Source organism: Entelurus aequoreus, linkage group LG09, assembly GCF_033978785.1.
Source record: "Entelurus aequoreus isolate RoL-2023_Sb linkage group LG09, RoL_Eaeq_v1.1, whole genome shotgun sequence".
Classification (NCBI taxonomy): domain Eukaryota; kingdom Metazoa; phylum Chordata; class Actinopteri; order Syngnathiformes; family Syngnathidae; genus Entelurus; species Entelurus aequoreus.
The window spans coordinates 8,104,560-8,176,648 of NC_084739.1; positions in this window are offsets into that span (position 1 = coordinate 8,104,560).

A 72,089-nucleotide genomic window follows, 5' to 3' on the forward strand; every position below is an offset into this window, starting at 1 on the left:
ATTGCTGTAAGGCGAGTGATTACACAGCTGGATGGAGTGCGGAATGAAGGAGTTCTTGAATTGAACACTGTGGGAACGAAGCTGAAGGAGCCTGTTAAGTTTAAAAAAAGTTAAAGTACCAATGTATGTCACACACAAACTAGGTGTGGTGAAATTATTCTCTGCATTTGACCCATCACCCTTGATCACCCCCTGGGAGGTGAGGGGAGCATTTTTGGTGATTTAACCCCCAAGTCTAACCCTTGATGCTGAGTGCCAAGCAGGGAGGTAATGGCTCCCATTTTTATAGTCTTTGGTATGAGTCGACCAGGGATTGAACTCACAACCTACCGATCTCAGGGCGGACACTCTAACCACCAGGCCACTGAGTACAGTTGGAGTATGAGCTCCGATGTCCCTCAATTGTCTGGTGGAGTGGGTGGGCAGGATTGTCCATGATGGCGAGCAGTTTGTCCAGTGTCCTCCTGTCCCTCACTGACACAAACTGCTTGCCAATAGTTTGGCCGGCTTTCCGGATCAGTTTGTCAATCCGGTTTAAAGGCCTACTGAAATGAGATTTTCTTATTTAAACGGGGATAGCAGGTCCATTCTATGTGTCATACTTGATTATTTCGCGATATTGCCATATTTTTGCTGAAAGGATTTAGTAGAGAACATCGACGATAGAGTTCGCAACTTTTGGTCGCTGATAAAAAAGCCTTGCCTGTACCGGAAGTAGCGTGACGTCACAGGTTGTGGAGCTCCTCACATCTGCACATTGTTTACAGCAGCGAGAGCGATTCGGACCGAGAAAGCGACGATTACCCCATTAATTTGAGCGAGGATGAAAGATTCGTGGATGAGGAAAGTGAGAGTGAAGGACTAGAGGGCATTGGAAGTGATTCAGATAGGGAAGATGCTGTGAGAGGCGGGTGGGACCTGATATTCAGCTGGGAATGACTAAAACAGTAAATAAACACAAGACATATATATACTCTATTAGCCACAACACAACCAGGGTTATATTTAATATGCCACAAATGAATCCCGCATAACAAACACCTCCCCCCTCCCGTCCATATAACCCACCAATACAAATCAAACACCCGCACAACACACTCAATCCCACAGCCCAAAGTACCATTCACCTCCGCAAAGTTCATACAGCACATATATTTCCCCAAAGTTACATGCACATAGCGGCACGCACGTACGGGCAAGCGATCAAATGTTTGGAAGCCGCAGCTGCGTACTCACGGTACCGCGTGTCCAACTCAAAGTCCTCCTGGTAAGAGTCTCTGTTGTCCCAGTTCTCCACAGGCCAATGGTAAAGCTAGACTGTCATATTTCGGGAATGTAAACAATGAAACACCGGCTACGTGTTTGTGTTGCTGCAGCCGGCCGCTAATACACCGCTTCCCACCTACAGCTTTCTTCTTTGCTGTCTCCATTGTTCATTAAACACATTGCAAAAGATTCACCAACACAGATGTCCAGAATACTGTGGAATTTTGCGATGAAAACAGACGACTTGATAGCTGGCCACAATGCTGTCCCAAAAATGTCCGCTACAATCCGTGACGTCACGCGCAAACGTCATCATACCGAGACGTTTTCAGCAGGATATTTCGCGGGAAATTTAAAATTGCACTTTGCTAATCTAACCCGGCCGTATTGGCATGTGTTGCAATGTTTAGATTTCATCATTGATGTATAAACTATCAGACTGCGTGGTCGCTAGTAGTGGCTTTCAGTAGGCCTTTAAGTCCTTTTTGCTGGTGCTGCTCCCCCAACAAACCACTGGCCACAACAGACTTTTTTATGCAGATTTCCCTCCTGCATTTCAACGTGTTCCACCCCCCGCTTGCACGCTTTCCCCGCGATCGCTTAAGTATTTTTTTTAATTTTTTTTGGGAAACGGCATCATGGCAACTCGTAAACACAAACGGCGATGAACACATCATCTCCTTGGCAGCGGTACTTATCGAAATGAGACAATGCACAGGTGCGGGTGCCTGCACGACATGTCGGTGCACATGTGGAGAAACACCTGGATGCCTCGGCACTGAATCACTCGCAGCGGCAGTGAGCACATTTGTCCAAGCTGTTGGATTCCCTCTGCCTTAAGTCTGCAGGATCCTCCCTATTAAATTCCTCTTGTCTGGATGGGGAGGCCAGCCGGGGCAGAGTGCACAGAGGCCGGGGGGGTGGAGACTAGCACCCATTCATTCATTCCTGCCTCCGAACATTAGAAATACAAGCAGAAGGTGGCTTTGCTTGTCTTTTTTTTTTTTTTTTTTTTTTTCCTGGCAGCGTCTCAACAAAAGCACAGCAACCAGCTTTTATTGCAGCAGTGTTGCACCGGGTTGCAGGTGTCCAAGGCTTGCATCTTGGAGAGCGTGTAAACAGGCTTTCTGGAAGCGGAGTGGAGGAAGGCGGGGGTGGGGGGGAGAGATGCACCCCTCCAGTGTACTTGGTAATTGATGATGTAATGAATTGGTTTCAGCAGCAACACTTGTCAGCTGCAGCGCATTAACGAGCCTTGTTTTTGTTTTGGTCCTTGCCGACATGAAATCATGGCAGGAAAAAAAGCACGCTTGCTCCGAGCAGGTAACCTGATAAATCACGGAGGAAAGAGGCCATCTGCAACTGTTTGAAACTTGGAAGTGCGTGTGTTTATGTGTGCGTTTGCTTTCCTTCTGTTGTCCCTCCCGGGGCCTCTCTCTCTCTCTCTCTCTCTCTCTCTCTCTTTCTCTGGCCAGCCAGCCAATCCGCCAGGCGGTCTGGTCTGTGAGGCAAGACAGAAGAGTGTCTGATTCACTGAAGAGTCTTCCCAACACTTGCACTGAAACCACATTTTTCTGGGTTAAACGCTCTTAATGCGCGCGATAATTTGAGTACGAGGCGACGTCCGTAGCGTCATCGGCGGAAGTTGCGATGTTAGTGAAACCTCGGACCAGGGCTTAATCAACTGCCGAATCCCCAAATCAGTTCAAAACTTGGGAGACAAACATTGTGGCATCAAAATGCCTAAAAAGACTAGAGGACTCCTGTTGTATAGAGCAGGGATGTCAAACGTACGGCCCGAGGGCCGGATTAGGCCCGCACACAGGTTTTATCCGGCCCGCGGTATGAGTTTGCTAAGTATAAAAATTAACCTGAAATGTTTTAATGAAAGAAACTGCTGTTCTAAATGTGTCCACTAGATGTCGCAATAGCAATTCTTTGTATCTTTATAGATGATGAGGAAAATGATCAAACCACATAAATAACATACTGTAGTTTGATTTTAATATATTTTCTTTATCTTGATAGATTGAAAATTAACACCAATGAGTTGACTGATGAACATTATCACATAATTTATTCAGAGAATATAAATAACGACAAATAAAGATAGAACACTATTAACCGCAACATGTAAGTGTAAAAAAACCAACAACATTATGATTTGTACAATTTCAGGATGTGCTTGTTCTATTTTTGAACAAAGAAAATAATCTGAAGTCATCTTTATTTTTAAGTTATCGTGCCGTGATTTTACCAGTCTGGCCCACTTGGGAGTAGATTTTTCTCCATGTGGCCCCCCATCTAGAATGAGTTTGACACCCCTGGTATAGAGGAACTTAGGCTATGTCTACACTAAGCCGGATAACCCCTTAAACAAATCATTATTTAGCCTAAGCATCGTGTCAGCCACACTAAACCATCGTTTAAGGTCCCCCTCCTTGGATATTTTTTTTACTAAAGATTTCCGATAATGGCTTTTTTGCCGATATTCCAATATTGTCCAACTCTTAATTACCGATATCAACCGATACCGATATATACAGTCGTGGAATTAACACATTATTATGCCTAATTTTGTTGTGATGCCCCGCTAGATGCATTAAACAATGTAACAAGGTTTTCCAAAATAAATCAACTCAAGTTATGGGAAAAAAATGCCAACATGGCACTGCCATATTTATTATTGAAGTCACAAAGTGCATTATTTTTTTTAACATGCCTCAAAACAGCAGCTTGGAATTTGGGACATGCTCTCCCTGAGAGAGCATGAGGAGGTTGAGGTGGTTGTGGGGGTAGGAGGTAGCTGGGGTGTATATTGTAGCGTCCCGGAAGAGTTAGCGCTGCAAGGGGTTCTGGGTATTTGTACTGTTGTGTTTATGTTGTGTTACGGTGCGGATGTTCTCCCGAAATGTGTTTGTCATTCTTGTTTGGTGTGGGTTCACGGTGTGGCGCATATTTGTAACAGTGTTAAAGTTGTTTCTACGGTCACCCTCAGTGTGACCTGTATGGCTGTTGACCAAGTATGCCTTGCATTCACTTGTGTGTGTGAAAAGCTGTAGATATTATGTGATTGGACCGGCACGCAAAGGCAGTGCCTTTAAGGTTTATTGGCGCTCTGTACTTCTCCCTACATCCGTGTACACAGCGATGTTTTAAAAAGTCATACATTTTACTTTTTGAAACCGATAATTTCCGAACCGATACCAATAATTTCCGATATTACATTTCAAAGCATTTATCGGCCGACCGATATTATCGGCCATCTCTATTTTCTACACGGGTAAGTGCGCCGTTTATTTCTTGAATCTCCGGGTCTTAGCTTTGTATGGACTCATTAATCATTTACAAACTGAGTTGGGAGAGGAAGTGAAGTCAGAAAGACCGCGCCCCTCACAGGAAGTGACATCAGAAAGAACGTGCCAGAGCCAGATTCATAACAACCGGAGCTAACCACTGGAAAGATGGAGGCGAGTCATCCAGACATGCCCGTGTTTCTCCTTCTTCTACATGGACAGACGCTTGTGGAAATCACACATGAATACCTTAAGTGAAGGAAACGCGCGATTGCAGCTATTTGGGATACGACACATCTCAGACGGCAAGAGAACTTTCCAATGTCCAGGTCAGCTGTGATTCTACTCAGCGAAAAACTTCGTCCATTTGTCGAAGGAGAGTCAACGAGAATGCGGGCTCCCGTGGATGTGATAAAAAAAGGTAGCGTGTGCTTTGTATTACCTGGCCGTCGAGGGAAGACTACGGAAAACGGCGAATGCTTTTGGACTGGCAAAGCAGACTGTATCAGTTATTGTCCGCCATGTATGTCGCGGACTCAACGTCTAGGTCCAGAGTATGTAAAGTCACCAAAAATGAATGGGCAATGAAGGTGAAGGCAAAAAAGTGAGGAGTGTCCTGACCAGATATCTAGATCCCTAGCTTGATTGTTGTCAAATGTTATTTGTCACATTGTTTACTTTCACGTGTTTATTAAGGATTTGATTAATTTATGATGGCTCAGGTGTGATTCACTACACTGGATTCCAGTTAATTGAAATACCACAACACTGGATATTGTTCAGATAAGTTCAATTTAATTTAAGAACTTGCACACAAAGCAACACTGTAAACACATTGGCAGCATTGTTAGCAAACATAGAACACTGGAGTCTATACTAGGGATGACGTTTGATAAGAAATTATCGAGTTCGAGCCCATTATCGAATCCTCTTATCGAACCGATTCCTTATCGATTCTCTTATCGAATCCAGATAGGTTGTTGTATATGGAAAAAAAACACAATATTTGGTTTAACAAAAGCTCACTTTTATTTTATAAGAAAAAAATAAAATACAATAAATAAATACATATTGACTGTTACCCCCCTGAAAAAATAAAATAAATAAATATTGACTGTTGTTACCCAAAGTATATTAAGTGGGATTTTTCAGAAAAACAAATATATACAGTAACACAAAAACAACCCGTCTCTGTGATCACTATAGGTGAATAGCCATGCCTTGAGGCGTTTTTTTCCGGTCCATTATTTTTGCCCACAGGGCATTTCTTGTGGGACGGGATTCGTTCCCAGGGATTCGAATAAAGAACCAACTCTTTTTCTTAACTATATTGGCCTCCATAACGGGAACCGGTTCTCAAAAAGGGATTTGAGTTTGAGTTTGAGTTTGAGTTTGAGTTTGAGTTTGAGTTTATTTCGAACATGCAAGCATACAACATGATACATCACAATTTCCAGTTTCTCTTTTCAACATGTTCGAAAAGGAGTAGGAAGAAGCAGAGCTTATTTAATCCTACCCTTTTCTTTACATAACAGTTGCTAAAACTTTTTGTTCACTTCCTGTTCTTAATTTATTCACAATAAACTCCATAAGTAATCACAATAAAAATAAATAAATAAATCACAATAAAAATAAATAAATAAATAATAGTAAGAATTTAATAATAATAATTGATGAAGTAAGTCATATTTCATATGATGAGATAAGTAAGATTACTTTAAGAATGATTGAATGAATGGATGAAATAAATTGAGAATGTTTGTCATGGTTCTTCTTCTTTGTACTTTGTAAACACTTTAAGTTTGAAGAGTTTCTTGAAGTGGATCATATTAGTACATTGTTTGATTGCTTTGCTTAATCCATTCCATAATTTAATTCCACATACTGATATACTGAAGGTCTTAAGTGTTGTACGTGCAAACAAATTTTTTAAGTTACGTTTTTCTCTAAGATTATATTTCTCCTCTTTTTTTGAGAAGAATTGTTGTATATTCTTGGGTAGCAGGTTATAGTTTGCTTTGTGCATAATTTTAGCTGTTTGCAAATTCACTATGTCGTGGAATTTCAGTATTTTTGATTCAATAAATAAAGGGTTTGTATGTTCTCTATATCCAACATTATGTATTATTCTAACTGATCTTTTTTGTAACACCGTTAATGAATGAAGTGTACTTTTGTAATTATTTCCCCATATTTCTACACAGTAGCTCAGATATGGTAACATTAGTGAGCAGTATAGAATATGAAGGGATTTTTGGTCTAGAACATGTTTTGCTTTATTCATTATTGACGTGTTTCTTGCAACTTTATGTTATATATTTTTTACGTGAGATTTCCAGTTCAATTTAAAATAGAGAAAACGCATTGAATGAGGAGAAGGTGTGTCAAATATTACATTTTGCTTAGATTTCAGTGTAGTGTTGCCTGCAGGGCCGGCCCGTGGCATAGGCCGTATAGGCAAATGCTAAGGGCGCCGTCCATCAGGGGGCGCCACGCCAGTGCCACAAATGTTGGAGAAAAAAAAAAAAAAAAGTTGGTAGTATTATTTCTAAATACAAAAAATAATCCCACATTATAAAATGCAAAGTAAAGCCTATTTAATAGAAATATTATTTGTTACAACATTACGGCCCCCCATCCCCCCGCAAGGTGCGCCCCCTCCCTTCCCGTATCATGACTGTTTATGGACGTCACCGCATCAAAAAATCAACACAAGATGTCAAAACGGCCAAAACTGTCAGGTGCCCAGGGAAGAAAAGAAGAGGAGAAACGAGAAAAAGACAGAGGTAGCAGGGAGGTAATGTTAGCCTACATGAAATTATTAGTCTGTTACAGAATGTGATAGTAACCTGGCTTTGTAGCATTAAGCTAATGTTACATGATTCGGCAATTGCTAATCAATAAATAGCTAGTTCTGTTTTAACGTCGGGTTAATATTGTGGAGGGGGCTAAATTGTTATGGAAAATAATAATGTAACGTTAGGTAATTACAGTACTCAGCTTACTTCTAGACCTCCACCCCAGATCCCACCTCACTCCTACCCACTTCTCTAAAGTGGGCTGGCTCAAGGTGGAGGACAGAGTTAAACAACTTGCACTGAGCCTAGTCTATAAAATCCGCTACACCTCCCTGATACCGAAGTACATGTCAAACTACTTCCTTAACGTAAATGACCGCCATAACCACAACACCAGGGGGAGCTCCACTAACCACGTTAAACCCAGATTCCGAACTAACAAAGGTCTTAACTCATTCTCTTTCTATGCCACATCAATGTGGAATGCGCTCCCAACAGGTATAAAAGAAAGGGCATCTCTATCCTCCTTCAAAACCGCAATAAAAGTTCACCTCCAGGCAGCTACAACCCTAAACTAACACCCTCCCCGGATTGCTAATAATCAAATGTAAACAATCAAATGCAGATACTTTTTCTTTTTCTTATGCCTTCTGATCTCTCTGTCTCTCTCTCTCTCTCTCTCTCTCTCTCTCTCTCTCTCTCTCTCTCTCTCTCTCTCTCTTTCTCTCTCTCTCTCTCTCTCTCTCTATGTCCACTACTTGATGTCCATATCCCCCCTCCCCCCCCTCCACATCCCTGATTGTAAATAATGTAAATAATTAATGTGATTATCTTGTGTGATGACTGTATTATGATGATAGTATATATGATAGTATATATCTGTATCATGAATCAATTTAAGTGGACCCCGACTTAAACAAGTTGAAAAACTTATTCGGGTGTTACCATTTAGTGGTCAATTGTACGGAATATGTACTTCACTGTGCAACCTACTAATAAAAGTCTCAATCAATCAATCAATCAAAAACATTCCTCAGGGACATTTGTATTAGATCTTTTAAGCAGGTGTTTTCTGTTTACATTGTTATTGCCTTCTGGTTAGCTAATGTTTGCCCTGCAGGTAATAGTCACTTTTCCACCCCTTTATATATTAGGTATAGTTGTAAGCATAGTTGTTAAAGTGCACATCATTAATGTTAATCAAGCAATATCACATGAGAGGGAATGCTGTTTTTTTAATTTGAGCACTGCTGTGATTCGGTTAAAGATAATCATAACATAACATTCTCATATAATATGTTAATTTGCTTTCTTTAAGTAAAAAAAAAAGGTCAAAGACAAAGCTATTCGGTTTCTTGTGAGTATATACACTTTACTGCCTAGGGCGCCAGATTGGTTAGGGCCAGGCCTGGTTGCCTGCTAGATAACCTCCTGAGAACCAGCGTTCTCTGCAAAATAAAAAAAATAGTCCAAAAAATGTCAAATATGTTGCGTTTCCATTGGCAGAAGCAGCGCAGCCAGAAACGACAACATTTTTCGGAGTATTCGCCCTGGTGCGTTCAATGTCGCGCGTATTTTTGCATCTTCCACGTGCACTCTCCTCGCAATGTCAGTGATTCATAGGACGGGGGGCGGGGTGGGGGGGGGGTATCTTTGTGCATCTGTTAACTCCCGAGCAAAGAACAATTAGGAAGATGAGTACGAGAACGTGTGTGAGTAATTAGCTTTGTGTTACTCAGCAATTTAGCAGCGCTTGTGTGTCCACAGCTGCTAATTGTTTAAGACCTGGCAAAAAAAAAAAAAAAGCTAATCAATGTTGTGACAGCCTGACATTTCCAGCGAGCAGCCCGCGTCGGGGAAATACTCCTCTCCACTTGACACAGATTCTTGTTTTACTACTTTTACGGCCCCTCCCACTCGTGTGCCGGCCGGCCTCACCCTATTTTTGTCTTTTGTAATAACTCGTGTTGCCTCGGAGCGGTTTTTTTTCTTCCTTTTTCTTCTTCTTTTCTTTTTAAAGACTCATTTGGAGAATTAGGGCTCAAGGGGCGGTTTTTCAAGTTGAAAAGTTCACCTTCGGTGTCAGCGACGTGACTGCCTGCTACCTAAAAGTTGTAATTCTAGCCAAAGAGTCTCCAGTTAAGCTGGCTTCAAGTGCAAGCTGAGTAATTGCAGGGTAAAGGATAACACGCTGGGATGTGACTGTGGCTTCCACCGCATGCACAAAAAACCCGAAAGGTTGCATCCAACCTCACTTTGCAGCGTGACTGTCGTGGTAACAAACTGCAGTGAAGCAACATTACCTTGTCATGTCTTACAAGCTATAACACGAGCGTCCGCTGTATGGAATGTGATTTCTATCTCAAATAATTGCTCGAATATTCTCCTTGGCAGCCTCCTGGCGCCAAGTGATTCAACACACTTAAATGCCTTCTCATACTGTACCAATCATAATATCAACGCCGCAATATACCAGCCTTCCCTCACAGGAATAGACGGCGGCGGTAAGAGTTTGTCCGTCAGTTGTCGCGGCAACCTTGAAAAATAAACAGGGCTTAAGAGATATTTGTACAGGGATTTTAGGGGGGATTTTTTTACTTTGCACTGGTAAATAACGGAAAAATAATTGTTTTGTTTGAAAAGCCAAAGCAAAAGTAAGCATTTTAGCCGACTGCGTCGCGCTATAGTCGTAATACCAGAAATAATTGTGTTTTTAAAAGAGAAGCACAACATTTTAACTGGGAACTGTACTATTTTTGGGGGATTTTGGCGATTGTTCATGATCATTATGATCATTTCATGCATTCTAACTCTTAAATAAACAGAAGTAAAAGTCTGCTTACAATGGAGTCAATAGAAGGTCCTCTATTCCACCTCTAACATGCTATCTATACTGGCTGGTTGAGTTGAGTTGAGTTTGTGTTTATTTCGTACATGCATGCATGATACATCACAATTTCCAGTTTCTCTATTCAACATGTTTGAAAAGGAGAAGGAAGAAGCTTTTCCTTTGCATAGCAGTTGATAAAACTTTTGTTCACTTCCTGTTCTCAATTTATTCACAATATACTCCATAAGTAATACCAATACAAATAAATAAATATGATTAGCTGCTTTCTCGCCTCAGAGCTCGTGAAAGTTTATTCCAGATCATAAATAATGCCTCTCACCCTGATAGTAGAAGGATGAGGACGTAATCCAAAATGTTGGTCAACTTTGGCATCCAATTTAGACCTGGAAATGGCGAAAAGGACACAAAAAGACGCTTGGTTCCACCCCCCCTTTTTTTTTTGCGAGGATTATGAGTAATTTTTCATCAAAATGGGAATATATCAACATCTATCAACAGGTATCCTAATGACAGCAGACATTGTACAGTAAGTTATGGTTCATTATGTTTGTTGTATTCCATATCTGCAGTGGAATAGACGGCGGCGGTAAGAGTTTGTCCGTCAGTTGTCGCGGCAACCTTGAAAAATAAACAGGGCTTAAGAGATATTTGTACAGGGATTTTAGGGGGGATTTTTTTAGTTTGCACTGGTAAATAACGGAAAAATAATTGTTTTGTTTGAAAAGCCAAAGCAAAAGTAAGCATTTTAGCCGACTGCGTCGCGCTATAGTCGTAATACCAGAAATAATTGTGTTTTTAAAAGAGAAGCACAACATTTTAACTGGGAACTGTACTATTTTTGGGGGATTTTGGCGATTGTTCATGATCATTATGATCATTTCATGCATTCTAACTCTTAAATAAACAGAAGTAAAAGTCTGCTTACAATGGAGTCAATAGAAGGTCCTCTATTCCACCTCTAACATGCTATCTATACTGGCTGGTTGAGTTGAGTTGAGTTTGTGTTTATTTCGTACATGCATGCATGATACATCACAATTTCCAGTTTCTCTATTCAACATGTTTGAAAAGGAGAAGGAAGAAGCTTTTCCTTTGCATAGCAGTTGATAAAACTTTTGTTCACTTCCTGTTCTCAATTTATTCACAATATACTCCATAAGTAATACCAATAAAAATAAATAAATATGATTAGCTGCTTTCTCGCCTCAGAGCTCGTGAAAGTTTATTCCAGATCATAAATAATGCCTCTCACCCTGATAGTAGAAGGATGAGGACGTAATCCAAAAAGTTGGTCAACTTTGGCATCCAATTTAGACCTGGAAATGGCGAAAAGGACACAAAAAGACGCTTGGTTCCACCCCCCCCCTTTTTTTTTTGCGAGGATTATGAGTAATTTTTCATCAAAATGGGAATATATCAACATCTATCAACAGGTATCCTAATGACAGCAGACATTGTACAGTAAGTTATGGTTCATTATGTTTGTTGTATTCCATATCTGCAGTGGAATAGACGGCGGCGGTAAGAGTTTGTCCGTCAGTTGTCGCGGCAACCTTGAAAAATAAACAGGGCTTAAGAGATATTTGTACAGGGATTTTAGGGGGGATTTTTTTAGTTTGCACTGGTAAATAACGGAAAAATAATTGTTTTGTTTGAAAAGCCAAAGCAAAAGTAAGCATTTTAGCCGACTGTGTCGCTCTATAGGCGTCATACCAGAAATAATTGTGTTTTTAAAAGAGAAGCACAACATTTTTGGGAATTTTGCTTATTTTTTATGATCATTTAATGCAGGGGTGTCCAAAGTGCGGCCGGCAGCTAATTGTTTACCGGCCCGCCACACATTCTGCAAAAATTGCAAAATTGATAGTATTGCAAAAATAAAAAATAAACATTTAAAAAAGTGGAATGAGGTGAAATCTAACGAGAAAAAGTTGCAATGTTGACACAAAGCTGCCATGCAGGCTGTTTTTTTTCTTCTTTTGTCTTTCTTTATTTTTATTTTTTTTGCCATTGCTCCAAAAAAAAAATCAAAAAAAATAAAATCTATGTTATAATGAATTATTGACCTATTCATGGCAAAATTTTCACTTTAAAATGTTTTATGTGGAAAAAATATTGCATATATTGTGTGGTTGCCATATAAAAACATCAAAGTTTTCTTTGACAAAAGAGTATAAAAACAAACAAAATAATAGTTCAAACGTATAATCGACGGATATATCTGAAGTTGATCTCGTAACTTAAGTGTTGAAAGTAAAAAAAAACTAATACAAATGTAACACTTTATGAGTGGGGGACCTTTTGGATCCCAAATATATTTAGTGGGATTTTATTAATATTTTCACTGTGATTACTCAAAAATATAAAATAATTAAAATCAACGCATTATTGATCTTTTATAGCTCTAATTACTAAATACTGCATATTTCCAGTTTTACTATAAAAAACAAAGTTGTCTTTGACAGAAAAGGCATAAAAGCTTCTTTTTTTTATTTTATTTTTTACTTTTTATCAACCTGAAGTTGATATAGAGATTTACTGTAAGCGTTAAATAAAACATAATAATAATAATTTGACTTATTTTTAACATTTTAATGACTGAGACGTTTTATGGTCCCCGGGAGCCCTAAAAATCCATATATTTTGTTATGGTTTGAAAATGAAAAATATCAAAATGGCCCCGCATGCTTAAATTTTTCCGTGTGCGGTCCTCAGTGGAAAAAGTTTGGACACCCCTGATTTAATGCATTCTAACTCTTAAATAAACATACGTAAAAGTCTGCTTACAAAGGAGCCAACAGGAGGTCCTCTATTCCGCTTCTAACACCCCCTAAATAACAATACTCCCATCACATTTTGTGACCTGAATTTTGCTGAAGTGTTACTGATATTGTTATTATAAGTGCTTACACAGACAAACTATTTATAGCGGCGCCGCGATCGCAGAGAGCTAACAAGCTTATGCTGCTATCTATGGTGAAAATAGAAATAATCCAGTGTTTCCCACACATTCATTTATTTGTGGCGGCCCGCCACGAAAGAATTACGTCCGCTACAAATAAAAATAAAAAAAAAATAAAAACATTTTTATTTATTTTTTTTAATTTTTTTTTGTCCACCCCCGTTGGAATTGGTGAAAATAGAAATAATCCAGTGTTTCCACACATTCATTTATTTGTGGCGGCCCGCCACGAAAGAATTACGTCCGCCACAAATAAAAAATAAATAAAAAAAATTAAAAAAATGTTTTATTTTTATTTTTATTTTTTATTTTTTGTCCTGTCCAGCTTCTCAGGCAAATCATATAGTTGATGTAGATGCCCAAATAGGCTGTTCAGATTTAATTTACAAAAGAGAAGTGTAGGATACTTCTCTTGTTGCCTTATTTGTATTTGACCACTACTGTTTTCTGTTTATTTGTTACTGACTGTGGCAGGACACCTCTGCCTCTGTTTCACTTTATGTTGCTGGTAAATAATATGGTTGTAGTAGTAGGCTAAAGTTAAATTATTTAGTATGCATTAATATAAAGGGGCAGAGCTTTAAGAGACATTTTAGCTTTTATATTTTATAAGATATATTTTTTGTAAGAACCACAATTAATATATTTCAGTGAATAACTTATTGTTCAAATCTGTATATAAATATGTACATAAAGTGTTGTAATTATATTGTAAAATGGATGGATGGATGGACGTTTAAAACAAAACTGTTATTATTAATTAGTAAGTAAGTATACATTTTATGAGCCTTTTTAGAGAAAATCATATCATTGTAGTAAATTATGCAAATTACTCGATGATGTCATGGTGACCACGCCCATAGCCACGCCCCCACCGCCACAGGTATCTTGGCAGTTTATGGGAAACACTGTAATATAAGTAATATTTTAAAATGAGTGAGTTAGTAAAAACAAAATATAAAACGAGTCTTTAATGGCAAAGTTGTGCCCGAATTAAGTGTAAAAAGAAGTTAGCCACAGTTATTATCTCTCTGCTTTAAATTATACTTTACATTATTTCCAGTGTATACTCCTAAAATTGCCCTTTTATTGATGCACGGTGATATCAGTTTTTCTCGTACATACATTTGATATCCGCAAATAAATGTGGACCGCAAAAATACATTTGGCGCTACCTGTTCGCCCTCAGCTGGCATCGTACCTGTGCTTGTTAACACAGCTCATACGCACCCGGTGTGCCAGAGAATAAGAAGACTTAGCAGGAGGGATCAGTGTTGCCAAATAGTCGCTGTATTTAGCAGGTCTTCAGACACCCTGTTGTATCTCATTTTTTTGGGAAAAAAAAGCGACTAGCGATACATCCAGCAGCTTTTAGTGGTTTTATTGGAGCCTTCTGAAGACAAACCCACGTATTGCTCGTTTTAATGAGCAGCGGGTCCTAACCACAAATAGAAGCGACAGAAGAAAGTTCATATGTAGTTTTAAACAGATTTGATTAGCTTTTTATGTGTTTTTCTTAGCTTATTTGATCAATTATGGACGCCTATAGCAGAAATGAGCCCTTCGAGATGAGCTTTGTAAAAAAGAAAAACAAAACATTTATATGTGGAAGAAAAGTTTTGTCATTTTATTTAATCTGAGCAACAACTTGATGCAGTTTAATGTTGATTAACGTGGACCCCGACATAAACATGTTGAAAAGCTTATTGGGGTGCTACCATTTAGTGGTCAATTGTACGGAATATGTACTGTATTGTGCAATTGTACTAATAAAAGTCTCAATCAATCAATCAAAAAAAGCACTTTATATGTAGAAAGGTTTTGTTAGAGCCTCTGAGATGAGGTGGCGACTTGTCCAGGGTGTACCCCGCCTACCGCCCGAATGCAGCTGAGATAGGCTCCAGCGACCCCCCGCAACCCCAAAAGGGACAAGCGGTAGAAAATGGATGGATGGATGGATTCTGAGCCTTATCTTATTTAGTTTTTATTTTATATACACTACCGTTCAAAAGTTTGGGGTCACCCAAACAATTTTGTGGAATAGCCTTCATTTCTAAGAACAAGAATAGACTGTCGAGTTTCAGATGAAAGTTCTCTTTTTCTGGCCATTTTGAGCGTTTAATTGACCCCACAAATGTGATGCTCCAGAAACTCAATCTGCTCAAAGGAAGGCCAGTTTTGTAGCTTCTGTAACGAGCTAAACTGTTTTCAGATGTGTGAACATGATTGCACAAGGGTTTTCTAATCATCAATTAGCCTTCTGAGCCAATGAGCAAACACATTGTACCATTAGAACACTGGAGTGATAGTTGCTGGAAATGGGCCTCTGTACACCTATGTAGATATTGCACCAAAAACCAGACATTTGCAGCTAGAATAGTCATTTACCACATTAGCAATGTATAGAGTGTATTTCTTTAAAGTTAAGACTAGTTTAAAGTTATCTTCATTGAAAAGTACAGTGCTTTTCCTTCAAAAATAAGGACATTTCAATGTGACCCCAAACTTTTGAACGGTAGTGTATGTTGACCACATTAACCCTGGCAATGGACCCTGTGTGTATATGTATTTTATGCCATTGTTTACAAATTTGGTAAATAAATAACCAAAACATTTATATTTTGTTGTTTTCTCACTGTACCGAAAATTAACCGAACCGTGACCTCTAAACCGAGGTACGTACCGAACCAAAATTTTTGTGTACCGTTACACCCCTAGACGTACAGTACGAGTTCTGTCCTTTCCGTCCTGTCAGTAGGCTGCCATCAACACATTTTTTCAACTTCAACTGATGTTTTGTACGTGCAAAAATCAGGCAAAGTGTCAACTCTCATCTACCTTCCTCCCTTCACCCTTGAGTTCCCTTCTGAACATGAACGCGGTCTTCTAAGTGCTTTTCTGAGACCCGGAGAGTGAGACACTGTCACCATCTCATGCATGTTTGATTTCATGTTCTTTGAGAAACGAGTGCAGGGGAACGACACAATGACCACATCCTGTTACCCCCACACCCCATCCGCCGAGAGGCTTGTGGGGCGGGGGGTGGGTCCTTGAATCGTAAATGACAAGCCTCACCGGGAACAATACCAGAGTGGGACCAGAGGAACAAAATGTTCCTTTTTATCCATCCATCCGTCCTTTCAAATCAAATCAAATCAATGTTTATTTATATAGCCCTACATCACAAGTGTCTCAAAGGGCTGCACAAGCCACAACGACAGATCCCACATCAAGCAAGAAAAAACTCAACCCAATGGGATACAATGAGAAACCTTGGAGGGGACTGCAGATGTGGGGACCCGCCCTGGGCGACCGGTGCAATGGACGTCGAGTGGATCTAGTTAATAGTGTGAGAGTCCAGTCCATATTGGGGCCAGCAGGGGATCATCTTGAGTGGAGACAAGTCAGCAGCGCAGAGACGTCCCCAACTGATGCACAGATGACTGGTCCACCCCGGGTCCCGACTTTGAACAGCTAGCGGCTCATCTGTGGTCACCTAGTAACCTCTCCACGCAGGGGAGGGGGGAAGAGTAGAAAAAAGACGTCAGATCAACTGGTCTAAAAGGGGGTCTATTTAAAGGCTAGCGTATACAAATGAGTTTTAAGATGGGGCTTAAATGCTTCTACTGAGGTAGCATCTCTAACTGTTACCGGGAGGGCATTCCAGAGTACCGGAGCCTGAATAGAAAACGCTCTATAGCCCGCAGACTTTTTTTGGGCTCTGGGAATCACTAATAAGCCGGAGTTCTTTGAACGCAGATTTCCTGCCGGGACATATGGTACAATACAATCAGCAAGATAGGATGGAGCTAGACCGTTAAGTATTTTAAACGTAAGTAGTAAAATCTTAAAGTCACCATGGATTTGGTCACCATCGCAGAGAAATTACACTTTTCCTTACACTTCCTTTCCAGCACTTCTAATCCTCAGTCTGTGTTGGAGTGTCTGAGCAAGTGGCTGTTTGGGCCCGTAAATCCAGATGAGTGGTCCACCCCGGGTCCCGACTTTGAACAGCTAGCGCACCATCTGTGGTCACCTAATAACCTCTCCACGCAGGAGAGGGGGGCAGAGCAGAAAAGGGACGGCAGATCAACTGGTCTAAAAGGGGGGTCTATTTAAAGGCTATACAAATGAGTTTTAAGATGGGACTTAAATGCTTCTACTGAGGTAGCATCTCTAACTGTTACCGAGAGGGCATTCCAGAGATACCGGAGCCCGAATAGAAAACGCTCTATAGCCCGCAGACTTTTTTTGGGCTCTGGGAATCACTAATAAGCCGGAGTTCTTTGAACGCAGATTTCCTGCCGGGACATATGGTACAATACAATCAGCAAGATAGGATGGAGCTAGACAGTTAAATATTTTATACGTAAGTAGTAAAACCTTTAAGTCACCATGGATTTGGTCACCATCGCAGAGAAATTACACTCTTCCTTACACTTCCTTTCCAGCACTTCTAATCCTCAGTCTGTGTCGGAGTGACTGTTTGGGCCCGTAAATCCAGTTTAAGCTAAACAAACTCATTGTGCTCATCTCCCAACTGCCTTCTGCTCATCTCTCTCTCTCCCGGATCGCTTTGGAGTCCTAACTACAGTCACTAATTAGTCGCCTCTTCATGCTGGGTCAGTGGGTTTCATCGCCGGGTCGGCCGTGTTTGCCTTGTCTCTCCTGATACCAGCGCTCGCCTGGAAGAGGTCCTCACACCGAGCTTGGATCCCATTGCCAGGCAGCCTCCTGGGACTCGTGGCTTGCTTTCTTTACCTGGAAGGGGCTACTGCAGACTTTCATCCCGAGATAACGGCGCTTGGAAACAGACTCGTCTGTTCTGTGAGCGGCTTCTTTGCCTGGCTGAGGTTTGCGTGGGAGAAGCGGAGTGATGGCAAAGATGCTCTGAAGGCGTGTCCAACATCGCCTGCAGGGATACATACTTACTTGTTTTATGACAAGGGAAATTAGGCAGGGTTTTACTAATGCAGGAGGACAGCGTTTATTCTTTGCCGACGGGGGAGTCATGCAATATCTGCGCTCACGTCATGCTACTGCTTACATGTTCACGACGCAGAGACTGGAATTTGCTAAATATTGAACGGCAGTGACCCTCTCCATTGGTTTTGTACCGTGCCTTATTATTAAGTGCATCAAACCAAACGGTTTCTACCGCGGAACAATCTTTTCATGCTGCAAGCTGTGCGTCTATTTGCCCGTTCGGTGCCCTCCCCTCCGCTTTTTGACACTGGCGCTAGAGCCAAAGCGCTTTCCCAGGGTTCTAAGGACCGACATCCTTTTCATTCTCCCGCCTGGGTGCCTCAGATAAAGGGGGCATATTTTAAACACACCACAGTGTGGAGACAGCGACTCAAAAAGAAAGGGAGAAAAAAGGCAAGCGAGACAGTGAAAGACTTAAGACGAAGAAGAAGCAAGACATTTGGATTTCAAAGTTAGCCTCTGTTAGATGGCGACTTTTCCAATATAGGGTTCAAAGTGGCCCTAACAAGTGTCATGTATAAGAAAGCCTTGAATACCACTAAACTCCATTTTATTCCTGAGAGAAATGTCTGGAAAAAGACAGGTTGTCTATAGATTATACAGTGGAACCTTGATTTATGACCTTCGTGGTTCTTGAACAGGGCTCGTAAATTAAAAAAATGTGTATATTAAAGCAAATTTGTCCATAAGAAACAATGTAAACATTAATAATAGGTTCCAGTCTCGACAAAAGTCCATATTTTAGTTAAAGTTTGTACACTTTGAACTAGGGTTGTACGGTATACCGGTACTAGTATAGTACCGCGATACTAGGTAGATACAAGGTTTCTCGACTTAAGACGAAGAAGAAGCAAGACATTTGGATTTCAAAGTTAGCCTCTGTTAGATGGCGACTTTTCCAATATAGGGTTCAAAGTGGCCCTAACAAGTGTCATGTATAAGAAAGCCTTGAATACCACTAAACTCCATTTTATTCCTGAGAGAAATATCTGGAAAAAGACAGGTTGTCTATAGATTATACAGTGGAACCTTGATTTATGACCTTCGTGGTTCTTGAACAGGGCTCGTAAAAATTAAAAAAATTGTATATTAAAGCAAATTTGTCCATAAGAAACAATGTAAACATTAATAATGGGTTCCAGTCTCGACAAAAGTCCATATTTTAGTTAAAATTTGTACACTTTGAACTAGGGTTGTACGGTATACCGGTACTAGTATAGTACCGCAATACTAGGTAGATACAAGGTTTCTCGACTTAAGACGAAGAAGAAGCAAGACATTTGGATTTCAAAGTTAGCCTCTGTTAGATGGCGACTTTTCCAATATAGGGTTCAAAGTGGCCCTAACAAGTGTCATGTATTAGAAAGCCTTGAATACCACTAAACTCCATTTTATTCCTGAGAGAAATATCTGGAAAAAGACAGGTTGTCTATAGATTATACAGTGGAACATTGATTTATGACCTTCGTGGTTCTTGAACAGGGCTCGTAAATTAAAAAAATTGTATATTAAAGCAAATTTGTCCATAAGAAACAATGTAAACATTAATAATGGGTTCCAGTCTCGACAAAAGTCCATATTTTAGTTAAAGTTTGTACACTTTGAACTAGGGTTGTACGGTATACCGGTACTAGTATAGTACCGCGATACTAGGTAGATACAAGATTTCTCGACTTAAGACGAAGAAGAAGCAAGACATTTGGATTTCAAAGTTAGCCTCTGTTAGATGGCGACTTTTCCAATATAGGGTTCAAAGTGGCCCTAACAAGTGTCATGTATAAGAAAGCCTTGAATACCACTAAACTCCATTTTATTCCTGAGAGAAATGTCTGGAAAAAGACAGGTTGTCTATAGATTATACAGTGGAACCTTGATTTATGACCTTCGTGGTTCTTGAACAGGGCTCGTAAATTAAAAAAATGTGTATATTAAAGCAAATTTGTCCATAAGAAACAATGTAAACATTAATAATGGGTTCCAGTCTCGACAAAAGTCCATATTTTAGTTAAAGTTTGTACACTTTGAACTAGGGTTGTACGGTATACCGGTACTAGTATAGTACCGCGATACTAGGTAGATACAAGGTTTCTCGACTTAAGACGAAGAAGAAGCAAGACATTTGGATTTCAAAGTTAGCCTCTGTTAGATGGCGACTTTTCCAATATAGGGTTCAAAGTGGCCCTAACAAGTGTCATGTATAAGAAAGCCTTGAATACCACTAACCTCCATTTTATTCCTGAGAGAAATGTCTGGAAAAAGACAGGTTGTCTATAGATTATACAGTGGAACCTTGATTTATGACCTTCGTGGTTCTTGAATAGGGCTCGTAAATTAAAAAAATGTGTATATTAAAGCAAATTTGTCCATAAGAAACAATGTAAACATTAATAATAGGTTCCAGTCTCGACAAAAGTCCATATTTTAGTTAAAGTTTGTACACTTTGAACTAGGGTTGTACGGTATACCGGTACTAGTATAGTACCGCGATACTAGGTAGATACAAGGTTTCTCAATTTAAGACGAAGAAGAAGCAAGACATTTGGATTTCAAAGTTAGCCTCTGTTAGATGGCGACTTTTCCAATATAGGGTTCAAAGTGGCCCTAACAAGTGTCATGTATAAGAAAGCCTTGAATACCACTAACCTCCATTTTATTCCTGAGAGAAATGTCTGGAAAAAGACAGGTTGTCTATAGATTATACAGTGGAACCTTGATTTATGACCTTCATGGTTCTTGAACAGGGCTCGTAAATTAAAAAAATTGTATATTAAAGCAAATTTGTCCATAAGAAACAATGTAAACATTAATAATGGGTTCCAGTCTCGACAAAAGTCCATATTTTAGTTAAAGTTTGTACACTTTGAACTAGGGTTGTACGGTATACCGGTACTAGTATAATACCGCGATACTAGGTAGATACAAGGTTTCTCGACTTAAGACGAAGAAGAAGCAAGACATTTGGATTTCAAAGTTAGCCTCTGTTAGATGGCGACTTTTCCAATACAGGGTTCAAAGTGGCCCTAACAAGTGTCATGTATTAGAAAGCCTTGAATACCACTAACCTCCATTTTATTCCTGAGAGAAATGTCTGGAAAAAGACAGGTTGTCTATAGATTATACAGTGGGACCTTGATTTATGACCTTCATGGTTCTTGAACAGGGCTCGTAAATTAAAAAAGTTGTATATTAAAGCAAATTTGTCCATAAGAAACAATGTAAACAGTAATAATGGGTTCCAGTCTCGACAAAAGTCCATATTTTAGTTAAAGTTTGTACACTTTGAACTAGGGTTGTACGGTATACCGGTACTAGTATAGTACCGCGATACCAGGTAGATACAAGGTTTCTCATTGTTATCCCATTTGGTTGAGTTTTTTCTTGCCCTGGATGTCTTTGTGGCTTGTGCAGCCCTTTGAGACACTCGTGATTTAGGGCTATATAAGGAAACAGCGTTCGAGTGATTGAAACTAATGAATCATATTCGGTACTATATCGTCTCTAAAAAGTACCGGAGTTGCGTTTACAAACAGGAAGTAGAATTGCAATTCAAATTGGAATTGAAGGACGTAGAATTAAAATTCCATTAAAACATTTTGGTGTAGTCCAGAATCAAGCTTTACAGTAGCTTTACATATTTCATAGAAATATACTTACCATGAACCTTATATACACATTATATTTTAATTTTGCCAACATTTAAGACTAAAAACATCCTTAAAAACATAGATGATTTAATTGAATGTGCAAACCCCGTTTCCATATGAGTTGGGAAATTGTGTTAGATGTAAATATAAACGGAATACAATGATTTGCAAATCCTTTTCAACCCATATTCAGTTGAATATGCTACAAAGACAACATATTTGATGTTCAAACTGATAAACCTTTTTTTTTTGCAAATAATCATTAACTTTAGAATTTGATGCCAGCAACACGTGACAAAGAAGTTGGGAAAGGTGGCAATAAATACTGATAAAGTTGAGGAATGCTCATCAAACACTTATTTGGAACATCCCACAGGTGAACAGGCAAATTGGGAACAGGTGGGTGCCATGATTGGGTATAAAAGTAGATTCCATGAAATGCTCAGTCATTCACAAACAAGGATGGGGCGAAGGTCACCACTTTGTCAACAAATGCGTGAGCAAATTGTTGAACAGTTTAAGAAAAACCTTTCTCAACCAGCTATTGCAAGGAATTTAGGGATTTCACCATCTACGGTCCGTAATATCATCAAAGGGTTCAGAGAATCTGGAGAAATCACTGCACGTAAGCAGCTAAGCCCGTGACCTTCGATCCCTCAGGCTTTACTGCATCAACAGTGTGTAAAGGATATCACAACATGGGCTCAGGAACACTTCAGAAACCCACTGTCAGTAACTACAGTTGGTCGCTACATCTGTAAGTGCAAGTTAAAACTCTCCTATGCAAGGCAAAAAACGTTTATCAAAAACACCCAGAAATGCCGTCGGCTTTGCTGGGCCTGAGCTCATCTAAGATGGACTGATACAAAGTGGAAAAGTGTTCTGTGGTCTGACGAGTCCACATTTCAAATTGTTTTTGGAAACTGTGGGCGTCGTGTCCTCCGGACCAAAGAGGAAAATAACCATCCGGATTGTTATAGGCGCAAAGTTGAAAAGCCAGCATCTGTGATGGTATGGGGGTGTATTAGTGCCCAAGACATGGGTAACTTACACATCTGTGAAGGTACCATTAATGCTGAAAGGTACATACAGGTTTTGGAGCAACATATGTTGCCATCCAAGCAACGTTACCATGGACGCCCCTGCTTATTTCAGCAAGACAATGCCAAGCCACGTGTTACATCAACGTGGCTTCATAGTAAAAGAGTGCGGGTACTAGACTGGCCTGCCTGTAGTCCAGACCTGTCTCCCATTGAAAATGTGTGGCACATTATGAAGCCTAAAATAGCACAAGGGAGACCCCCGGACTGTTGAACAACTTAAGCTGTACATCAAGCAAGAATGGGAAAAAATTCCACCTGAGAAGCTTCAAAAATGTGTCTCCGCAGTTCCCAAACGTTTACTGAGTGTTGTTAAAAGGAAAGGCCATGTAACACAGTGGTGAACATGCCCTTTCCCAACTACTTTGGCACGTGTTGCAGCCATGAAATTCTAAGTTAATTATTTGCAAAAATAAAAAATTAAGTTTATCAAATATATTTGAACATCAAATATGTTGTCTTTGTAGTGCATTCAATTGAATACGGGTTGAAAAGGATTCCGTTTATATTTACATCTAACACAATTTCCCAACTCATATGGAAACGGAGTTTGTATTATCATTTTCAAGTGATGGAAAATGGTGGACAATGGAGGAATTTTCCTAGAACTGTTTGCTTTATCCAAGTATTCCAAATGTTTTGTCGGTAGACGTCTTGTAAAAGACACCGTTTGGCTGTGCGCGTCGTCCTGTGAACCAAAGCAGCGGATGTCGTCGTTTATCACATCGGTAATGAGAACAAGCTAATCGTGCGGATGCTGCAGAGAGCGCCTGCCAAAGATCAGCCTGGAAACAATGCTGATTATTGTCCATGTTGGCTCGCTAATTACACGGCAGAACATTATTGACAAAGGGTGTCTGTATTTTAATATTTGAAAAGAGAGTACTGAATGACCGCACACCAAAGTTGTGTTAAGTACAACTCTGTCTGGCATATTTTATTTTTTATTTTACAACTCAATATGCACTTTATTGATTGCTCTTGTTACTTCTTGTGTTCATTAACAGATCCTGAATTGGATCTGTATTATAAATTGTACATTAATATGATTAAACTACTCTGACTAGGGCAGATGTGTCAAACTCAAGGCCCGCAACATCATTTTATGTGGCCCGCAAACACCTGGAAATAATATGTGTCAATAAAGTACTTTAAATTTAAATTTTGACAGAAAAAAAAATATGTACTGCTTGAAATTGCATACCTTTTCAACTTTAATAGTATCCAATATTGCAACAAATATTACAATATATTATCATACTTTCCAAAGATGTTTTTGTCTAAATAAAAAAAACTAACTTTACAGCAAACTACCCATCAAATTAATAAAAATGACAATACATTTTACGGTGTTCTTTACAGCATATTACTGTAAATTGAAAAAAAAAAAACTATTGTTTTTTGCATTAAAATTCTGTTGACTGAGCTGCAAGTTTTTGACTGTAAAATCTACGGTTGTTGTTTTTAACGGTGTGTTACTGTCAATGGAAAGACGGTACATTTGTTTTTACGGTGGAAAAACTGGCAGCCGGGATACAAAAAATAACTCATACTGTTTTTCCATAAACAATATAATGTTGTAAAAACCAATGTCAATTTAACACAAAAATTCCAGCTTTTTCCGTAACCCCCCCACACCCCCCAAAAAAAACCAAAACCAAAAAAACAGTGGTACTGTTTTTTCATTTACCGTAAAATGTTGTAAAAAATTTAAAGAACACTATTTTACAGTAAAATTTTGTAAATGTAAATGTGTACTTTCTTTCTTTCTTTCTTTCTTTCTTTCTTTCTTTCTTTCTTTCTTTCTTTCTTTCTTTCTTTCTTTCTTTCTTTCTTTCTTTCTTTTAGTTTATTTCGAACATGAACACACTTACAGCATAATACATCACACAATTTCATATCATTTCTCTTTACATCATGTCCGAAAAGGAGTAGGAAGAAGCAAAGCTTATTTAATCCTACCCCTTTCCCACTTCAGAGCGTTTACAAATATATACATTCATTTACTGACCTTTTTTTTTATAGTAAAATTACATCCGTGAATGAGTAATACAACAGTTTTGTAATAAGTAATTCATTAAGTCAGTCATTATTAATATACTGAGAGGAGGAATATCTTATTTTAAATAAGGTTGAAAGTAGGGATGTCCGATAATGTTTTTTTGCCGATATCCGATATTCCGATATTGTCCAACTCTTTAATTACAGATACCGATATCAACCGATACAGATATATGCAGTCGTGGAATTAACACATTATTATGCCTAATTTGGACAACCAGGTATTGTGAAGATAAGGTCCTTTTAAAAAAATTAATAAAATAAAATAAGATAAATTAAAAACATTTTCTTGAATAAAAAAGAAAGTAAAACAATATAAAAACAGTTACATAGAAACTAGTAATTAATGAAAATGAGTAAAATTACACTACCGTTCAAAAGTTTGGGGTCACATTGAAATGTCCTTATTTTTGAAGGAAAAGCACTGTACTTTTCAATGAAGATAACTTTAACCTAGTCTTAACTTTAAAGAAATACACTCTATACATTGCTAATGTGGTAAATGACTATTCTAGCTGCAAATGTCTGGTTTTTGGTGCAATATCTACATAGGTGTATAGAGGCCCATTTCCAGCAACTATCACTCCAGTGTTCTAATGGTACAATGTGTTTGCTCATTGGCTCAGAAGGCTAATTGATGATTAGAAAACCCTTGTGCAATCATGTTCACACATCTGAAAACAGTTTAGCTCGTTACAGAAGTTACAAAACTGGCCTTCCTTTGAGCAGATTGAGTTTCTGGAGCATCACATTTGTGGGGTCAATTAAACGCTCAGAATGGCCAGAAAAAGAGAACTTTCATCTGAAACTCGACAGTCTATTCTTGTTCTTAGAAATGAAGGCTATTCTACAAAATTGTTTGGGTGACCCCAAACTTTTGAACGGCAGTGTAACTGTTAAAGGTTAGTACTATTAGTGGACCAGCAGCACGCACAATCACGTGTGGTTACGGACTGTATCCCTTGCAGACTGTATTGATATATATTGATATATAATGTAGGAACCAGAATATTAATAACAGAAAGAAACAACCCTTTTGTGTGAATGAGTGTGAATGGGGGAGGGAGGTTTTTTGGGCTGGTGCACTAATTTTAAGTGTATCTTGTGTTTTTTATGTTGATTTAATAAAAAAACCCCCAAAAAACAAAAAAACCCCAAAAAACCCGATACCGATAACAAAAAAACAGACACCGATAATTTCCGATATTACATTTTTAAGCATTTATCGGCCGATAATATCGGCAGGCCGATATTGTTGAAAGTATTTCTCATAATTCTTCTTCTTTGTGCTTTGTAAGCACTATTAATTTGAACAACCTCTTAAACTGGATCATATCAGTACAATGCTTAACTTCTTTACTTAATCCATTCCATCATTTAATTCCACATACTGATATGCGAAAGGTTCTAAGTGTTGTACGTGCATACAAATGTTTTATATTACATTTTTCTCCAAGGTTATATTTCTCCTCTTTTGTTGTGAAGAATTGTTGTATATTCTTTGGTAGCAGGTTATAGTTTGCTTGGTACATCATTTTAGCTGTTTGCAATTTTACCAAATCATCGAACTTTAATATTTTTGACTCAATACAACTCATTCTCATATTGACTAAACTTAAAACAATTTATATAGTTATTATTGAAATCCAGAGGCAAATTCATGCATTACTTGCTGTTACAAGTGGCCCTCTGCCATGTGGCCCTCAGTGAAAACCAGTTTGACATCCCTGGACTAGGGGATGGTTGACTTTTTTGGTAGATGAGTTGTCGGTGTGACAGTTTTATTTGGAGTTCAAATCGGCATTGTAATGGTACTTTAAAGGCCTACTGAAATGAATTTTTATTTATTTAAACGGGAATAGCAGATCCATTCTATGTGTCATACTAGATCATTTCGCGATATTGCCATATTTTTGCTGAAAGGATTTAGTAGAGAAAATCGACGATAAAGTTCGCAACTTTTGCTAGCTGATAAAAAAAACCTTGCCCCTACCGGAAGTAGCGTGACGTCACAAGCGGTAGTGCTGCTCACAATTCCCCGTTGTTTACAATGGAGCGAGAGATATTAGGAGCGAGAAAGTGACGATTACCCCATTAATTTGAGCGAGGATGAAAGATTCGTGGATGAGGAACGTTAGAGTGAAGGACTAGAGTGCAGTTCAAGAGATATCTTTTTTCGCTCTGACCGTAACTTAGGTACAAGCTGGCTCATTGGAATCCGTACTCTCCTTTTTCTATTGTGGATCACGGATTTGTATTTTAAACCACCTCGGATTGATTGATTGATTGAGACTTTTATTAGTAGGTTGCACAGTGAAGTACATATTCCGTACAATTGACCACTAAATGGTAACACCCGAATAAGTTTTTCAACTTGTTTAAGTCGGGGTCCACTTAAATTGATTCATGATACAGATATATACTATCATATATACTATCATCATAATACAGTCATCACACAAGATAATCACAATTAATTATTTACATTATTTACAATCAGGGGTGTGGAGGGGGGGGTTAGGATATGGACATCAAGTAGTGGACATAGAGAGAGAGACAGAGAGAGAGAGAGAGAGAGAGAGAGAGAGAGAGAGAGAGAGAGAGAGAGAGAGAGAGAGAGAGAGAGAGAGAGAGGAGAGAGAGATCAGAAGGCATAAGAAAAAGTATCTGCATTTGATTGTTTACATTTGATTGTTAGCAATCCGGGGAGGGTGTTAGTTAGGATACTATATCCTCTTGAAAATGAGAGTCGAGAAGGCGAAATGGACATTCACAGTGACTTTTATCTCCACGACAATACATCGACGAAGCTCTTTAGCATGAGCTAACGTGATAGCATCTGTCTCAAATGCAGATAGAAACAAAATAAATAAATCCCTGACTGGAAGGATAGACAGAAGATCAACAATACTACTATCAGGAGACACCGAACCAAACACTGGACATGTAAATACACGGTTAATGTGTATTCGACGCCTGTCGAAGCCTAGCAATGCTGTTGCTAACGACGCTAACTTAACAACGGGACCTCGTCAGAGCTATGATAAAAACATTAGCGCTCCACCTACGCCAGCCAGCCCTCCTCTGCTCATCAACACCCGTGCTCACCTGCGTTCCAGCGATCGACGATGCGGTCGGCGGCCCGGAGACGTAGGAAGTCAAGCTGAGTTCGCCGCTAGCGCGTCTTCTATCCAACAAAGTCCTCCTTGTTGTGTTGCTACAGCCAGCCGCTAATACACCGATCCCACCTACAACGTTCTTCTTTGCAGCCTCCATTGTTCATTAAACAAATTGCAAAAGATTCACCAACACAGATGTCCAGAATACTGTGGAATTTTGTCGAAGAAAACAGAGCTCTGTGTATTGTGTCCAATATGGTCCAAACACTTCCGTGGACCTCGCGACGTCACGCGCATACGTCATCCTCCAAAGGCGTTTTGAACCGGAAGTTCCCCGGGAAATTTAAAATTGCACTTTATAATCTAACCCGGCCGTATTGGCATGTGTTGCAATGTTAAGATTTCATCATTGATATATAAACTATCAGACTGCGTGGTCAGTAGTAGTGGCTTTCAGTAGGCCTTTAAATCTCAGCAAGAGCCAAAAAGGGAATATTTTTATGCAAATATGGAGCTCCAGATTGAACCCTTTTGTAACTGTATGCATGTTTGAAAAGAAACTAAAAACCAGGGGTCTTCTGTATCGCACCTGTCAAGTGTAACACAGATTTAGCTGTATTGTTTTATCCCTGGGCTGCTCGCAGTGGCGTCTTGCTGCTCGGGGAAGCGCTCCAGTTTGTCCGGGTTCTTTTCCTGTCACAGCTCGGCGTCCATGATTGACTGTTTGGCCTGTTGGACGTACACACTGTGGTGTTAGCTGTGGAACTCGAATGAAGGAGAGCGACTGCACGTCTCCCCTGCCATCGTATTGTTTTAAAAGAGAGTAAGGAAGTAGTTTAAATATTGTGTTGATATCGTTAAATTGAAAAATGCACAGTGAATACATGTGATCGGTATTGGTATCGGCTGATCTCACTCATGGATGATTGGTATTGGCAGCATGAAATTTTGATCGGAACATCCCTTTAGTTTAGGACCGTCAATGAGGTAGGAAGACATGACTTGATCACCCTACACAACCTACAGCACAGTATGGGAAGTGTCAAAAGATGGCGCTAACTTTTTTAATGACATTACTTCAGTCAACAACGGAGCATCGTCTTCTCATCCGTGGCTCACTAGTGCAACAACAACGCCGGAAATGTGTCCCGTGAAAAAACATCCGACCGGAACTCTCTAATAACTAAAGTTCCTTGGGTGAATAATGTCAACTCACTACACCGGTATGTTTTAGTGCTTTCATGGCGAGTTTACTGACAGATATAAGTAAGAACTTTACACTACTTTATATTTGAAATGGCAACAACAGAGGGTTAATGTCGCATAACAGGAAGATAGAGAAAAAGAAGAAGCTTATCGACTATGGTATCGGCACCGACTACAAAGGTGGACATGCGCAAATTTTTAGGACTTATGCAGATCCCAAATACAGATCAGCAGGTACCAGAAGGTAAAAAAAAGGTGCTTTTGCATAATATTGCGAAACAAAACACCAGATAATATGTCTTACCTCATACACACACCATAATAATACTCGTATGTTGAAGTAATTAAAAGTAATTAAAGAGTTGGACAATATCGGAATATCAGATATCAGCAAAAAGCCATTATCGGACATCCTTAACAAAAACATAACAAAAGTGAAATAAAAAAGCTTAAAGGTGAAATGTAATTTAGAAAAAGTTGCAATGTTGAGTAATAAAACAAAGCTGTTTTTTTCTCTTTCAAACTGTCATTGCTCAAAACATAATATTGAATCAAAATCAATGTTATTATGAATTATTGACCTATCCAAGGCAGTGTTTCCCATAAACTGCCAACATACCTGTGGCGGTGGGGGCGTGGCTATGGGCGTGGCTATGGGTGTGGTCACATGACATCATCGAGTAATTTGCATAATTTACTACAATGATATGATTTTCTCTAAAAAGGCTCAAAAAATGTATACTTACTAATTAATAATAACAGTTTTGTTTTAAACGTCCATCCATCCATCCATCCATCCATTTTACAATATAATTACAACACTTTGTGTACATATTTATATACAGATTTGAACAATAAGTTATTCACTGAAATATATTTATTAATTGTGGTTCTTACAAAAAATATATCTTATAAAATATAAAAGCTAAAATGTCTCTTAAAGCTCTGCCCCTTTAATTAGTGCATACTAAATGATTTAACTTTAGCCTACTACTACAGCCATATTATTTACCAGCAACATAAAGTGAAACAGAGGCAGAGGTGTCCTGCCACAGTCAGTAACAAATAAGCAGAAAACAGTAGTGGTCAAATACAAATAAGGCAACAAGAGAAGTATCCTACACTTCTCTTTTGTAAAGTAAATCTGAACAGCCTATATGGGCATCTACATCAACTATATGATTTGCCTGAGAAGCTGGACAGGACACAAAAAAATAAAAAAAATTGTTTTTATTTTTTTATTCGTGGCGGACGTAATTCTCTCGTGGCGGGCCGCCACAAATAAATGAATGTGTGGGAAACACGGCAAGGTTCCGATTACTTCACATCGAATATTCCACTAAGAAAAATATTTTTGGTGGAAGATTTTGCAAATTTGGTAAATAAATAACCAAAAAATTTATATTTTGTTGTTTTCTTACTGTACCGAAAATGAACCGAACCGTGACCTCCAAACCGAGGTACGTACCGAACCGATATTTTAATGTACCGTTACACCCCTAATTTTAGGGAATATTTTCACCAGTTCGCCCACAATTGGGAAATTGAAACACAGCATCAAAGGAAGCTTATAAGATTGTGTTTGGAAGCAGAAATGTTTCCGATCCCGCAACCGACATATTGTTTTCTAAAAAGCAACACACGGGATACATCATGTGTCACGATGGGAATAAATACAACTTCCTCAATGTTCTTGTTTGGAATTCAAATAACGAGTACTAGAGTATATCCATCATTATTAGTATTGGCCTCTGCAAAGCATCAACTTCCCCATGACTCCAGATAACATGCAACATGGTCATTACACGTCTCGTCCCCATATTGCTTTGAAACGGCCATCAATCCCGTAACCTTTCCTTATTTGCCCGGAGGGAGCTGAGTGGAAGCATGTGTTGACACTGTTAAAAGACTCACGTGCGGACGTCGCACGTTTCCCGTCCGGACTCGTGTTTGTTTTGAGGAGGAAACGGGGGAGGGGTGGGCGGTTCACATCCCCACTGCTTGACCTCCAACACCTCGGGGCAATGTTCTGTACGAATGGTGTGTATAAGTCTGCGGCGGACGTACGAAAATGGGGTATGCCCCCGTTTTTTTCCCCTCCGTCTTGTCATGTCGGTTTGTCTCTTCGGGTAACAAATCAGTGATTGTTCTCCGAAAAAAGGTACATCTCATTGACTGATGCATGAAACCACCTTTGTTGTTGTGTTGTCTGCGAGTGTGGGGGTAGGTGGGGGTAGCAGCAGTACGAGCAGCGGCAGCATTGGTGGCTCGGGGTGAGGTCCTGCCCTGATTTTCTCTGGAATTCCTTTGTTTTTGGAAGCCAGAACGGTGGTGGTGGTGGTGGGGGAATCTGGGTAGCCTGAGGGCTCCTTGAGAATTCTCCGCTCACATCTCGTCGCCTGCCAGCTCTGATGGTTTTAAGGGGTCGGCTCTGTTTTCCCAAAAAAAAAAAAAAAGGCTACGAGCGAAGAGCCAAAACACATTTTCTTGAAAGGCGAGGCGGCGATTAGGAGGGGATAAAGATGAGAGCGCCCGGGAAACATGAATGGGCTCCGTCTTTTGAAGGGGAAATGAAAGTCAAATGTAGATCCTTGCATTAGTGTTGGCGATAATAGCAAAAATCTAAATTACGATTAATGAATTAATTATTTAATAATTAATTATATATATTTATTAGAGATGTCCGATAATATCGGCCGATAAATGCTTTAAAATGTAATCATTGGTATCGGTTTCAAAATGATCGGTATCGGTTTAAAAAAGTAAAATGTATGACTTTTTAAAACGCCGCTGTGTACACGGACGTAGGGAGGAGTACAGAGCGCCAATGAACCTTAAAGGCGCTGCCTTTACGTGCCGGCCCAGTCACATAATATCTACACACAAGTGAATGCAAGGCATACTTGGTCATACTTGTGTCAAAGTCATGATTTTTTTTTGGTTCATGCTTGAAATAAGACATTATTACTTTAAAAAAGTAGTTTGATACTTGTGAGTGTTGATGACACAGCTTTGCAACAGTTGATATTCTAGTTTCAAGCATGTTTTACTCAATATAGGCCATCACATCTCAGCAACAAGCTGTAATATCTTACTGAGATCATTTAGGACCAACACCCTTAAAACAAGTAAAACACTCGAACATAAAATCTGCTTGGTGAGAAGAATGATCTTATCAGACAGATAATAAGCAAATATCACCCTTATTTGAGATATTTCATCTTACTTAGATTTCAGTTTTTGCAGTGTAGTAGGTACTACAAATGAGTTACTAGTGCAGTGGTTCTTAACCTGGGTTCGATGGAACCCTAGGGGTTCGGTGAGTCGGCCTCAGGGGTTCGGCGGAGGTCAAGACACACCCGACTCATCATGTGAATAAAAACTTCTCCCTTTCGGCGTACTGTGGATACGGTAAAAGCAGAAGTCACACTAATTTGCAGGTGTGTAATTTGTTGTGAGTTCATGCACTGTGTTGTTGTTTTTTCTTTGAACAAGGTGATGTTCATGCACGGTTCATTTTGTGCACCAGTAAAAAAAACCATAACTTTGTCTTGAATTTAAAAAAAAAAAATCCCTAAAGAAGGGTTCGGTGACCGCACATATGAAACTGGTGGGGTTCGGTACCGCCAACAAGGTTAAAGGCCTACTGAAATGAAATGTTCTTATTTAAACGGGGATGGCAGATCCATTCTATGTGTCATACTTGATCATTTCGCGATATTGCCATATTTTTGCTGAAAGGATTTAGTAGAGAACATCGACGATAAAGTTCGCAACTTTTGCTCGCTGATAAAAAAAAGCCTTGCCTGTACCGGAAGTAGCGTGACGTCGCAGGTTGAAAGGCTCCTCACATTTCCCCATTGTTTACACCAGCAGCGAGAGAGATTCGGACCGAGAAAGCGACGATTACCCCATTAATTTGAGCGAGGATGAAAGATTCGTGGATGAGGAACGTGAGAGTGAAGGACTAGAGTGCAGTGCAGGACGTATCTTTTTTTCGCTCTGACCGTAACTTAGCTACAAGGGCTCATTGGATTCCACACTTTCTCCTTTTTCTATTGTGGATCACGGATTTGTATTTTAAACCACCTCGGATACTATATCCTCTTGAAAATGAGAGTCGAGAACGCAAAATGGATATTCACAGTGACTTTTATCTCCACGACAATACATCGGCGAAGCACTTTAGCTACGGAGCTAACGTGATAGCATCGTGCTTAAATGCGGATAGAAACAAAAGAAATAAGCCCCTGACTGGAAGGATAGACAGAAGATCAACAATACTACCAAACTCTGGACCTGTAAATACACGGTTAATGCTGTACCGCCTGGTGAAGCCTAGCAAGGCTGTTGCTAACGACGCCATTGAAGCTAACTTAGCTACGGGACCTCGACAGAGCTATGCTAAAAACATTATCTATCCACCTACGCCAGCCCTCATCTGCTCATCAATACCCGTGCTCACCTGCGTTCCAGCGATCGACGGCGCGACGAAGGACTTCACCCGATCATCGATGCGGTCGGCGGCTAGCGTCGGATAGCGCGTCTGCTATCCGACTCAAAGTCCTCCTGGTTGTGTTGCTGCAGCCAGCCGCTAATACACCGATCCCACCTACAGCTTTCTTCTTTGCAGTCTCCATTGTTCATTAAACAAATTGCAAAAGAGTCACCAACACAGATGTCCAGAATACTGTGGAATTTTCGCGCAAACGTCATCATACCTAGACGTTTTCAACCGGAAGTTTCCCGGGAAATTTAAAATTGCAGTTTATAAGTTAACCCGGCCGTATTGGCATGTGTTGCAATGTTAAGATTTCATCATTGATATATAAACTATCAGACTGCGTGGTCGCTAGTAGTGGCTTTCAGTAGGCCTTCAAGGACCACTGTTCTAGTGATAATCATACCTGTAAGAAAAGCATTTAGAGATAAACAGTTAGCCGCTAGCTGCCTCTTTGGTAGGGTTGGGTATCGTTTGAATTCCAACGATTCCTATTCCGATTCCGATTCTTTGTTTCGATTCCGATTCCTGACGATTCTCGATTCCGATTCTTCTTGTGCCATGGGAAGGTGGTATGTATTTTGGGTTGAGAGTTTTCACCATATCCCTGCAAACATAAACAAACATGTAATGTTGCGGTTACTGTTTAGCCCAGTATCAATTAGCTTAGCTCTAAGGTTATTGCTTAACTACCGTAATTTCCGGACTATAAGCCGCTACTTTTTCCCCTTGTTCTGGTCCCTGCGGCTTATACAACGGTGCGGCTTATATACAGCCTGTTCTTCTCCGACACCGACGAAGAGGATTTCGGTGGTTTTAGTACGCAGGAGGAAGACGATGACACAATGATTAAAGACTGACTTTTCATATACCGGTAGGCTGGTTATTTTGATAACGTACAGGCGAGCACTTTGTATTATTTGTACTCTGCACGAATGCTGTTCGCCATGTCAAAGATGTGAAAGTTTGATTGAATAATTGAAAGATTTATAGTTAATAAATGGGACGCTTTGCGTTCCCAAACAGTCATCTCTGTCCCGACAATCCCCTCCGTGGTAGCAGGAACCCCTATATACTACGGTAATTACACATCAAAACCCTGCGGCTTATAGTCGGGTGCGGCTTATATATGGAGCAATCTGTCTTTTCCCCTAAATTTAGCTGGTGCGGCTTATAGTCGGGTGCGGCTTATAGTCCGGAAATTACGGTAACCTAAATGTTGGAGATTCCACCTCTGAAAAGGGATGCAGTCTTTTGACTATGTGTGCAGTGACCTTTCTGTGGCACTCTTCCGTCTGTGGCACCGACATCTTCCCCATTGCCGCTACGGTGAACGGAGTACGCTGAGCAAATCGCGGAGCCTGGCTAGCAGGTTGTGAATTGTCTATGAAAAAATATGCGGGCTAATTTGTTAGCTGCCTCGACGTTGGCGCAAAACACAATATTTATTGCATATATATTGTTTTACTTACCGGATTCGGACTGCAATGCAGTCACCGAGGTGCCAGACTGGGCATCGAAGCCAGAGGAAGAGGCAGAGGAGGACGGTCGGCGCAGCGCGTCGAAGACGGGACACGCATTTATTTGTACTCGGAGGTGCTTCATCATGTTCGACGTGCACCCTCCTAAGCACGAAACAGTCCTGTCGCACGTGTTACATTTCGCCGATATTTCATTTTTTTTAGTAAAAAAAAGCCACACTTCGACCGCCGACGCCCGCTATCCATGCTTGACTGACTCGCTCGGCTACATAGGCTAGGCTATGCTAACACTTCCGGCGGTGGGCGCTTCTTCGTTGGTGTTTAGCGGCTTCTTCTTCCGGTCGGCGGACTTATTCTTTTTTTCCGGTCGGCGGACTGGGTATCAAAACTAGGAATCGAAATTTAAACTTTTGAACGATTCCGGGAGAATCGGAAAGTTAGTCCCGGTTCCAAGCGATACTCGATACTCGATACCCGATACCCAACCCTACTCTTTGGCAACTAATTCTTCCAGTTGGCGGACTGAGCATCAAAAATACTAATCAATGCTACGCCGGATAGTCGACCCTCGGATTCAGGAGGAACAGTGTGGTTTTCGTCCTGGTCGTGGAACTGTGGACCAGCTCTGTACTCTCGGCAGGGTCCTTGAGGGTGCATGGGAGTTTGCCCAACCAGTCTACATGTGTTTTGTGGACTTGGAGAAGGCATTCGACCGTGTCCCTCTGGAAGTCCTGTGGGGAGTGCTCAGAGAGTATGGGGTATCGGACTGTCTGATTGTGGCGGTCCGCTCCCTGTATGATCAGTGCCAGAGTTTGGTCCGCATTGCCGGCAGTAAGTCGGACACGTTTCCAGTGAGGGTTGGACTCCGCCAAGGCTGCCCTTTGTCACCGATTCTGTTCATAACTTTTATGGACAGAATTTCTAGGCGCAGTCAAGGCGTTGAGGGGATCTGGTTTGGTGGCTGCAGGATTAGGTCTCTGCTTTTTGCAGATGATGTGGTCCTGATGGCTTCATCTGGCCAGGATCTTCAGCTCTCGCTGGATCGGTTCGCAGCTGAGTGTGAAGCGACTGGGATGAGAATCAGCACCTCCAAGTCCCGAATCCATGGTTCTCGCCCGGAAAAGGGTGGAGTGCCATCTCCGGGTTGCGGAGGAGACCCTGCCCCAAGTGGAGGAGTTCAAGTACCTCGGAGTCTTGTTCACGAGTGAGGGAAGAGTGGATCGTGAGATTGACAGGCGGATCGGTGCGGCGTCTTCAGTAATGCGGGTGCTGTATCGATCCGTTGTGGTGAAGAAGGAGCTGAGCCGGAAGGCAAGGCTCTCAATTTACCGGTCGATCTACGTTCCCATCCTCACCTATGGTCATGAGCTTTGGGTTATGACCGAAAGGACAAGATCACGGGTACAAGCGGCCGAAATGAGTTTCCTCCGCCGGGTGGCGGGACTCTCCCTTAGAGATAGGGTGAGAAGCTCTGCCATCCGGGGGGAGCTTAAAGTAAAGCCGCTGCTCCTCCACATCGAGAGGAGCCAGATGAGGTGGTTCGGGCATCTGGTCAGGATGCCACCCGAACGCCTCCCTAGGGAGGTGTTTAAGGCACATCCGACCGGTAGGAGGCCACGGGGAAGACCCAGGACACGTTGGGAAGACTATGTCCCCCGGCTGGCCTAGGAACGCCTCGGGATCCCCCGGGAGGAGCTGGACGAAGTGGCTGGGGAGAGGGAAGTCTGGGCTTCCCTGCTTAAGCTGCTGCCCCCGCGACCCGACCTCGGATAAGCGTAAGAAGATGGATGGATGTTTAAAAGTTAGAGGGATGGGTCAATGAGTTGGGGACACCGATCTAAGGCGGTGCAATGTTTTTGCACATAAGGGCCTCATGGCTGCCAATCCCACCCACTTCCACACACACGCACGCCTCATTAGGTGTGATAAAGCTCAGATAATGGCGTTAGAATTGTACAAACGTATCTCCCATTTACTCTGTGCCGTGACCAGATGCTTATCTCGGGGTGGCTGTCGCTTTAACTAACTTCCACTAAGCGCAGCTTTGAAGGAGGAAGGGAGCCAGCTTTTGTACGGGAGGGGGGTACTTGAATGACCGCAACAGGACAAGCGGTGTGTGGATGTAAGGGGGGCGGGGGGGGGTATCGTTCAAGGGCCAAGAGGTCCGGTCACGTGAGCCATAATGGCGTCCGAGCCGGTCCCTTTCGGGGCTGTCACAGTAAATCTGTTTGGCGTGTCACTTTGTAAATCATTAGGAAGGGCTAAAAGCCTTTCTATTGGATTGTGACAGGGGTAAAAAAAAAAAAAAAAGGTGGTTAGGAGGGTTTCGGCGGCAGGTTTCCTTTGTGCCGTCCTGACGACGATGACGATAATCAAGTTTGTTTCTGGCCATCCTGCTGTGAGGCTATAATTAGCTCCCGTTCTGTCTCTTCTTTTGGCCGCGCAGCTCCTCAAAGAAAAGAGGAAGTGGGACGTGGAGAAGTTGTTTTGCACCGGGGTTACGTGAAGTGGAGAGGTATAAATGGCTTCTGAGGCTTTGACTCGTGGTTTTGATCAGCCTTTCTTCTTCGCGGATGTTCAATATTCTGCTACTTGTCATTATTGATATTCTGCGACGATGTATTGGTTTTAGTCAAAGCTCTTTTGAAAACGGTGACATTTGTATGTGGATTATATTTAAATTCTGTGTGTGGTAGTCTTGCCAGTTTTGATGTTCTTAAATGTGGCATGGAAACCATACTTGCCAACCTTGAGACCTCCAATATCGGGAGGTGGGGGGGGGCTTGGTTGGGGGTGGGGGTGGGGGTGGGGGTGGGGGGGTGGTGGTTGTTTGGGGGCGGGGGGCATGGTTATTTTCAGCTAATATTCACCAACTCGAGTATTTCATATATATTTCATATATATATATATATATATATATATATATATATATATATATATATATATATATATATATATATATATATATATATATATATATATATATATATATATATATATATATATATGTATGAAATACTTGACTTTCAGTGAATTCTAGCTATATATATATATATATATATATATATATATATATATATATATATATATATATATATATTTTTTTTTTTTATTTTTTTTAATTTTATTTACATAGAAAAAAAAAACAACAACTTGAATTTCAGTGTTCCAGTGGCTATCCATTAGATGGCAGTATTGTCCTGTTTAACTTCTCCGTTCATGATGAGTATATCATTTCGGCCGCCATGTCTGTAATTTCCTCGTTCTTCTGCTTCGTCTCCTTGTTGTGCACTCTATACAAGCCCTAGATGTTATGACGTCTTTGGGCAGGCAAGCTGTTTATTTTGTGGGAAAGCGGACGTGAGAACAGGCTGTCCCCACTCAGTCTCAGGTCCGCGTTGAGCCGGAGGGGGCGTGGCCTCCAGCTCCGGCTGAATACCGGGAGTTTGTCGGGGGAAAATCTCTGCCTGGGAGGTTGTCGGGAGAGGCGCTGAATATCGGGATTCTCCCGCTAAAAACGGGAGGGTTGGCAAGTATGATGGAAACAGGAGTTCACGACATTCAGAAAGAGACCCTGCTTTTCTGTGTCCAAAATAGGGTTGTCCCGATACCAATATTATAGTACCGGTACCAAAATGTATTTCGATACTTTTCTGCACTTTTCTAAATAAAGGGGACCACAAAAATGTCATTATTGGCTTTATTTTAACAAAAATTCTTAGGGTACATTAAACATTTGTTTATTATTGCAATTTTGTCCTTAAATAAAACAGTGAACGTACAAGACAACTTGTCTTTTAGTAGTAAGTAAGCAAACAAAGGCTCCTAATTAGTCTGCTGACGTATGCAGTAACATATTGTGTCATTTATCATTCTGTTTTGTCATCATTATGAGGGACACGCTGTAAAAATGGATTATTATTGCACTTGTTCATTTACTGTTAATATCTGCTTACTGTCTCTTTTAACATGTTCTATCTACACTTCTATTAAAATGTAATAATCACTTATTCTTCTGTTGTTTGCAGAGATGTCCGATAATATTGGACTGCCGATATTATCGGTTGATAAATGCTTTAAAATGTAATATCATAAATTATCGGTATCTGTTTCAAAATTATCGGTATCGGTTTCAAAAAGTAAAATTTATGACTTTTTAAAACGCCGATGTGTACACGGACGTAGGGAGAAGTACAGAGCGCCAATAAACCTTAAAGGCACTGCCTTTGCGGGCCGGCCCAATCACATAAGATTTACGGCTTTTCACACACACAAGTGAATGCAAGGCATACTTGGTCAACAGCCATACAGGTCACACTGAGGGTGACCGTTTAAACAACTTTAACACTGTTACAAATATGCGCCACACTGAGAACCCACACCAAACAAGAATGACAAACACATTTCGGAGAACATCCGCACCGTAACACAACATAAACACAACAGAACAAATACCCAGAACCCCTTGCAGCACTAACTCTTCCGGGACGCTACAATATACACCCCCCGCTACCTCCTATCCCCCAGCCTCCCAACCCCGCCCACCTCAACCTCCTCATGCTCTCTCAGGGAGAGCATGTCCCAAATTCCAAGCTGCTGTTTTGAGGCATGTTAAAAAAAATAATGCACTTTGTGACTTCAATAATAAATATGGCAGTGCCATGTTGGCATTTTTTTCCCCATAACTTGAGTTGATTTATTTTGGAAAACCTTGTTACATTGTTTAATGCATCCAGCGGGGCATCACAGCATAATTAGGCATAATAATGTGTTCATTCCACGACTGTAATTAACAGTTGGACAATATCGGAATATCGGATATCGGCAAAAAAGCCATTATCAGACATCTCTGCCAAATACAGATCAGCAGGTACCAGAAAGTAAGAAAAGTTGATTTCGCATAATTCCGCAAAACAAAACGCCAGATAATGTCTTACCTTATACACACACCATAATAATACTCCTATGTTGAAGCACAGTACAATCCATCAAGCGGTGTGGCTTCATAGCTTACCAAAGTCGTACTAAAACATTTTGATAGATTTTTGAGCGCCGTGTGTAATGTTCTATATTTTCAATGGAAGATATAACATTTTAGTGTTGTTTACTTGAGTCATATTGCAGTCTACACGTATCTCTTATGTGTGACTGCCATCTACTGGTCACACTTTTCATTTCACCATGAACCAAATAAATTAGCTTCGAGGTCGGTTAGCACAACCAAAATGATTCCGTACATTTGGCGCACCGAGTTATAAGGCTCACTGTCGAGTTTTGAGAAAATGAAAGGATTTATAGTACGAAAAATACGGTAAATGTGAAGGAAGAAGTCCGGCACCTCGGTCTTTATAGTGGTTAGACAGTGTTTCCCATAAACTGCCAAGATACATGTGGCGGTGGGGGCGTGGCTATGGGCGTGGTCACCATGACATCATCGAGTAATTTGCATAATTTACTACAATGATATGATTTTCTCTAAAAAGGCTAAAAAAATGTATACTTACTAATTAATAATAACAGTTTTGTTTTAAACGTCCATCCATCCATCCATTTTACAATATAATTACAACACTTTATGTACATATTTATATACAGATTTGAACAATAAGTTATTCACTGAAATATATTTATTAATTGTGGTTCTTACAAAAAATATATCTGATAAAAATATAAAAGCTAAAATGTCTCTTAAAGCTCTGCCCCTTTAATTAGTGCATACTAAATAATTTAACTTTAGCCTACTACTACAACCATATTATTTACCAGCAACATAAAGTGAAACAGAGGCAGAGGTGTCCTGCCACAGTCAGTAACAAATACACAGAAAACAGTAGTGGTGGTAGATAGACACAGAGCTTCATCAAACATCTGATCCACTGAACAAAGAGCTCCAAAAATCTTGATCCTACGCTTCTCTTTTGTAAAGTAAATCTGAACAGCCGATATGGGCATCTACATCAACTATATCATTTGCCTAAGAAGCTGGACAGGACAAAAAAAACAAACTATTTGTGGCGGCCTTAATTCTTTCGTGGCGGGCCGCCACAAATAAATGAATGTGTGGGAAACACTGTTAGAGTGTCCGCCCTGAGATCGATAGGTTGTGAGTTCAAACCCCGGCCGAGTCATACCAAAGACGGTAAAAATGGGACCCATTCCCTCCCTGCTTGTCACTCAGCATCAAGGGTTAGAATTGGGGGTTAAATCACCAAAAATGATTCCCGGGCGCGGCCACCGCTGCTGCCCACTGCTCCCCTCACCTCTCAGGGGGTGAACAAGGGGATGGGTCAAATGCAGAGGACAAATTTCCACCACACCTAGTGTGTGTGTGACAATCATTGGTACTTTAACTTTAACACACACTACCGTTCAAAAGTTTGGGGTCACATTGAAATGTCAATCAATCAATCAATCAATGTTTATTTATATATCCCTAAATCACAAGTGTCTCAAAGGGCTGTACAAGCCACAACGACATCCTCGGTACAGAGCCCACATACGGGCAAGGAAAACTCACCCCAGTGGGACGTCAATGTGAATGACTATGAGAAACCTTGGAGAGGACCGCATATGTGGGTAACTATTTTTGAAGGAAAAGCACTGTACTTTTCAATGAAGACAACTTTAAACTAGTCTTAACTTTAAAGAAGTACACTCTATACATTGCTAATGTGGTAAATGACTATTCTAGCTGCAAATGTCTGGTTTTTGGTGCAATCTCTACATAGGTGTATAGAGGCCCATTTCCAGCAACTATCACTCCAGTGTTCTAATGGTACAATGTGTTTGCTCATTGGCTCAGAAGGCTAAATGATGATTAGAAAACCCTTGTGCAATAATGTTCACACATCTGAAAACAGTTTAGCTCGTTACAGAAGCTACAAAACTGAGCTTCCTTTGAGCTGATTGAGTTTCTGGAGCATCACATTTGTGGGGTCAATTAAACGCTCAAAATGGCCCGAAAAAGAGAACTTTCATCTGAAACTCGACAGTCTGTTGTTCTTAGAAATGAAGGCAATTCCACAAAATTGTTTGGGTGACCCCAAACTTTTGAACGGTAGTGTACATTCCTGGAAATGTGGCCTCCCAATTGACAGTTATTGACCAGTAACAAGACATTACTAGTAGCATTTATTTGCGCGTGCCTTTCACACAGAACACAGCGGTTGTAACGGTCTTACAGCTTCCAAACAGTCCCATTAGGATGTTGATGACACACAGCAACAACGGCCTTCAACACATCTCCAGTAACACTCGCCTCTCTCAGCCTTTTTCGCTGTGTCTTTTCACACAGCCGCGGTTACGGCTCTGATTCCGACTGTGAAGCCGGAAAATTGCTTAATTCCCTTCCATGCGTGCATCCAAAATGAAAGTCTTTATTGTGTCAACTTTACGAGCGGACCGTTTGGCGTGTGACAGAAACACGACAGAATCTCGACCCCACTTGTATGATCTGCTTCCTTCCCCCCCCTCCTTGTCCTCTTTTCCGTGCTTCCCCTTTTTTTTTTCATCGTCTTCTTCTTTCCTGGACTCTTTGGTGTGCGCGCCAGCAGCATGCTTGCAAGCGAGCGCCAGGGCAGACATCTGTCGCACAGCATCCCCCATTTTTGATCAGAGCCTGGAAGCATGCGGGTCATAGAAAGTGGCAGACCCCACTCTGGTAGACTGGGTGGGCGAGATCCACTTCTTTGGGGGTTTTTTTTGGCATCCGTCATGGTGCACGCCACGTGATGTTGCGTCAAAGCGAGCTGGCTGCTGTCCCATCTCAACACAACTTTTTTTTTTTTGGGCCTCACAGGTGCAGGGGGGGAAAAGAAAGTCGGTTAAGTTTGGGCTGTTTGTCAGCAGCACCGATGTGCACTTGATCTTAGACGAAGCCACTGTGACAGTTAAACTGGATTTCTGCGCCCGGGGCCGCGCCATTAGTGACAATCGCGATGACAGAGTGAATGAAAAAGGGTGTCAGTTGTGGCTGTTTGGATGTCGCGGCGTAGCGGAAGTGTGCTTTGACTCCTGCCAGCTTTGACACTTAACATAGCACCTTGAGAGTTTAATAGTGGAATATTCATCTTAATTTTTTTTCCCCCTCATAATTTTTGCACTGCAGAAAAACAACAGTAAATGCTTAGGTGATCTTCCTTATAATAGGATTATTGTTCAATCCAATCCACTTTATTTATATAGCACATTTACACAACAAGAATGTTTCCAAAGTGCTGCACAGCCATGTTAAAAACAATATTAAAAACAATATTAAAAACGATATTAAAAATAATATTAAAAACAATATTATGCTACACCAATGACTGAATAAAAAAAAAGAATAAATGAATAGAAAACCAATACAGAGACAATATAAAAAATAAATATTTTCATTTTTATTATATATTATTGCACAAAACCCAAAACCAGTGAAGTTGGCACGTAGCTTAAATCAGTGGTCCCCAACCACCGGGCCGCGGACCGGTACCGGGCCGCGGACCGATTGGTACCGGGCCGCACAAGAAATTTAAAAAATGATTGTATTTAATTATGTAAAAAATTTTTTTTTTAATGAAATCAATATAAAAAACACAATATATACATTATATATCAATATAGATCAATACAGTCTGCAGGGATACAGTCCGTAAGCACACATGATTGTATTTAATTATGTAAAAAAAAAAAAAAAAAAAATATATATTTTTTTTAAATGAAATCAACATAAAAAACACAATATATACATTATATATCAATATAGATCAATACAGTCTGCAGGGATACAGTCCGTAAGCACACATGATTGTATTTAATTATGTAAAAAAAAAAAAAAAAAAAAAAAAAAAAAAAAAAAAAAAAAAATTTTTAATGAAATCAACATAAAAAACACAATATATACATTATATATCAATATAGATCAATACAGTCTGCAGGGATACAGTCCGTAAGCACACATGATTGTATTTAATTATGTAAAAAAAAAAAAAAAAAAAAAAAAAAAAAGTTTTTATTTTATGAAATCAACATAAAAAACACAATATATACATTATATATCAATATAGATCAATACAGTCTGCAGGGATACAGTCCGTAAGCACACATGATTGTATTTAATTATGTAAAAAAAAAAAAAATAAAAAAAAAAAAAATAAACCCCCCCCACCGGTCCGTGGGACAACTTTTCAAGCGTTGACCGGTCCGCAGCTACAAAAAGGTTGGGGACCACTGGCTTAAATGGTAAATAAAAACAGAATACAATGATTTGCAAATCCTTTTCAACCTATATTCAATTCAATAGACCGCAAAGACAAGATACTTAACGTTCGAACTGGGAAACGTTGTTATTTTTGGCAAATACTAGCTCATTTGGAATTTGATGCCTGCAGCAGGTTTTCAAAAAAGCTGGCACAGGGGGCAAAAAAGACTGAGAAAGCTCATCAAACACTTATTTGGAACATCCCACAGGTGAACAGGCTTATTGGGAACAGGTGGGTGCCATGATTAAATGCTCAGTCAATCACAAACAAGGATGTGATTTCACTTTGTGAACAAATGCGTGAGCAAAATTGTTGAACAGTTTAAGAACAACATTTCTCAACGAGCTGTTGTAAGGAATTTAGGGATTTCACCATCTACGGTCCGTAATATCATCAGAAGGTTCCGAGAATCTGGTGAAATCACTGCATGTAAGCGATGATATGACGGGCATTCGATCCATCAAAAAGCGACGTCGGTGTGTAAAGGATATCACCACATGCGCTCAGGAACACTTCAGAAAACCACTGTCAGTAGCTACAGTTGGTCGCTACATCTGTAAGTGCAAGTTAAACCTCTACTATGCAAAGCGAGATACATTTGTCAACAACACCCAGAAACGCCGATGGTTTCGCTTGGCCCGAGCTCATCTAAGATGGACTGATGAAAAATATAAAAGTGTTCTGTGGTCTGACGAGTCCACATTTAAAATTGTTTTCGGAAACTGTGGACGTCCTGTCCTTCGGAACAAAGAGGAAAAGAACCATCCGGATTGTTCTAGGCGCAAAGTTGAAAAGCCAGCATCTGTGATGGTATGGGGGTGTATTAGTGCCCAAGGCATGGGTAACTTACACATCTGTGAAGGCACCATTAATGCTGAAAGGTACTTACAGTTTATGGAGCAACACATGTTGCCATCCAAGCAACGTTATCACGGACGCCCCTGCTTATTTCAGCAAGACAATGCCAAGCCACGTGTTACATCAACGTGGCTTCATAGTAAAAGAGTGCGGGTACTAGACTGGCCTGCCTGTAGTCCAGACCTGTCTCCCATTGATAATGTGTGGCACATTATAAAACCTAAAATACCACAACGGAACTTAAGTTGTATATATATCCGATATCAGCAAAAAAACAAGTATCAGATTATGTCACCGATACTGATTCACCGATTTCCAGAATAGACAACGAATATGGCTATTTTTGGACATATGGGGATTCACAACTGTATCTTTTTGAAGCTGAATATACAGAGGATGAACTCGAAGCAAGCACGAAGGGAGGGTAAAATGTTGGAGCAGACGAAAGTCGTGAGACTCACAGTCTGCGTGACTGGACGCTGCAAATGTGGAACTTGGAGCCGAGCTGTGCCGACATAAATGTGCCAAAATGTGCCAAATTAAACCGGAAATGAATGTCCCGGGCCAGCTGGACCAAACGCACAACTGTCCATCCAGTGAGGCTTTATAATACTGATCATGATACACTCATCACGTCATGCTGTTGTTAGTACAACTACAGTACATTCGCTGTCGAGCTAGCTGTGTAACAAACAAAACATGAAATGTGGGCTGATAATTTACAGATACTGCAATATGATTCTTCATGTTTTTTCAGTCAATACAGATTGGTGCCATATCACATTGTGTCGTTTATTACGAACTCAAAAGCCATTCAGCTGCTGAAGCAGAAGCTACAGCTTACCGCTTGCGGTAGCTAGCTCACGGCTAATTCAGTAGCATGCCGTCGCAAGGCGATGTGTTGCTACGCTAGGAAGAGTTCCCTCAGTGTTTGCTCTTACAATAACAATGTCGCTACAGTTTGGTTATTATCGTTGGGGCTTGTGCAGCCCTTTGAGACACTCGTGATTTAGGGCTATGTAAGTAAACATTGATTGATTGATTGATTATACACGTTACGGAACATAAATTAAGTATTTTTGGCGGTTTTTGGATGCATTTTTTAAGTGACTTAGCAACAGATTGGATTGCTCCCATTAGCTGGATTGCTAGCTATCTAGAACAAGCCCATTATTACAAGTTAGAATGCAAAAAAACTAAACGTTGTCTTCTTGTCTCTCATAAGGAATGTGAATAATACGCAAAAAAAATAAAGGAGTGGAGTTTTGTTTAGGGCTGCAACTAACAACTGATTTGATAATCGATTAATCTGTCGATTATTACTTCGATTAATCGATTAATAATCGGATAAAAGAGACAAACTACATTTCTATCCTTTCCAGTATTTTATTGAAAAAAAACCCTAGCATACTGGCACCATACTTATTTTGATTATTGTTTCTCAGCTGTTTGTAAATGTTGCAGTTTATAAATAAAGTTTTATAATAAAAAAATAAATAAAAAAGGAGCCTCTGCGCATGCGCATAGCATAGATCCAACGAATCGATGACTAAATTAATCGCCAACTATTTTTATAATCGATTTTAGTCGATTAGTTGTTGCAGCCCTAGTTTCGTTATTGTCTCTTGTTTTTCATGTTAGCATTTAAGCTAGCGAGCTGGCACCAGCCAGTCCGTGCGTTTAAGCAAAGTGCGGTTATAAATCATGGTTTTTCCATAATTTTAATTCAACCGTCTGGAGTTTTACCGTTGTTGTTATTAATACCGTTTATCGTAACATTCCTACCAAAGTACAATATGGCGCCGCGGTAGTCATTACCGTATTTTTCGGAGTATAAGTCGCTCCGGAGTATAAGTCGCGCCAGGCGGAAAATGCATAATAAAGAAGGAAAAAAACATATATAAGTCGCACTGCAGTATAAGTCGCATTTTTTGGGGAAATTTATTTGCTAAAGCCCAACAGCAAGAATAGACATTTGAAAGGCAATTTAAAATAAATAAAGAATAGTGAACAACGGGTTGAATAAGTGTACGTTATATGAGGCATAAATAACCAACTGAGAACGTGCCTGGTATGTTAACGTAACATATTATGGTAAGAGTCATTCAAATAACTATAACATATAGAACATGCTATACATTTACCAAACAATCTGTCACTCCTAATCGCTAAATCCCATGAAATCTTATACATCTAGTCCAGGGGTGTCCAAACTTTTTCCACTGAGGGCCACACACGGAAAAATTTAAGCATGCGGGGGCCATTTTGATATTTTTCATTTTCCAACCTTAACTAAATATATGGATTTTTAAAAAAAAAACTTTTAGGGCTCCCGGGGACCATAAAGGGTCTCAGTCATTAAAATGTTAAAAATAAGTAAAATTATTATTATTTTTTATTTAACGCTTACAGTATATCCCTATATCAACTTCAGGTTGATATAAAGTAAAAAAAAAGCCTTTTCTGTCAAAGACAACTTTGTTTTTATAGTAAAACTGAAATATGCAGTATTTAGTAATTAGAGCCTTAAAAGATCAATAATGCAGGACACCATTGATTTTAATTCTTTAATATTTTTGAGTAATCACAGTGAAAAGTTAAATAAAATCTTACTAAATATATTTGGGATCCAAAAGGTCCCCCACTCATAAAGTGATGCATTTTTATTAGTTTTTTTTACTTTTAACTCTTAAATCAACTTCAGATATATCTGTCGATTTTACGTTTGAACTATTATTTTGTTTGTTTTATGCTCTTTTGTCAAATAAAACTCGGATGTTTTTATATGGCAACCGCACAATATGTGCAATATTTTTTCCACATAAAACATTTTAAAGTGATATTTTTTAAGTAATAATTCATTATAACATAGATTTTTAGTCTTTTTTTTTTTTTTTAGCAATGGCCAAAAAAAGAAAAATAAACAAATACGAAAGAAAAAAAAACAGCCTGCATAGCAGCTTTTGTGTCAACATTGCAACTTTTTCTTGTTAGATTTCACCTCATTCCACTTTTTTTTAAATGTTTTTTTTAAATGTTTGCACTATTATTAATTTTGCAATTTTGGCAGAATGTGTGGCGGGCCGGTAAACAATTAGTAAAACTGAAATATGCAGTATTTAGTAATTATAGCCTTAAAAGATCAATAATGCAGGACACCGTTGATTTTAATTATTTAATATTTTTGAGTAATCACAGTGAAAAGTTAAATAAAATTTACTAAATATATTTGGGATCCAAAAGGTCCCCCACTCATAAAGTGATGCATTTTTATTAGTTTTTTTTACTTTTAACTCTTAAATCAACTTCAGATATATCTGTCGATTTTACGTTTGAACTATTATTTTGTTTGTTTTATGCTCTTTTGTCAAATAAAACTTTGATGTTTTCATATGGCAACCACACAATATATGCAATATTTTTTCCACATAAAACATTTTAAAGTGATATTTTTTAAGTAATAATTCATTATAACATAGATTTTTTGTCTTTTTTTTTTTTTTTAGCAATGGCAAAAAAAAGAAAAATAAACAAATACAAAAGAAAAAAAAACAGCCTGCATAGCAGCTTTGTGTCAACATTGCAACTTTTTCTTGTTAGATTTCACCTCATTCCACTTTTTTAAAAATGTTTTTTTAAATGTTTGCACTATTATCAATTTTGCAATTTTTGCAGAATGTGTGGCGGGCCGGTAAACAATTAGTAAAACTGAAATATGCAGTATTTAGTAATTAGAGCCTTAAAAGATCAATAATGCAGGACACCGTTGATTTTAATTATTTAATATTTTTGAGTAATCACAGTGAAAAGTTAAATAAAATCTTACTAAATATATTTGGGATCCAAAAGGTCCCCCACTCATAAAGTGATGCATTTTTATTAGTTTTTTTTTTACTTTTAACTCTTAAATCAACTTCAGATATATCTGTCGATTTTACGTTTGAACTATTATTTTGTTTGTTTTATGCTCTTTTGTCAAATAAAACTCGGATGTTTTTATATGGCAACCACACAATATATGCAATATTTTTTCCACATAAAACATTTTAAAGTGATATTTTAAAAGTAATAATTCATTATAACACAGATTTTTAGTCTTTTTTTTTTTTTTTAACAATGGCCAAAAAAATAAAAATAAACAAATACAAAAGAAAAAAAACAGCCTGCATAGCAACTTTGTGTCAACATTGCAACTTTTTCTTGTTAGATTTCACCTCATTCCACTTTTTTTTAAATGTTTTTTTTTAATGTTTGCACTATTATTAATTTTGCAATTTTGGCAGAATGTGTGGCGGGCCGGTAAACAATTAGCTGCGGGCCGCACTTTGGACACCCCTGGTCTGGTCTCTTACGTGAATGAGCTAAATAATATTATTTGGTATTTTACGGTAATGTGTTAATAATTTCACACATAAGTCGCTCCTGAGTATAAATCGCACCAAACTATGAAAAAAACTGCGATTTATAATCCGAAAAATACGGTACCTAAAAATGCCAAAATGTTGTTTTGGTAAAAAAATGCATATGAATAAATATGATGTGCAGAGCGGATTAAAAAAAATTAAAAAGACCAGAGTCGAATACAATTTTCCGCCGTCTGAAACCAGTCCACAGTACCACCGCAGTGGTCCTTTGGAGATAAAGTTGTGGGCCCATCTGGCGAAGTCGGGGCCCGGGGAGTGGTTAGGCGGTACACCCAACGCCTGGAGTTGCTTTTGATTCCTGCTCATCTCGTGTGAGTCGAGGCGGAGTAAAAGGCTAGCATGTGTGCCTGTGTGCAGATTAGTCCCCTTCATGACGCCTGTACCCTCTCAAAAAAAAAAAATGCCTGTCTTAACATCTCAATCACTCGCTTTTAAATCCCCCCGGAATGGAAATCAGGCCGAGATTAGATAACGGACAGCCGTTATTATTATTTGAAGGATAAGTGACCTGTGTCAGTTGGCGGTAGCTTCAGACCATCACTTGTTGTCAATTGAAAGGCTTTTTTTTTTTTTTTTTTTTTTTTAAACCCCCCGCTGCCAAGTATGGATAATGGTAGATTTAAAACCCAAGCATTTACAGTCATGGTCAAAAGTTGACATACACTTGTAAAGAACATAATGTCATGGCTGTCTTGAGTTTCCAATCATTTCTATTTTTTTGTGATAGAGTGATTGGAGCACATACTTGTTGGTCACAAAAAACATTCATGAAGTTTGGTTCTTTTATGAATTTATTATGGCTCTACTGAAAATGTGAGCAAATCTTGTTGGTTTTCTGACATGGACTTGTTTCTTCAGCATTGTCCACACGTTTAAGTCAGGACTTTAGGAAGGCCATTCTAAAACCTTAATTCCAGCCTGATTTAGCCATTCCTTTACCACTTTTGACGTGTGTTTGGGGGTAATTGTCCTGTTGGAACACCCAGATTATGTCACCGATACTGATCCACCGATTTCCAGAATAGACAAGGAATATGGCTATTTTTGGACATGTGAGGATTCACAACCTTCTCTTTTTGAAGCTGAATATACAGAGGATGAACTCTATGCAAGCACGAAGGGAGGGTAAAATGTTGGAGTTGGAATTTTTGACCACTCCTCTTGACAAAATTGGTGCAGTTCAGTTGTTGGTTTTCTGACAGGTACTTGTTTCTTCAGCATTGTCCACACGTTTAAAGTCAGGACTTTGGGAAGGCCATTCTAAAACCTTCATTCTAGCCTGATTTAGCCATTCCTTTACCACTTTTGACGTGTGTTTGGGGGTCATTGTCCTGTTGGAACACCCAGATTATGTCACCGATACTGATCCACCGATTTCCAGAATAGACAAGGAATATGGCTATTTTTGGACATATGAGGATTCACAACCTTCTCTTTTTGAAGCTGAATATACAGAGGATAAACTCTACACAAGCACGAAGGGAGGGTAAAATGTTGGAGTTGGAATTTTTGACCACTCCTCTTGACAAAATTGGTGCAGTTCAGCTAAAATTGTTGCTTTTCTGACATGGACTTGTTTCTTCAGCATTGTCCACACGTTTAAGTCAGGACTTTAGGAAGGCCATTCTAAAACCTTAATTCCAGCCTGATTTAGCCATTCCTTTACCACTTTTGACGTGTGTTTGGGGGTCATTGTCCTGTTGGAACACCCACATTATGTCACCGATACTGATCCACCGATTTCCAGAATAGACAACGGATATGGCTATTTTTGGACATATGAGGATTCACAACATTCTCTTTTTGAAGCTGAATATACAGAGGATGAACTCTACACAAGCACGAAGGGAGGGTGAAATGTTGGAGTTGGAATTTTTGACCACTCCTCTTGACAAAATTGGTGCAGTTCAGCTAAAACTGTTGCTTTTCTGACATGGACTTGTTTCTTCAGCATTGTCCACACGTTTAAGTCAGGACTTTAGGAAGGCCATTCTAAAACCTTAATTCTAGCCTGATTTAGCCATTCCTTTACCACTTTTGACGTGTGTTTGGGGGTCATTGTCCTGTTGGAACACCCACATTATGTCACCGATACTGATCCACCGATTTCCAGAATAGACAACGGATATGGCTATTTTTGGACATATGAGGATTCACAACATTCTCTTTTTGAAGCTGAATATACAGAAGATGAACTCTATGCAAGCACGAAGGGAGGGTAAAATGTTGGAGTTGGAATTTTTGACCACTCCTCTTGACAAAATTGGTGCAGTTCAGCTAACATTGTTGCTTTTCTGACATGGACTTGTTTCTTCAGCATTGTCCACACATTTAAGTCAGGACTTTGGGAAGGCCTTTCTAAAACCTTAATTTTAGCCTGATTTAGCCATTCCTTTACCACTTTTGACGTGTGTTTGGGGGTCATTGTCCTGTTGGAACACCCAGATTATGTCACCGATACTGATCCACCGATTTCCAGAATAGACAACGGATATGGCTATTTTTGGACATATGAGGATTCACAACCTTCTCTTTTTGAAGCTGAATATACAGAGGATGAACTCGAAGCAAGCACGAAGGGAGGGTAAAATGTTGGAGTTGAAATTTTTGACCACTCCTCTTGACAAAATTGGTGCAGTTCAGCTAAAATTGTTGCTTTTCTGACATGGACTTGTTTCTTCAGCATTGTCCACACGTTTAAGTCAGGACTTTGGTAAGGCCATTCTAAAACCTTAATTTTAGCCTGATTTAGCCATTCCTTTACCACTTTTGACGTGTGTTTGGGGGTCATTGTCCTGTTGGAACACCCAGATTATGTCACCGATACTGATCCACCGATTTCCAGAATAGACAAGGAATATGGCTATTTTTGGACATTTGAGGATTCACAACCTTCTCTTTTTGAAGCTGAATATACAGAGGATGAACTCGAAGCAAGCACGAAGGGAGGGTACAATGTTGGAGTTGGAATTTTTGACCACTCCTCTTGACAAAATTGGTGCAGTTCAGCTAAAATTGTTGCTTTTCTGACATGGACTTGTTTCTTCAGCATTGTCCACACGTTTAAGTCAGGACTTTGGGAAGGCCATTCTAAAACCTTAATTCTAGCCTGATTTAGTCATTCCTTTACCACTTTTGACGTGTGTTTGGGATCATTGTCCTGTTGGAACACCCAGATTTTGTCACCGATACTGATCCACCGATTTCCAGAATAGACAACAAATATGGCTATTTTTGGACATATGAGGATTCACAACCTTCTCTTTTTGAAGCTGAATATACAGAGGATAAACTCGAAGCAAGCACGAAGGGAGGGTAAAATGTTGGAGTTGGAATTTTTGACCACTCCTCTTGACAAAATCGGTGCAGTTCAGTTGTTGGTTTTCTGACAGGGATTTGTTTCTTCAGCATTGTCCACACGTCAGGACTTTGGGAAGGCCATTCTAAAACCTTAATTCTAGCCTGATTTAGCCATTCCTTTACCACTTTTGACGTGTGTTTGGGGGTCATTGTCCTGTTGGAACACCCAGATTATGTCACCGATACTGATCCACCGATTTCCAGAATAGACAAGGAATATGGCTATTTTTGGACATTTGGGGATTCACAACCTTCTCTTTTTGAAGCTGAATATACAGAGGATGAACTCGAAGCAAGCACGAAGGGAGGGTAAAATGTTGGAGTTGGAATTTTTGACCACTCCTCTTGACAAAGTTGGTGCAGTTCAGCTAAAATTGTTGCTTTTCTGACATGGACTTGTTTCTTCAGCATTGTCCACACGTTTAAGTCAGGACTTTAGGAAGGCCATTCTAAAACCTTAATTCCAGCCTGATTTAGCCATTCCTTTACCACTTTTGACATGTGTTTGGGGGTCATTGTCCTGTTGGAACACCCAGATTATGTCACTGATACTGATCCACCGATTTCCAGAATAGACAACGAATATGGCTATTTTTGGACATATGAGGATTCACAATATTCTCTTTTTGAAGCTGAATATACAGAGGATGAACTCGAAGCAAGCACGAAGGGAGGGTAGAATGTAGGAGTTGGAATTTTTGACCACTCCTCTTGACAAAATTGGTGCAGTTCAGTTGTTGGTTTTTTTACATGGACTTGTTTCTTCAGCATTGTCCACACGTTTTGGAAAGGCCATTCTAAAACCTTAATTCCAGCCTGATTTAGCCATTCCTTTACCACTTTTGACGTGTGTTTGGGGGTCATTGTCCTGTTGGAACACCCAGATTATGTCACCGATACTGATACACCGATTTCCAGAATAGACAAGGAATATGGCTATTTTTGGACATATGAGGATTCACAACCTTCTCTTTTTGAAGCTGAATATACAGAGGATGAACTCTACACAAGCACGAAGGGAGGGTAAAATGTTGGAGTTGGAATTTTTGACCACTCCTCTTGACAAAATTGGTGCAGTTCAGCTAAAATTGTTGCTTTTCTGACATGGACTTGTTTCTTCAGCATTGTCCACACGTTTAAGTCAGGACTTTAGGAAGGCCATTCTAAAACCTTAATTCCAGCCTGATTTAGCCATTCCTTTACCACTTTTGACGTGTGTTTGGGGGTCATTGTCCTGTTGGAACACCCACATTATGTCACCGATACTGATCCACCGATTTCCAGAATAGACAACGGATATGGCTATTTTTGGACATATGAGGATTCACAACATTCTCTTTTTGAAGCTGAATATACAGAAGATGAACTCTATGCAAGCACGAAGGGAGGGTAAAATGTTGGAGTTGGAATTTTTGACCACTCCTCTTGACAAAATTGGTGCAGTTCAGCTGACATTGTTGCTTTTCTGACATGGACTTGTTTCTTCAGCATTGTCCACACATTTAAGTCAGGACTTTGGGAAGGCCTTTCTAAAACCTTAATTTTAGCCTGATTTAGCCATTCCTTTACCACTTTTGACGTGTGTTTGGGGGTCATTGTCCTGTTGGAACACCCAGATTTTGTCACCGATACTGATCCACCGATTTCCAGAATAGACAACGAATATGGCTATTTTTGGACATATGAGGATTCACAATATTCTCTTTTTGAAGCTGAATATACAGAGGATGAACTCTACGCAAGCACGAAGGGAGGGTAAAATGTTGGAGTTGGAATTTTTGACCACTCCTCTTGACAAAATTGGTGCAGTTCAGCTAAAATTGTTGCTTTTCTGACATGGACTTGTTTCTTCAGCATTGTCTACACGTTTAAGTCAGAACTTTCGGAAGGCCATTCTAAAACCTTAATTCCAGCCTGATTTAGCCATTCCTTTACCACTTTTGACGTGTGTTTGGGGTCATTGTCCTGTTGGAACACCCAGATTTTGTCACCGATACTGATCCACCGATTTCCAGAATAGACAACAAATATGGCTATTTTTGGACATGAGGATTCAAAACCTTCTCTTTTTGAAGCTGAATATACAGAGGATGAACTCGAAGCAAGCACGAAGGGAGGGTAAAATGTAGGAGTTGGAATTTTTGACCACTCCTCTTGACAAAATTGGTGCAGTTCAGCTAAAATTGTTGCTTTTCTGACATGGACTTGTTTCTTCAGCATTGTCCACACGTTTAAGTCAGGACTTTAGGAAGGCCATTCTAAAACCTTAATTCCAGCCTGATTTAGCCATTCCTTTACCACTTTTGACGTGTGTTTGGGGGTCATTGTCCTGTTGGAACACCCACATTATGTCACCGATACTGATCCACCGATTTCCAGAATAGACAACGGATATGGCTATTTTTGGACATATGAGGATTCACAACATTCTCTTTTTGAAGCTGAATATACAGAGGATGAACTCTACACAAGCACGAAGGGAGGGTGAAATGTTGGAGTTGGAATTTTTGACCACTCCTCTTGACAAAATTGGTGCAGTTCAGCTAAAACTGTTGCTTTTCTGACATGGACTTGTTTCTTCAGCATTGTCCACACGTTTAAGTCAGGACTTTAGGAAGGCCATTCTAAAACCTTAATTCTAGCCTGATTTAGCCATTCCTTTACCACTTTTGACGTGTGTTTGGGGGTCATTGTCCTGTTGGAACACCCACATTATGTCACCGATACTGATCCACCGATTTCCAGAATAGACAACGGATATGGCTATTTTTGGACATATGAGGATTCACAACATTCTCTTTTTGAAGCTGAATATACAGAAGATGAACTCTATGCAAGCACGAAGGGAGGGTAAAATGTTGGAGTTGGAATTTTTGACCACTCCTCTTGACAAAATTGGTGCAGTTCAGCTAACATTGTTGCTTTTCTGACATGGACTTGTTTCTTCAGCATTGTCCACACATTTAAGTCAGGACTTTGGGAAGGCCTTTCTAAAACCTTAATTTTAGCCTGATTTAGCCATTCCTTTACCACTTTTGACGTGTGTTTGGGGGTCATTGTCCTGTTGGAACACCCAGATTATGTCACCGATACTGATCCACCGATTTCCAGAATAGACAACGGATATGGCTATTTTTGGACATATGAGGATTCACAACCTTCTCTTTTTGAAGCTGAATATACAGAGGATGAACTCGAAGCAAGCACGAAGGGAGGGTAAAATGTTGGAGTTGAAATTTTTGACCACTCCTCTTGACAAAATTGGTGCAGTTCAGCTAAAATTGTTGCTTTTCTGACATGGACTTGTTTCTTCAGCATTGTCCACACGTTTAAGTCAGGACTTTGGGAAGGCCATTCTAAAACCTTAATTCTAGCCTGATTTAGTCATTCCTTTACCACTTTTGACGTGTGTTTGGGATCATTGTCCTGTTGGAACACCCAGATTTTGTCACCGATACTGATCCACCGATTTCCAGAATAGACAACAAATATGGCTATTTTTGGACATATGAGGATTCACAACCTTCTCTTTTTGAAGCTGAATATACAGAGGATAAACTCGAAGCAAGCACGAAGGGAGGGTAAAATGTTGGAGTTGGAATTTTTGACCACTCCTCTTGACAAAATCGGTGCAGTTCAGTTGTTGGTTTTCTGACAGGGATTTGTTTCTTCAGCATTGTCCACACGTCAGGACTTTGGGAAGGCCATTCTAAAACCTTAATTCTAGCCTGATTTAGCCATTCCTTTACCACTTTTGACGTGTGTTTGGGGGTCATTGTCCTGTTGGAACACCCAGATTATGTCACCGATACTGATCCACCGATTTCCAGAATAGACAAGGAATATGGCTATTTTTGGACATTTGGGGATTCACAACCTTCTCTTTTTGAAGCTGAATATACAGAGGATGAACTCGAAGCAAGCACGAAGGGAGGGTAAAATGTTGGAGTTGGAATTTTTGACCACTCCTCTTGACAAAGTTGGTGCAGTTCAGCTAAAATTGTTGCTTTTCTGACATGGACTTGTTTCTTCAGCATTGTCCACACGTTTAAGTCAGGACTTTAGGAAGGCCATTCTAAAACCTTAATTCCAGCCTGATTTAGCCATTCCTTTACCACTTTTGACATGTGTTTGGGGGTCATTGTCCTGTTGGAACACCCAGATTATGTCACTGATACTGATCCACCGATTTCCAGAATAGACAACGAATATGGCTATTTTTGGACATATGAGGATTCACAATATTCTCTTTTTGAAGCTGAATATACAGAGGATGAACTCGAAGCAAGCACGAAGGGAGGGTAGAATGTAGGAGTTGGAATTTTTGACCACTCCTCTTGACAAAATTGGTGCAGTTCAGTTGTTGGTTTTTTTACATGGACTTGTTTCTTCAGCATTGTCCACACGTTTTGGAAAGGCCATTCTAAAACCTTAATTCCAGCCTGATTTAGCCATTCCTTTACCACTTTTGACGTGTGTTTGGGGGTCATTGTCCTGTTGGAACACCCAGATTATGTCACCGATACTGATACACCGATTTCCAGAATAGACAAGGAATATGGCTATTTTTGGACATATGAGGATTCACAACCTTCTCTTTTTGAAGCTGAATATACAGAGGATGAACTCTACACAAGCACGAAGGGAGGGTAAAATGTTGGAGTTGGAATTTTTGACCACTCCTCTTGACAAAATTGGTGCAGTTCAGCTAAAATTGTTGCTTTTCTGACATGGACTTGTTTCTTCAGCATTGTCCACACGTTTAAGTCAGGACTTTAGGAAGGCCATTCTAAAACCTTAATTCCAGCCTGATTTAGCCATTCCTTTACCACTTTTGACGTGTGTTTGGGGGTCATTGTCCTGTTGGAACACCCACATTATGTCACCGATACTGATCCACCGATTTCCAGAATAGACAACGGATATGGCTATTTTTGGACATATGAGGATTCACAACATTCTCTTTTTGAAGCTGAATATACAGAAGATGAACTCTATGCAAGCACGAAGGGAGGGTAAAATGTTGGAGTTGGAATTTTTGACCACTCCTCTTGACAAAATTGGTGCAGTTCAGCTGACATTGTTGCTTTTCTGACATGGACTTGTTTCTTCAGCATTGTCCACACATTTAAGTCAGGACTTTGGGAAGGCCTTTCTAAAACCTTAATTTTAGCCTGATTTAGCCATTCCTTTACCACTTTTGACGTGTGTTTGGGGGTCATTGTCCTGTTGGAACACCCAGATTTTGTCACCGATACTGATCCACCGATTTCCAGAATAGACAACGAATATGGCTATTTTTGGACATATGAGGATTCACAATATTCTCTTTTTGAAGCTGAATATACAGAGGATGAACTCTACGCAAGCACGAAGGGAGGGTAAAATGTTGGAGTTGGAATTTTTGACCACTCCTCTTGACAAAATTGGTGCAGTTCAGCTAAAATTGTTGCTTTTCTGACATGGACTTGTTTCTTCAGCATTGTCTACACGTTTAAGTCAGAACTTTCGGAAGGCCATTCTAAAACCTTAATTCCAGCCTGATTTAGCCATTCCTTTACCACTTTTGACGTGTGTTTGGGGTCATTGTCCTGTTGGAACACCCAGATTTTGTCACCGATACTGATCCACCGATTTCCAGAATAGACAACAAATATGGCTATTTTTGGACATGAGGATTCAAAACCTTCTCTTTTTGAAGCTGAATATACAGAGGATGAACTCGAAGCAAGCACGAAGGGAGGGTAAAATGTAGGAGTTGGAATTTTTGACCACTCCTCTTGACAAAATTGGTGCAGTTCAGCTAAAATTGTTGCTTTTCTGACATGGACTTGTTTCTTCAGCATTGTCCACACGTTTAAGTCAGGACTTTAGGAAGGCCATTCTAAAACCTTAATTCCAGCCTGATTTAGCCATTCCTTTACCACTTTTGACGTGTGTTTGGGGGTCATTGTCCTGTTGGAACACCCACATTATGTCACCGATACTGATCCACCGATTTCCAGAATAGACAACGGATATGGCTATTTTTGGACATATGAGGATTCACAACATTCTCTTTTTGAAGCTGAATATACAGAGGATGAACTCTACACAAGCACGAAGGGAGGGTGAAATGTTGGAGTTGGAATTTTTGACCACTCCTCTTGACAAAATTGGTGCAGTTCAGCTAAAACTGTTGCTTTTCTGACATGGACTTGTTTCTTCAGCATTGTCCACACGTTTAAGTCAGGACTTTAGGAAGGCCATTCTAAAACCTTAATTCTAGCCTGATTTAGCCATTCCTTTACCACTTTTGACGTGTGTTTGGGGGTCATTGTCCTGTTGGAACACCCACATTATGTCACCGATACTGATCCACCGATTTCCAGAATAGACAACGGATATGGCTATTTTTGGACATATGAGGATTCACAACATTCTCTTTTTGAAGCTGAATATACAGAAGATGAACTCTATGCAAGCACGAAGGGAGGGTAAAATGTTGGAGTTGGAATTTTTGACCACTCCTCTTGACAAAATTGGTGCAGTTCAGCTAACATTGTTGCTTTTCTGACATGGACTTGTTTCTTCAGCATTGTCCACACATTTAAGTCAGGACTTTGGGAAGGCCTTTCTAAAACCTTAATTTTAGCCTGATTTAGCCATTCCTTTACCACTTTTGACGTGTGTTTGGGGGTCATTGTCCTGTTGGAACACCCAGATTATGTCACCGATACTGATCCACCGATTTCCAGAATAGACAACGGATATGGCTATTTTTGGACATATGAGGATTCACAACCTTCTCTTTTTGAAGCTGAATATACAGAGGATGAACTCGAAGCAAGCACGAAGGGAGGGTAAAATGTTGGAGTTGAAATTTTTGACCACTCCTCTTGACAAAATTGGTGCAGTTCAGCTAAAATTGTTGCTTTTCTGACATGGACTTGTTTCTTCAGCATTGTCCACACGTTTAAGTCAGGACTTTGGGAAGGCCATTCTAAAACCTTAATTCTAGCCTGATTTAGTCATTCCTTTACCACTTTTGACGTGTGTTTGGGATCATTGTCCTGTTGGAACACCCAGATTTTGTCACCGATACTGATCCACCGATTTCCAGAATAGACAACAAATATGGCTATTTTTGGACATATGAGGATTCACAACCTTCTCTTTTTGAAGCTGAATATACAGAGGATAAACTCGAAGCAAGCACGAAGGGAGGGTAAAATGTTGGAGTTGGAATTTTTGACCACTCCTCTTGACAAAATCGGTGCAGTTCAGTTGTTGGTTTTCTGACAGGGATTTGTTTCTTCAGCATTGTCCACACGTCAGGACTTTGGGAAGGCCATTCTAAAACCTTAATTCTAGCCTGATTTAGCCATTCCTTTACCACTTTTGACGTGTGTTTGGGGGTCATTGTCCTGTTGGAACACCCAGATTATGTCACCGATACTGATCCACCGATTTCCAGAATAGACAAGGAATATGGCTATTTTTGGACATTTGGGGATTCACAACCTTCTCTTTTTGAAGCTGAATATACAGAGGATGAACTCGAAGCAAGCACGAAGGGAGGGTAAAATGTTGGAGTTGGAATTTTTGACCACTCCTCTTGACAAAGTTGGTGCAGTTCAGCTAAAATTGTTGCTTTTCTGACATGGACTTGTTTCTTCAGCATTGTCCACACGTTTAAGTCAGGACTTTAGGAAGGCCATTCTAAAACCTTAATTCCAGCCTGATTTAGCCATTCCTTTACCACTTTTGACATGTGTTTGGGGGTCATTGTCCTGTTGGAACACCCAGATTATGTCACTGATACTGATCCACCGATTTCCAGAATAGACAACGAATATGGCTATTTTTGGACATATGAGGATTCACAATATTCTCTTTTTGAAGCTGAATATACAGAGGATGAACTCGAAGCAAGCACGAAGGGAGGGTAGAATGTAGGAGTTGGAATTTTTGACCACTCCTCTTGACAAAATTGGTGCAGTTCAGTTGTTGGTTTTTTTACATGGACTTGTTTCTTCAGCATTGTCCACACGTTTTGGAAAGGCCATTCTAAAACCTTAATTCCAGCCTGATTTAGCCATTCCTTTACCACTTTTGACGTGTGTTTGGGGGTCATTGTCCTGTTGGAACACCCAGATTATGTCACCGATACTGATACACCGATTTCCAGAATAGACAAGGAATATGGCTATTTTTGGACATATGAGGATTCACAACCTTCTCTTTTTGAAGCTGAATATACAGAGGATGAACTCTACACAAGCACGAAGGGAGGGTAAAATGTTGGAGTTGGAATTTTTGACCACTCCTCTTGACAAAATTGGTGCAGTTCAGCTAAAATTGTTGCTTTTCTGACATGGACTTGTTTCTTCAGCATTGTCCACACGTTTAAGTCAGGACTTTAGGAAGGCCATTCTAAAACCTTAATTCCAGCCTGATTTAGCCATTCCTTTACCACTTTTGACGTGTGTTTGGGGGTCATTGTCCTGTTGGAACACCCACATTATGTCACCGATACTGATCCACCGATTTCCAGAATAGACAACGGATATGGCTATTTTTGGACATATGAGGATTCACAACATTCTCTTTTTGAAGCTGAATATACAGAAGATGAACTCTATGCAAGCACGAAGGGAGGGTAAAATGTTGGAGTTGGAATTTTTGACCACTCCTCTTGACAAAATTGGTGCAGTTCAGCTAACATTGTTGCTTTTCTGACATGGACTTGTTTCTTCAGCATTGTCCACACATTTAAGTCAGGACTTTGGGAAGGCCTTTCTAAAACCTTAATTTTAGCCTGATTTAGCCATTCCTTTACCACTTTTGACGTGTGTTTGGGGGTCATTGTCCTGTTGGAACACCCAGATTTTGTCACCGATACTGATCCACCGATTTCCAGAATAGACAACGAATATGGCTATTTTTGGACATATGAGGATTCACAATATTCTCTTTTTGAAGCTGAATATACAGAGGATGAACTCTACGCAAGCACGAAGGGAGGGTAAAATGTTGGAGTTGGAATTTTTGACCACTCCTCTTGACAAAATTGGTGCAGTTCAGCTAAAATTGTTGCTTTTCTGACATGGACTTGTTTCTTCAGCATTGTCTACACGTTTAAGTCAGAACTTTCGGAAGGCCATTCTAAAACCTTAATTCCAGCCTGATTTAGCCATTCCTTTACCACTTTTGACGTGTGTTTGGGGTCATTGTCCTGTTGGAACACCCAGATTTTGTCACCGATACTGATCCACCGATTTCCAGAATAGACAACAAATATGGCTATTTTTGGACATGAGGATTCAAAACCTTCTCTTTTTGAAGCTGAATATACAGAGGATGAACTCGAAGCAAGCACGAAGGGAGGGTAAAATGTAGGAGTTGGAATTTTTGACCACTCCTCTTGACAAAATTGGTGCAGTTCAGCTAAAATTGTTGCTTTTCTGACATGGACTTGTTTCTTCAGCATTGTCCACACGTTTAAGTCAGGACTTTGGGAAGGCCTTTCTAAAACCTTAATTACAGCCTGATTTAGCCATTCCTTTACCACTTTTGACGTGTGTTTGGGGGTCATTGTCCTGTTGGAACACCCAGATTATGTCACCGATACTGATCCACCGATTTCCTGAATAGACAACGGATATGGCTATTTTTGGACATATGAGGATTCACAACCTTCTCTTTTTGAAGCTGAATATACAGAGGATAAACTCGAAGCAAGCACGAAGGGAGGGTAAAATGTAGGAGTTGGAATTTTTGACCACTCCTCTTGACAAAATTGGTGCAGTTCAGCTAAAATTGTTTCTTTTCTGACATGGACTTGTTTCTTCAGCATTGTCCACACGTTTAAGTCAGGACTTTGGGAAGGCCTTTCTAAAACCTTAATTACAGCCTGATTTAGCCATTCCTTTACCACTTTTGACGTGTGTTTGGGGGTCATTGTCCTGTTGGAACACCCAGATTATGTCACCGATACTGATCCACCGATTTCCAGAATAGACAAGGAATATGGCTATTTTTGGACATTTGAGGATTCACAACCTTCTCTTTTTGAAGCTGAATATACAGAGGATGAACTCTACGCAAGCACGAAGGGAGGGTAAAACGTTGGAGTTGGAATTTTTGACCACTCCTCTTGACAAAATTGGTGCAGTTCAGTTGTTGGTTTTCTGACATGGACTTGTTTCTTCAGCATTGTCCACACGTTTAAGTCAGAACTTTCGGAAGGCCATTCTAAAACCTTAATTCTAGCCTGATTTAGCCATTCCTTTACCACTTTTGACGTGTGTTTGGGGGTCATTGTCCTGTTGGAACACCCAACTGCGCCCAAGACCCAACCTCCGGGCTGATGATTTTAGCTTGTCCTGAAGAATTTGGAGGTAATCCTCCTTTTTCATTGTCCCATTTACTCTCTGTAAAGCACCAGTTCCATTGGCAGCAAAACAGGCCCCGAGCATAATACTACCACCACCATGCTTGACGGTAGGTATGGTGTTCCTGGGATTAAAGGGCCTCACCTATTCTCCTCCAAACATATTGCTGGGTATCGTGGCCAAACAGCTCAATTTTTGTTTCATCTGACATCACATGGACAAAGATAAGACCTTCTGGAGGAAAGTTATGCGGTGCTGTGTATGTAAACTTGTCACCACGACTGTGCATATGTTTAGATTCTATACCTTATATAATATCGCCTCCCAAGGTGAAGTCAAAGTCATATTTAACCGGACATATCCAAGGCACCAAACTGGCTTCTGTGTAAATTTCAAATGACACTCAGTGCAAATATTAGATTGCTTTGCAGCTTCCTAGTCGCCAGTGTTCTCCTTGCACTTTACACCCGGTGACTCATTGTGTGCTTATTATGCGTGTTCTACGCTGGCATGTATGTCTTTAGGCCGAGCTAAATTGACAGTATTAGGGCACACTTGCACTGCTCCGCACGTGTTTGTGCAGTTATACAACGCCGCGTTGCTGCAACTTTCCTTGCTGAAGGCCCCCTTTCTGAGGGTTTCAGTTTATTTTTGCCGTGCAAAAAATGGAGGTTATCATTAAGAGCTGGCAGGAGGAGAGATCAAACGAAGCGTTGCCTCGTGCGAGTGCACCCAGAGAACTGCTTTTGTGTATTGGGAGCCTTTAATAGTCACATTATGCACGTTTTTAACTGTTTACAGAGGTCTTACTAGGGATGATACTCGAAACCGGGTTTCCCGGTTGTTTGATAAGAAAAGAACCGAGTCCTCGGACTCGAATCCCTTTTTGAGAACCGGTACCCGTTATCGAGACCATTATAGTAAAGGAAAAGAGTTGATTCTTTATTGGAATCCCGTCCCGACCAGAAATGCTCCGTGGGACATCACAAGAAATGACGTCACGTAGCTATGTGACGTCATTTCTTAGGCGCAGATAGCGAAAGCAGGAAAACAATGGACGGGAAAAAGCGCTCCAAGGTGTAATAAAGTTCAAAACAAAAGCTATAATCCATCCTTTTTTTTTTTTTTCATAAAGAAATACAATCATGTGTGCTTACGGACTGTATCCCTGCAGACTGTATTGATCTATATTGATATATAATGTATATATTGTGTTTTTTATGTTGATTTAATTAATTATTATTATTATTATTTTTTTTTAATTACATTTTTTGCGCGGCCCGGTACCAATCGGTCCGGTGGTTGGGGACCACTGCTCTAGCTCATAACATTTTTCCCCCTATAATAATAATAATAATAATAATAATGGATTAGATTTATATCGCGCTTTTTCTATTGTTAGATACTCAAAGCGCTATAAAGAAATAATGTTAACTCAATAAAGTGTATTTCTTTTTTTAGCTTTAACTTTTCATTTTTTAGCATTGTAACCACATTTGCAAAGAACTTTTCTCTTCATAGAATTTTCTTTCAATAAAGAAATAAAGTGCAAAAATGTCAAAGCATCATAACAAACAGTTATGTTCCAATAGCAGCAGAAGTGCACTTTTTGGAGAGCTGTATTATTTTCAGTTTTGTGCCCAAGGGACTGATTTTATTTAACACTGTATTATTATTTATACACCTATAGTGATCACAGAGACAGGTTGTTTTTGTGTTACTGTATATATTTGTTTCTCTGAAAAATCCCACATAATATACTTTGGGTAACAACAGTCAATATTTATTTATTTTATTTTATTTTTTTAGGTGGGTAACAGTCAGTATTTATTTATTTATTAGATTTAATTTTTTTATTATATAATAAAAGTGAGCTTTTGTTAAACCAAATATTGTGTGTTTTTTTCCATATACAACAACCTATCTGGACTCCATAAGAGAATCAATAAGGAATCGGTTCGATAAGAGGATTCGATAATAGGCTCGAACTCGATCATTCCTTATCAAACATCATCCCTAGGTCTCACAAATGTGTATTAGAAGTAGGGATGGCCTATAATGCCTAAAATCTATAGAGTCATACATGTGATCAACGTTCCCTCTAAGGTGTGCGCCTGTGCAATTGCGCACTGCTCAAGCGTCCTCTGCGCACGGCAAATCTATGCCGCGCACAAAATCAAATACAAAAATAAGCGCATAACAATTTTCGACACGACACGGACACGACAGAGAAAACAGTTTTCGTCGTCATTGTTCAAATATTGTAACGTCTGTCGAGACGCTTTGAGGACATGAATTCCATCCATCACTTTACTGAGCAAAACTCGTTATTGTCGGCCATAAACACATCACCAAAACATTAGTACAAAAAATTAGATCTAGCAAAAGTGGTCATTTTCACCCTTGCTCCTGATGGCTGCTGGTTAGCGCCTTGCATGGCAGCTCCCGCCATCAGTGTGTGAATGTGTGTGTGAATGGGTGAATGTGGAAATACTGTCAAAGCGCTTTGAGTACCTTGAAGGTAGAAAAGCGCTGTACAAGTATAACCCAATTATCATTATTTACGCTCCTGTGCTTGGTATCATTACAGTGGATGTCAGGTGTACATCCACCCATGGCGTTTGTTTACATTGTGACGCCGGTGAGCTATTGTATCCTCCTACGTGAAACATGTTTAGCTATTCCTCGTCCTGCAGGGATGATTCTTGTAAGAAACTCACTTTATTTGTCACCATGGAGGCGAGGATTAGTGATCTAGAAGTAGCTAAAACACTGCAGACTGAAAAAAAGGGAAACAAAATAAGTAACTAAATAGTTACTCTTCACAGTAACACATTACTTTTTGGTGTAAGTAACTGAGTTACTTTTGAAATAAAGTAACTAGTATTTGATTGATTGATTGATTGAGACTTTTATTAGTAGGTTGCACAGTGAAGTACATATTCCGTACAATTGACCACTAAATGGTAACACCCGAATAAGTTTTTCAACTTGTTTAAGTCGGGGTCCACTTAAATTGATTCATGATACAGATATATACTATCATATATACTATCATCATAATACAGTCATCACACAAGATAATCACATTGAATTATTTACATTATTTACAATCAGGGGTGTGGAGGGGGGGGTAGGATATGGACATCAAGTAGTGGACATAGAGAGAGAGAGAGAGAGAGAGAGAGAGAGAGAGAGAGAGAGAGAGAGAGAGAGAGAGAGAGAGAGAGAGAGAGAGAGAGAGAGAGAGAGAGAGATCAGAAGGCATAAGAAAAAGTATCTGCATTTGATTGTTTACATTTGATTATTAGCAATCCGGGGAGGGTGTTAGTTTAGGGTTGTAGCTACCTGGAGGTGAACTTTTATTGCGGTTTTGAAGGAGGATAGAGATGCCCTTTCTTTTATACCTGTTGGGAGCGCATTCCACATTGATGTGGCGTAGAAAGAGAATGAGTTAAGACCTTTGTTAGTTCGGAATCTGGGTTTAACGTGGTTAGTGGAGCTCCCCCTGGTGTTGTGGTTATGGCGGTCATTTACGTTCAGGAAGTAGTTTGACATGTACTTCGGTATCAGGGAGGTGTAGCGGATTTTATAGACTAGGCTCAGTGCAAGTTGTTTAACTCTGTCCTCCACCTTGAGCCAGCCCACTTTAGAGAAGTGGGTAGGAGTGAGGTGGGATCTGGGGTGGAGGTCTAGAAGTAACCTGACTAGCTTGTTCTGAGATGTTTGGAGTTTAGATTTGAGGGTTTTGGAGGTGCTAGGGTACCAGGAGGTGCATGCGTAATCGAAAAAGGGTTGAACGAGAGTTTCCGCCAGAATCCTCAAGGTGCTTTTGTTGACCAGAGAGGAGATTCTGTAGAGAAATCTTGTTCGTTGGTTAACCTTTTTGATTACCTTGGTTGCCATTTTATCACAGGAAAGGTTAGCCTCTGTAACTGTAACTAGTTAGTTACTGGTTTTCAGTAACTAACCCAACACTGCATACAACCCTAATAGGTTATCACATTGGGTACATTTTAGTTGCCTCCCCATAATTACTGTGTTTGGAGCTGGCTTTGTGAATCAATATGTTGTGCAGGTGGAGCATCCATTGAGCGTTTGTGTACAACCTTGTCACGATTCGTCGCCGTCGATGCACGTCCTGTGTGACTTTGAACAAAGCAGCACTGCAGCTTTTTTCTTTTCTCTTTTTTTTTTTTTTTACAATGCTGGTAACCAATTGATCAAACACATGCTGTCATATCTTAAAGGGCCACACACACACACACACACATACGCTACTCTCATAACAACTAACAAGACATCATGGTGAAGCCAGAAGTCGAGTTTGTTAACATGGAGATATTCTCAATACTTTTTTTTTGTCGAGCACAATGCTGTTACAGTTACAATGCTGGTAACCGATTGATCGACCCCACCAGACCCCCGCCCGCCCCTTCCCAACCTTCTCGAAATGTAACCCCCCCATTGCTCTCCAGAAGACCGCCGCTAAAACACCACAACTGAGCAATTTAGCGGCGTTATTATCCTAATTGAAGAATGAGGGAGAGAGTGAGATGGCAATTGAGTGGGATGCTTGCATGCGTGGACCCTCCACCTTCAAGAGAGATGTGACACTTGAGGGGCTCGAGTGTGTGGTTTTTTTTTTGTGGTTTTTTAATGGAAACCCTATTAAAGATTGAGAGGAGGAGGAGAGTGGTTAAAAATCTCCCTGCTCCAGAAGCATCAATTATTAAAGGCGCTCTGTCGCGTTTTGGTTTCACGTTAAAGGCCTACTGAAAGCCACTACTAGCGACCACGCAGTCTGATAGTTTATATATCAATGATGAAATCTTAACATTGCAACACATGCCGGGTTAACTTATAAAGTGCAATTTAAAATTTCCCGCTAAACTTCCGGTTCGAAACGCCTCTGAGGATGACGTATGCGCGTGACGTCAATCATTGAAACGGAAGTATTCGGACACCATTGAAGCCAATACGAAATAGCTCTGTTTTCATGTCATTATTCCACAGTATTCTGGACATCTGTGTTGGTGAATCTGTTGCAATTTGTTCATTGCATTATGGAGAAAGAAGCTGAGCAAGCAAAGAAGAAAGTTGTCGGTGCGAAGCGTCTATTTTGCGAGGGAAGTCAGCAGCAACACGTACACAGCCGGCGCTTCTTTGTTTACGTTCCCGAAAGATGCAGTCAAGATCGAAAAACTCGGACAACAGAGACTCTACCCAGGAGGACTTTGATTTGGATACACAGTTGCGATACCGTGAGTACACAGCTGCGCTTCCAAACATTTGATCGCTTGCTATAACTAGCTCGAGCTAGTAGCTAGGAGCTAGCATAACAAGCTAGCTCTTTGTGGCATATTAAATATAAGCCTGGTTGTGTTGTGGCTAATAGAGTATATATATGTCTTGTGTTTATTTACTGTTGTAGTCATTCCCAGCTGAATATCATGTCCCACCCTCGCACTTCCAAACATTTGATCGCTTGCCCGTACGTGCGTGTCAAGTACGTAACTTTGGTTAAATATATAAGCTTTATGAACCTTGGGTTAAGTGAACGGTCCTTTGGGCTGAGTGAGTGAGTGTGTTGTGCAGGTGTTTGAATTGTATTGGCAGGTTTTATGGACGGGATCCCGTCCATATAACCCGCTCGAGCTAGAACTAGCTTGAGCTAGTAGCTAGTAGCTAGGAGCTAGCATAACAAACACCTAGGTGTTTTTATGCGGTATTAATTTGTGGCATATTAAATATAAGCCTGGTTGTGTTGTGGCTAATAGAGTATATATATGTCTTGTGTTTATTTACTGTTGTAGTCATTCCCAGCTGAATATCAGGTCACCCCCGCCTCTCACAGCATCTTCCACTCCCCACTAGTCCTTCACTTGCACTTTCCTCATTCACAAATCTTTCATCCTCGCTCAAATTAATGGGGAAATCGTCGCTTTCTCGGTCCGATTCTCTCACTTCTGGCGGCCATCATTGTAAACAATAGGGAACTTTGCGTATATGTTCAATTGACTACGTCACGCTACTTACGGTTAGTTAGTTGAACATATACGCAAAGTTCCCTATTGTTTACAATGATGGCCGCATGAAGTGAGAGAGATTCGGACCGAGAAAGTGACAATTTCCCCATTAATTTGAGCGAGGATGAAAGATTTGTGGATGAGTAAAGTGCAAGTGAAGGACTAGTGGGGAGTTGAAGCTATTCAGATAGGGAAGATGCTGTGAGAGCCGGGGGTGACCTGATATTCAGCTGGGAATGACTACAACAGTAAATAAACACAAGACATATATATACTCTATTAGCCACAACACAACCAGGCTTATATTTAATATGCCACAAATTAATCCTGCATAAAAACACCTGCATGTTTGTTACGCTAGCTCCTAGCTCCTCTGCTAGCTCCTAGCTCCATAGAACACGCCAATACAATTCAAACACCTGATCAACACACACAATCACTCAGCCCAAAAGACCGTTCACCTAACCCAAGGTTCATAAAGCTTATATATTTTTAAAAAGTTACGTACATACGCAAAAAAAAGTTGCGCACATACGGTCAAGCGATCAAATGTTTAGAAGCCAAAGCTGCATACTCACAGTAGCACGTCTGCGTCTTTGTCATCCAAATCAAAGTAATCCTGGTAAGAGTCTGTGTTGTCCCAGTTCTCTACAGGCGTCTGTGTATCGAAGTCAAAAGTCCTCCTGGTTAGAGTCTCTGTTATCCGAGTTCTTCCATCTTGACTGCATCTTTCGGGAATGTAAACAAAGAAGCGCCGGCTGTGTACTGTTGTTGCTGAGTACGTTCGAAAAATACGTCCATTTCGCACCGACAACTTTCTTCTTTGCTTGCTCAGCTTCCTTCTCCATAATGCAATGAACATGATTGCAACAGATTCACGAACACAGATGTCCAGAATACTGTGGAATTATGAAATGAAAACAGAGCTTTTTCGTATTGGCTTCAATGTGGAAGGCATACCCGTGTTCGCCGGTCTACGTCACGCGCATACGTCATCCTCAGAGGCGTTTCGAACCGGAAGTTTAGCGGCAAATTTAAAATGTCACTTTATAAGTTAACCCGGCCGTACTGGCATGTGTTATAATGTTAAGATTTCTTCATTGATATATAAACTATCAGACTGCGTGGTCGGTAGTAGTGGCTTTCAGTAGGCCTTTAACTACCATGTTGCGTTGATAGCATTCATCAGGGCGTGAGGCTTGTATTGATTGTTTACGTTGTGGATGTAGTGCGCCACGTCGTTTATGGTTTGATGGCAGCCGTGATTCAGTCCGCGGCGCACGTCTGTAGAGTCGTGTCAGCCGGCGTGCGGGTGCGTGTCGAGCGCCGCCCCCATTTGAGCTGCGTGGAGACGAACTGACAGGCCCGCGGGGGTTTGTGTCATCGCCAAGGTTCCCGTCAGTCCGCGCAAAAGGGAAGTCTTCCCTGCCGCCGCGTCGTACTCCCGCGACAAGAGACCCACGGTGAAGTCGTGGAGGCAGCCGGGAGGCACGCGAGGTATTTGCGGCTGGCCTCCGCTGAAGGTCGCCGCCATCGGCTGGTATCAGACCGCGCCTGGGAGCATGACTATTTGATGATGCAATGGATTTATAGAGAGGCATTTCATTTTGTTTGTATTCCGTGTAGCAGTACTCGCATCCCTAAGTGCAATTTTGATGACGTTATGGCGTTTATTTTTGTGGTGAATTCAATCAACTTTATTACCGCCTAACACAGTTGGACTTTATAGGTCCCCTATTATGCAAAACTGACTGTTATAACAGTTTAATGTGGCCCCAGAGACAGCTTATGTGAGACATTCTATCATGTCCCTCGCTTGTTTACTTGTCTTTTGGAAGCGACGAGACACTCAAGCGGTCGTTTTTAAACCTCTTTCCACACGGGCCCCGTTTACACTGGACACCAAATCGGATTTGTTTGCCCTCAAGTGACACGGATTTATATTTTTTGTGCCCAATCTGAAGGCCTCAAGTGCTTCAAATCGGATCTTTTCGCATCAGGTTTGGGCCACGTTTGGAGGTAGTCCAAATCCGATTGGAATCAGATTTTTTCAAATGGGACTGCAGTCTAAACTGCAATGCGACCTGAATGTGACTTTTAAAGTACGTTGTCTTTGGTCAACCTACGTCATTCGTGTGTATATATATATATATATATATATATATATATATATATATATATATATATATATATATATATATATATATATATATATATATATATATATATATATATATATATATATGTATATATTTATATATATATATTTATGTATATTTATATATATATATATATATATTTATATGTATATATATATATGTATATATTTATATATATATATATATGTATATATTTATATATATATATATATGTATATATATATATATATATATATGTATATATTTATATATATATATTTATATATATATTTATATATATATGTATATATTTATATATATATATATATTTATATATATATATATGTATATATATATATATATATATATATATATTTATATATATATATATATA